The 69885-nt window shown below is 34.4% G+C and overlaps 10 protein-coding genes and 1 non-coding gene across 15 annotated transcripts in view; 8 read left to right on the top strand and 3 right to left on the bottom strand.

Moving 5' to 3' along the window:
• Positions 1–1010: 1010 nt before the first annotated feature.
• On the top strand, positions 1011–3884 carry LOC140818854 (metal tolerance protein 4-like). Its single transcript, XM_073178916.1, has 7 exons — positions 1011–1379; positions 1609–1781; positions 1883–2081; positions 2184–2362; positions 2442–2592; positions 3268–3401; positions 3505–3884. Exons 1-7 carry the CDS (start codon positions 1184–1186, stop codon positions 3682–3684), a joined length of 1212 nt encoding a protein of 403 aa, XP_073035017.1. The 5' UTR covers positions 1011–1183; the 3' UTR covers positions 3685–3884.
• Positions 3885–4819: 935 nt separating this feature from the next.
• Positions 4820–8164, top strand: LOC140818856 (PHD finger protein ING2-like). Of its 3 annotated transcripts, none has more exons than XM_073178919.1 (8): positions 4820–5000; positions 5179–5286; positions 5378–5449; positions 5638–5846; positions 6744–6807; positions 7267–7523; positions 7595–7633; positions 7855–8164. In XM_073178919.1, exons 2-8 carry the CDS (start codon positions 5241–5243, stop codon positions 7957–7959), a joined length of 792 nt encoding a protein of 263 aa, XP_073035020.1. In that variant the 5' UTR covers positions 4820–5000; positions 5179–5240; the 3' UTR covers positions 7960–8164. The 3 variants fall into 3 exon arrangements, with proteins under 3 accessions (XP_073035020.1, XP_073035021.1, XP_073035019.1); XM_073178920.1 differs by having other exon boundaries at positions 4824–5000; positions 5191–5286; XM_073178918.1 differs by having other exon boundaries at positions 4824–5000; positions 5197–5286.
• Positions 8165–8926: 762 nt separating this feature from the next.
• LOC140818855 (uncharacterized) lies at positions 8927–10609 on the top strand. The gene is made up of 3 exons (XM_073178917.1): positions 8927–9051; positions 9147–9921; positions 10280–10609. The coding sequence occupies exons 2-3, from the start codon at positions 9294–9296 to the stop codon at positions 10489–10491; spliced, it is 840 nt and encodes a 279-aa protein (XP_073035018.1). The 5' UTR covers positions 8927–9051; positions 9147–9293; the 3' UTR covers positions 10492–10609.
• Positions 10610–10646: 37 nt separating this feature from the next.
• On the bottom strand, positions 10647–16986 carry LOC140818852 (uncharacterized). Its single transcript, XM_073178915.1, has 8 exons — positions 16428–16986; positions 15443–15802; positions 15110–15369; positions 14623–14764; positions 14084–14455; positions 13836–13967; positions 13194–13322; positions 10647–13082 (listed from the first exon to the last, which is right to left on the bottom strand). The coding sequence occupies exons 1-8, from the start codon at positions 16605–16607 to the stop codon at positions 11028–11030; spliced, it is 3630 nt and encodes a 1209-aa protein (XP_073035016.1). The 5' UTR covers positions 16608–16986; the 3' UTR covers positions 10647–11027.
• A 729-nt stretch (positions 16987–17715) lies between these two features.
• LOC140818659 (uncharacterized) lies at positions 17716–18596 on the top strand. Its single transcript, XM_073178699.1, has one exon. The coding sequence runs from the start codon at positions 17785–17787 to the stop codon at positions 18373–18375; it is 591 nt and encodes a 196-aa protein (XP_073034800.1). The 5' UTR covers positions 17716–17784; the 3' UTR covers positions 18376–18596.
• Positions 18597–26255: 7659 nt separating this feature from the next.
• LOC140818393 (kinesin-like protein KIN-7K, chloroplastic) lies at positions 26256–38856 on the bottom strand. Of its 3 annotated transcripts, XM_073178329.1 has the most exons (25): positions 38594–38856; positions 38405–38461; positions 37847–38109; positions 37663–37760; positions 37399–37488; positions 36389–36441; positions 35520–35585; positions 35384–35437; positions 34752–34811; positions 32729–32807; positions 32322–32389; positions 32141–32203; positions 31883–31987; positions 31376–31480; positions 31015–31122; positions 30799–30942; positions 29237–29419; positions 28920–29078; positions 28549–28782; positions 28231–28368; positions 28027–28149; positions 27892–27942; positions 27518–27565; positions 27237–27431; positions 26256–27015 (listed from the first exon to the last, which is right to left on the bottom strand). In XM_073178329.1, the coding sequence occupies exons 3-25, from the start codon at positions 38098–38100 to the stop codon at positions 26446–26448; spliced, it is 3048 nt and encodes a 1015-aa protein (XP_073034430.1). In that variant the 5' UTR covers positions 38101–38109; positions 38405–38461; positions 38594–38856; the 3' UTR covers positions 26256–26445. The 3 variants fall into 3 exon arrangements, with proteins under 3 accessions (XP_073034430.1, XP_073034429.1, XP_073034431.1); XM_073178328.1 differs by lacking the exon at positions 38405–38461; XM_073178330.1 differs by lacking the exons at positions 38405–38461; positions 38594–38856 and adding an exon at positions 38179–38375.
• Positions 38857–50270: 11414 nt separating this feature from the next.
• On the top strand, positions 50271–51388 carry LOC140818081 (zinc finger protein 8-like). Its single transcript, XM_073177914.1, has one exon. It carries the CDS (start codon positions 50526–50528, stop codon positions 51315–51317), a length of 792 nt encoding a protein of 263 aa, XP_073034015.1. The 5' UTR covers positions 50271–50525; the 3' UTR covers positions 51318–51388.
• An 8077-nt stretch (positions 51389–59465) lies between these two features.
• LOC140818379 (uncharacterized) lies at positions 59466–61998 on the bottom strand. Its single transcript, XM_073178316.1, has 6 exons — positions 61811–61998; positions 61678–61728; positions 61062–61113; positions 60939–60997; positions 60747–60792; positions 59466–59884 (listed from the first exon to the last, which is right to left on the bottom strand). Exons 1-6 carry the CDS (start codon positions 61934–61936, stop codon positions 59739–59741), a joined length of 480 nt encoding a protein of 159 aa, XP_073034417.1. The 5' UTR covers positions 61937–61998; the 3' UTR covers positions 59466–59738.
• Positions 61999–63224: 1226 nt separating this feature from the next.
• Positions 63225–64652, top strand: LOC140818521 (large ribosomal subunit protein eL21z/eL21y). The gene is made up of 2 exons (XM_073178506.1): positions 63225–63505; positions 64256–64652. The coding sequence occupies exons 1-2, from the start codon at positions 63269–63271 to the stop codon at positions 64511–64513; spliced, it is 495 nt and encodes a 164-aa protein (XP_073034607.1). The 5' UTR covers positions 63225–63268; the 3' UTR covers positions 64514–64652.
• Positions 63691–63805, top strand: LOC140818864 (small nucleolar RNA SNORD14). The gene has a single exon (XR_012115095.1). It is a non-coding gene; the product is annotated as a small nucleolar RNA SNORD14 (small nucleolar RNA).
• A 3583-nt stretch (positions 64653–68235) lies between the features above and the next one.
• Positions 68236–69885, top strand: part of LOC140818783 (carbon catabolite repressor protein 4 homolog 1-like) — a 6251-nt gene continuing 4601 nt past the window's right edge. The window contains exon 1 of the mRNA XM_073178828.1: positions 68236–68815. Coding sequence (XP_073034929.1) covers positions 68658–68815 — 158 coding nt within the window. The 5' untranslated portion in view covers positions 68236–68657. The remainder of the gene's footprint in view (positions 68816–69885) is intronic.

Genomic DNA, 69885 nt, shown 5'->3' on the forward strand with positions numbered 1-69885 from the left:
ATGTTTCCTTTGGTGGACTTTATTCCTATGTATATCACTTCTTTTCTAAAACATGATATGTGAAGAAATGGAACGTTGAAAAAAAAGTTACCAAAATTTAAGAAATGGGACAGATGTGTGAAAGGAAAAATTTATAAAATAAATTCGGTCAATTATTTAATTAAGAAAACGACTTTTTTATGTGTATTTACACATGAAAAAATCATGAAGAGATTATTTACACACGAGAATGCTATTTTTTAGTAGGTCTCTTGTGAGACGGTCTCACGAATCTTTATCTGTGAGACGGGTCAACCCTACTGATATTCACAATAAAAAGTAATACTCTTAGCATAAAAAAATAATACTTTTTCATGGTTGATCCAAATAAGAGATCCGTCTCACAAAATACGATCCGTGAAACCGTCTCACACCAGTTTTTATCTTTTTTAAATTAAATAATTGACATCTCAGAACATATAAAATAAATGTATATCTGCCCGGTGGTTTCCTAAATATTTTTAATCGTTAAAATATAGTCAAATATAAGAAGTCTTGGGGGTTAGGTTCCTTCATTAACGCTGATTGCTGAAGGACAAATCCCATCCACCCTGATTTAATATCAATGCCAACGAATTGTACCAATCCCAACCAAGTCTCAGCTTTTCATGCACATCCATCTCTCTTCCTATCAACCCAAAATTATCAAATACAGCCCATGTGTAACCTCTAAATTATGCATCTTTCTTGATAATTATTGTCCGATTGACAGTCTCACGAAAAACTTACTATTAAAATTAAATATTATTCATTGAATTCGAACATAATATATCTTTGTATTAACATTTTTTTAAAATAAAAAAGAAAATAAGCTAAATTAATTTATAATTTATTATTTATTTATATAAAAATAGATAAAATGCGAACAAAATTTCACAATAAAAAGAAAGTTATTAGTATCCCTTCAAACTAATTATAATGATAATGATAATATTCCACAGTAATAAAATAATTAGGGAAGGTGGAGCCCTTGTTAACGAGGAGCTAAATCACATGTTTCGGCGGGTAGGAAGAGAAGTTGAATTGGTAGATTAGTTTCCCAAGATTTTTCCAAGCCGGCCTTTCTTCTTGTTGAATGGGATCCAGTCTGTTCTGAATTCTGAGATCGTTTTCAGTCAGGTCCGGCTCCTTTAGAATCTGTACAATGGATGCGGAGACGCCATTGTTGTCCAGTGACCAAGAACACGCAGAAACGTTGTTGAAGCATCAAAAGAGTAGATATTCAATCAACACTCTGAGATGTGATTTCTTGTCCAAATTGCCCGAAAAGGTGAAGTCGGGCCTTGATCCCGAATCCCCATTTCATGTCGACTTCTCCAAAACACCCGCCTTAGCTAAAGGTACTCACGCCACGCTTATATCTTAATTCATTTCTTTAGATTACTCTGTTTTTGTGTGTGTGTGTGGATTCTTCCGAATTCGTAGAAAAATGTACGTTCTTCTTTTTGAAACGATTTTGAGCTTTATAGTCGGTAGTTTTTCCCCTGAGAAAGAACATGTTCATTGTGGTATATATCATTTATAGATCAATATATCTGTATGGATCTGCATAAGTTGCTTGTATTTCAGGCGAGAAAGAGTACTATGAAAGGCAATTCGCGACCTTGAAGTCCTTTGAAGAAGTCGACTCCTTACATTCATCTAATGCCATGGATGAAGAGCTGGAACTTCAAGAACTGGCGGAACATGAAAGGGCGATGAACATTTCTAACTGGGCCAACGTCTTGCTACTTGGGTTTAAAGTAATTAATTGTAATTTACGATGATCGTCGATTTTGTAATATCGCCTTTTCCACCACCGAGTTTATATATGTTATATAACATATTCAATTTTTTTTCACAGATTTTTGCTACTTTAAAAAGTGGGTCGTTGGCCATTGCAGCTTCAACGCTGGATTCTTTGCTCGATCTTATGGCTGGAGGAATCCTTTGGATTACCCACTCGTCAATGAAAAACATCAACATCTACAAATATCCTATTGGGAAATTGAGAGTTCAACCAGTAGGCATTATCATCTTTGCTGCTATAATGGCAACTCTTGGTGGGTATAAACAGAGGAGTTCTTTTAAAGCATTTATGGCTTCATATTCTGCAGAGGAACATGTATATGGAGGGTTATTAAGCTTTTTTAATAATTATTCAGGATTTCAGGTGCTGATGCAGGCTCTAGAACAGCTAATTCAAGACAAACCTACAGAAAAGATGAGTTCAAATCAACTGCTCTGGTTGTATATCATCATGCTTACTGCTACCGGAGTTAAACTGCTTCTTTGGATTTACTGCAGAAGGTCTAAAAACAATATTGTTAGAGCCTATGCCAAGGTCCACTCTCACACCAATTAATGAGTTTTAAAGATGAAAGTTATTTCACTAAATAGAATGATATACATGACCAACTTAGGACCATTACTTTGATGTGGTGACAAATGTGGTGGGGTTGATTGCTGCGGTCTTTGGAGATAGGTTTTATTGGTGGATCGATCCTACTGGTGCTATTTTTCTGGCTCTTTACACCATCATCAATTGGTCTGGAACTGTTCTGGAAAATGCAGGTTTCTTCTTTATGTACATTTACATATCACACACACCGTTCTATTTGCAAAGAAATAACTCAACCATATTAGTATATTACTATTACCACCTTCCATTTTAAGAAGACAAATTCCATTCGAGGTTTTAGGTATGCATGGCAAGTTTCTAGATACACACGGCAGGTTTCATTCAAGTTTTCGCGGTGACAAATACCGAAGTTTGTTAAAAACCTTTTTTAAAAAAGTTTAAGCTTATGAGAGTTGGGCCAATAATAGCATTCTAGTATGGCATCGTACATCTAAGTTGAAGATTGGGGAGTATTTGCCCAAAATAAACATATGATGCACATGCCTGAATTTTGGTCAGGTATTGAGCTACATAGACTCGGAAATGACTTCTCAAGACCAACTTAGTCCATTATTTCAAACTTGTGAGCTTTTGTCTCTGGCACTATATTGAAACTAATCTGTCCCAAACGATCGAGCTAATGGAAAATGGTCGATGTAGCTTTTTAATTTTAACAAACTTCTTAATGATCTATATTAAGAATCTCTGCCATTTACGTATAAGACTAATTGAATCGCTGGAAGATTTATAACCGGACTTGTACACTGTGGTTTTCGGTTCTTGTAAAAATTCTTCGAGTATATTGCTCATTTTTGGCTATTTTGTTATGGTTGGATCCTTTTTTGTAGTTTCATTGGTGGGACAATCAGCTCCCCCTGAAGTGCTGCAGAAACTTACTTATCTTGTATTGAGACATGATCGTCAAATAAAACGTGTGGACACTGTCCGTGCTTACACCTTTGGTGTTCTTTACTTTGTGGAGGTAAGTTGAGCAGTTTGTTCTACATGGCTTCCTCCGTCAAATATTATATATTCTTGCTTGAAATCATGCACGGCTTACTCATATGCATTCAAATGGGGAGCAGGTGGACATTGAGCTTCCAGAGGATCTGCCATTAAAGGAAGCTCATGCGATCGGAGAATCACTGCAGATAAAGATTGAAGAACTTGCCGAAGTCGAAAGGGCTTTTGTTCATTTGGATTACGAATGTGATCACAAGCCTGAACATACAATTCTCAGTAAACTCCCAAACAATGACTCCTGACTTCAATTTTTGCACTTCTTCTTCTTCTTCTCAAGTCCTGGTAACATCCAGCGTCGTGAAAAACGAGCAGAAATTTACATGTTTTTAGGACCGCGGGATGCTTTGAATTGTGCTTTCTCTGTTGTTTATCAACACCGCAACTGATTTCATGATCAGCATGCATGTTCCTTTGAATTGATATGATGTTTCTTCTACTAAAACATCTTAATCCGACACAATATTTTGCCAAGAAACACATATTCTACACCCTCGCAAAAATTAAGAATAGGGAAAAAAAAAGAAAATAAAGTTGAGCTGATTATATATCAAAATAGTAGTCAAACAAATTTCGATCAACCTATGTTTCTAATTTATGTATCGTGTTCATATGTTGAAAAATAAACAAACAATAGTAAAAGAACATATAAAATCTTATTTTTTTTTATTTTTTAACAAACATAGTAAAATTACATTAATATTCGTAATTCTAGTAAACTATTTTTAATATTTTAAAATTTAGACATGACATAAAAATCAATTACTCTAAATTCCCTCGACTTTAATAATATGAAATATAGATTTTAATGATTTTTTTTTTTTTTGGAGAAGCCTCTTTGGCTACCTCTAAATTACCTTTTATTTTTTTTAATTCTTATTTCTTTTAATATTTTCTTAATTAAAAAATTTCTCCATTCCATTTGGATTTTTGGTATGTCAAAATATCCTATAGAAATATGCGATTTACTAGTGTAAGCAAAAACTATTACCCTTTTTTTCCCCGTGAAGACATTAATTTCAATGTGGTTGAAGATAACTAGAAGGAGAAAAAAAATTTTAACAAAAAAATGATAAAAATTTTAAGAGTAGTTCTTGTGAGACGGTCTTACGAATCTTTATCTATGAGATGAGTCAATCCCTATCGATATTTACAATAAAAATAATAATCTTAGCATAAAAAGTAATATTTTTTTATGGATGAACTAAATAAGAGATCTGTTTCATAAAATATGACCCGTGAGATCGTCTCATATAAATTTTTGTCAAATTTCATAATATAGGGTATTTTAGTCCTTTTAATACAGGGCACCGCGGTTAAAAACCCCGGTTCCTCTGATAAAATGACGTAATTAATAAAATATTTAAGAATAATATTTTTTTTTACTAAAATCCCAAATCAATTTTGGCACATGCGTTCTTGCTCCAGCTTCCAAGCCCTAGAAATCAAACGTCCCACCGAATATCCTGCAACTCCGGCAGTTGATTCCTCGTCCTCCTCCTTGCGAAAGTCTCCAACTTCGAAGCCCTAGGTGGTAGATGAATCAAGATCACATTTCGAAGTAATTATCTTATTTTTATAACATCTTGTTGTAATTTTCAAATAAGAAAATTCCTAGCTTTATGGTAAGTGATTTGAAACACGTGTAGCTCAATTGTCATATCGGAAGTTTAAAATTTGGTCAAGTTCTATATTTTGCTAGATGTTCTCCATTCTCTTTGTATCTTGCCTCATTTCAGTGTGCTGTTAAGCTGCAGAAGAAGCGATTTGGTTAGCTATCGAAACAATCTTTTTTGAAGAGATGGCTATTGCGAGGACGGGAGTTTTTGTAGACGACTATGTAGAGTGTGAGCTTTTCATTGCTATATAATTTCAATGTTGATTAAACTATAGCGGGTGATATTGATTACTGGTCGTATTTTGGGTATGTAATGAAAGATTCTAGCACATTCCCGGGGGAGTTGCAGAGACTTCTGAACACCATTCGAGAACTCGATGAGCGTTCCCAAGGTTTAGCCGCTATCATCTGATGTAGTATTTGTTACTGTTTGCTTTCTTTTGCTCCTATCAAAAAAAAAATTTCCTATCAAAAAAAGTTTGCTTTCTTTTGCACGATCGATTGTTAATGTTGCTGTACTCAAGCTTTTGATATGAAAAATGACTAACGTTTCCCCTGCATCTGAATGTTCTTAATCAAGCTATGATAAATCACACGAGGCAACAGACCAAGTACTCTCTGGGGTTGGCATCCCAGGTGAACTCTATGTGGAGGAAAAACAAGGAGGTGGAAGAGGAGGATGAGGATGAGATGTTTGAAAAGCTTCGAAAGGAGATTGAGGCGAATCAGGAAAACGCCCTCAGCCTCTGTACTGAGAAGGTTTTACTGGCCCGACAAGCTCATGACCTTGTAAGCCCTTCAATGTAAATTTTCTGTTGTTGCATTGATTACTAATATCATGCGAAAGGTTTATTTTCCTTTCATTTTTATTATTATCTGCGTTCAATATTTTAATTGACTTGCAAAGTAGTTGTGTCTGAATCTGTTCTTTTATCCTGTCAGCTGAAATATTTCACCTTTGGTTTTGATGATAACAAACCTTTTTGATCAGTTAATGATGCTTGTTAAGTGTTTCGTCTGTTCGACAAGGTCGGTTCTATGGATTATGCATTTTACTCTTACGCACCGATTATTTACTCTTCCGCACTGATCACCCAATGCACATCCCAAAGATTTCATACTGAATTTAGCAATGGCCTGATCCAATTCCAGTGCCTCCCCCCCTCCCCCACAAGTCCTGTTGTTGTTGATATGTCTTCTGTTGAATGTATAAATGTAGTGGTTGAAATTTAAATTATGGCTGCTTGTTCGGAAGTCCCCAATTTTTGTTCTGCTTTGTAGATAATGAGTTTATAGTTCAACTGCAACCTTGAATCGGTCATTTGATTTTTTATTTTCTCAGGGAGGAGGATGTTACTTAGAAATGAATTGAACTTGCTCAGAAAACATTTGAGAAGTGTTTGATGTTTAACTGCATTTTTCGGTCAACACTGCTTGTACATTAAAGTAACTTTTCAACAAGCTTTGGCAGTTTGGCTCGGAATTTCCTTTTGTTACTTCTTTATGTTTTTCTACACTTTGTCTTGTTCCCATGTTTGGACACTGTGGAAAGAGGTATGGTTTTCTTTGGCTTCTTGTTATTTTGTTTTGTGTGGTGAAGGAAGGATTTAGCGTGCTATCTTTTGTGGCCATGTCTATATATATTAGGGAAGGTGATAATTTTGATTCTTTGGGATTATGCATCAGATTGACAGCCACATAAAACGTCTTGATGAGGATCTGAACAACTTTGCGGAAGATCTTAAACAAGGTACTCCTAGGGATTTTTATATAGTGCGTTTCTAGTTTGTAAATCAGCTAGAAAATAATTTTTCTAGTAAATTTAGTTGGGGCCCTGTGGCTTGTAAAAGTTCGACAAGTTCTTTATCATGGATTTTCAAGATCCCATGATATTTTTTGTTGTGAATTTCTAGGTTTGACAACTTCTTTGATGCGGATTTTAATTTAATGTATTGCTTGGAAAACAGCTAGATAATCACATTTCTAATAAATGGTCTAGAAATTATTTTTTTTGAATGCTTATTTCCCAACGGTAATGCCAGCCCTTTATGGACCAACAAATTGTGTGGGCTTATGTTTTGCTGTCTGTGTATAGTTTCTGGGCCTAACAAGGTGGGTGTGAGCTAGTTAGCCAACATGCCTGTTTCTAGTATAGCCTGCCAAAATAGTTGTAATTGATGATGGATCATGTCCATGATAATATTTGCAGAAGGTAAAATAGCACCAGATGAATTGGCTGTGCTTCCTCCATTGCCTTTAGTTCCTAAAAATGAGAGGCGTAGGTCGCTCTACGGAACTCCTCAATCAAAAAGGATTGATTACAGGGAAAAGGATTGGGACAGGGAGCGCAATAGAGATTTGGAACTCATGCCACCTCCTGGCAGCCTTAAGAAAGAATTTCCTTCTCCGGTTGAGCTTGATCAACCCATTGATCCAAATGAACCTACTTACTGTGTTTGTCATCAGGTCCTGACTTCCGTTTCCCCAATTTCCAGTTGAGTCCGCGGCTTCAGAATTAACACAATGTTGTTGTGCAGGTTTCTTTTGGTGATATGATTGCTTGTGACAATGAAAATGTAAGTTCATTTTCCCTTCTTTTTCTTCTCTTTTCCCTAAACTTGAACAAAAATTAGTCTTTATTCCTTCCTGGTTGCATCATTTAATTTTCAAAATGGGTATAAGAATTCTTGAATGGCGGACAGAAGAGGTTGGCAGCTTCCAGCAATAGTTGCTACATTTCTGATATTTTCTTTTGGTGTAATTTACTAAGATGGACTTGCTTTGTTTTTGTTGACAGTGCCAAGGGGGTGAATGGTTTCATTACGCCTGCGTCGGCCTCACTCCAGAGACGAGATTTAAAGGGAAGTGGTTCTGCCCAACCTGCAGGCTATTACCACACTGAAGTTATTTCATAGGTAACCTGCTGTTTGCTGGTGTCATAAAGGGATGGTCTTCCTCGTACAAAATTGTTGATAGAAAGCTCAAAGGTTTTATTTTCTCTGAAGAAGAACTCATTCTAATATCTTGTACACCAACAAGACCAATTTCTTGAAATCCTTTAGATTTTTATCCAAAATTTCTTTGAACAAATTGATTTTAATTTTTTTACAACTGTGTTCTGATAAAAAAAAAAAAAAAATGAAAAGGGGATGTATGAATAAATATATAATTTTAGAAAGTAAAAAATTAATAGATCAACAAGATTATTTTTCACACTATATTAAATAAATTAAATTCAAAGAAAATTAAAATAAAATAAAATTTGTTGCTGATTCTTCTTGAAATTTCATTATTATATACCTCGTGGTTGTATCTTTCTTTTAAACAATTTTGGTAAATATTATTTTTTTATCGTAAGATAAATAACCTTTTAGGCTAGTAGTAACACAAATTCGAATGTTATTCAATTGAATGCAAAATAAAAATTATGTTTATGTATCTATGTAACAACAAAATATTTGGCCAATTTAGGCATGAAATTTAAAATGTAATCAATAGTTTATTTAAAATTAAAATACGTAATTTCAGGAAAAATTTGCTATTTTTTTGCAAATTGGATTTCTGGTTCAAAAAAACAATGGATATTTGTAGGAAAAATAATAATAGTGTCACGGGTTTTAGTTGGAAATTAGTCTAAAATGTTTGTGCGTTCAAGTCTCATAGACGTTTTAAAAGTCTGTGCTAAGGCGTTCTGTTAGTTATTGGGCTTGAAGACCCGTTGGTTCGTTTCTTTTCTGGACCAAATAAGGCCCAAAAGTACCCAAGTTGGGCCTTAACCAATTCAGTCAACACTATTGGGTTTAACTTTTTTGTTTCTCAAAACATCACCCAACTTTTCAAGGATCTAACGAACTTTAGAGAGATCGCGTTAATTACAGCACGACATAAATTTATTTGTATTTCTTGGCTTCGCTACTACAAATCCTTGAGGATAATAATCACAGCTTCTTCTTTCCATCGCTCTTCCAACGCTGCATAATTGTCAATCTTTCAGGTGTCACTGGTAAAATTCTTGGTCTGGTAGGATTTTTTTCTTTCAACTCTATGTTCTGTGGCTGATTGATGTAAAAGTCTGATATTGAATGACAGTATTCAGAGCAGGACAGTGGGATTTTAGTAATCTTGGATGATACAGGCATAAGCAAGAACTCTACTTTATCTGGGTTTTGTTCCTTCGGTGTAATTTAAGAAATAAACTTTACATAGTATAACTCTTTTTTTAAAGATTTGATTTTTATGTGCTCTATGTTTTCAATCTCTTCATTTCTTCCACTTAAGCCACCCTCCCATGTAGTAACCTCTTATCGCCAGTTTCGGCCTCTTGGTAATGTGGATGGCTATCATTACTCACACTTTTGTCACCAACCTTCCCATGAAAGTCGATCTCCTCTCGTTTCTCTCAATTCTGCACGTTCACGTCGATGTTCCGTTAACGGGACAATTTCTTCAAACGAGGGGACGGTTTCCGTGGTGCAATTTGAAGATTTTGTAGAGAAGGATTGGTCATTTCTTGACACAGACTACTCGAGTTCTGATGAAGAGCATAGACTGAAGATGGACCGAATAATCTCTGCTGGAGGCATTTCGGAAACCTCGAGGGTTCTGGTCTCCATTGGTTCTGAAGCATTTGTGGATAGAGTTGTTGATACATCACCTGTCGAACAGTTACTTGTCGTTCATGATTCTCTTTTAACTTTGGCTTGCATCAAGGAGAAATATGACAAGGTCCAATGCTGGCAAGGTGAACTGATAAATGTACCTGAGAAGTGGACACCTTTTGGTGTAGTATTCCTATACTTCCTCCCTGGTCTACCCTTTGATCTCGATGAGGTTCTTGGAGCTCTTGCCAAGCGTTGTTTGCCAGGTAACATTGAATTTGCTGTAATTCTTTGGGTGTTTAGAAATTTTTATGATCATTCTGATACTTTTCCTCTTTTACATTTCTGTCTTCTTGTTCTTTACTATTTCTAGTTTTGATTGGATGTTTCAATATGCTGGTTGAATGGATCGATCGCTCAAATCTCAAACTATAGCAATGGACGACTGTATGGAAGACTAAACAATGCCATGTTTTAGCTTGATTCTTTAAGTTGTAATTCTTGGGGCTCATTTCTATTCTTGTTCACTGTTTTACTCCTAGTCGTAGTATGTTGTAAAACTAAGCAAGTCTTGAGATCCGATGGCTGAATTTTTATTTTGTTGTTTATTTGGATCATTTGAAGGTGCGCGAGTTGTGATGAGCCATCCACAAGGAAGGCAAGCGGTAGAAGAGCTACGACTTAAGTATCCAGATGTAGTGGTTTCCAATTTGCCAGAGGAAACGATGTTGCGAAGTGTTGCAGCTGAGCATTCATTTGAAGTGGTTGAATTTGTGGACGAACCTGCTAGATTCTACTCAGCCGTTCTGAAACTCAACACAAAGCAAGACAAGTGAACATATGTACCATTGTTATTGCATTTGATCTAGAACAGGTTTGTTTCGTGGCATTTGAACATTGAATCTGCGTTAGTTTTGACGAACAATTTATGTCAAAAGCTACTATGCCAAGCCACGCCATGTGAAATCATGAATTAACCGTCTGCACGATGAACCAGCGAAAGAGCGATGAAATCGTTCAAGTAATGATCAAATATTATGTCCCAACAAAAATTTTGCAGAGGGCCAAACAAAAAATTAAATGAAGTAAAATCACCACCAAACATAAATGGAAGTCTCTAAAACTCTCTCACGGCCTGGGCCTTCTTCCCATAGAGAAGAAAAAGAAAAAAATAGCACTCCCAAGAAGATGATTATCGTACACAAATCAAAGTAGAGCACTCAAATCTTTCATCACTCTGTTCTCAGGTATGAAAAAACTGCTTTATATCGAAGCGCTCAAAGCTTCCACCATTCGATAACGAGATCAGAAAAATACCAACCTGAAGCCACTTGAATCACTCACTTCAGAGTAAAATAAAAGAATCAAAACTTCAGGAGAGTGAAAATTTTATGCCATTACTGGATGCAAACAAGTTGTATTCTTCGATTGTATCTTTCTTATTGAAGAAACTATCACCATCAGGACATTTCGCAGAAGAATCCCAAGTAGTTCCTTCTCTTAACGAAGCAGTATCGACATTAAACCCTGTCGAAAGAGCTACAGGGCCACCAAAATGGAAAAGAGAGAAACCCTGATTATCCCCCACAACCACTTTGTTAGACTTCTCATTCTGCGTGGCATCCACCACCATTGGTGGTTTTGCAGGATTCCGATCAGTTTCAGCCATACTCTCCATGTTCTGTAGCAATTCTTTCTGCTCATTTAGATTGGAAACCTTAGCGTGAGCCTTTGGGCCAACACTCTTAACCTGTGCGACTGGATGGAAAACGGGTATGTGAGTAGGGTTCAACAATGGGGGTGGCAGATGCTGTAAGGTTCCATACTGCATTAACCCTGCATTTCCATTCAAACCGTAATCAAAAGTGTTTGGGAATAAATAGTGGTTGGTGTGAGGTAAGGACATTAATCCATTGGTAGAACCAGCTGGCCAATTTAGTGAACTCGGCTGATAACAGTTAACGGGCGGGGTATGAAAGAATGCGTAATGTGGAAGCACGTTTGGAGGATGAGCAGCTCCCAAACCGACATTTAATCTCCTGTTGTCATATGTGGTTGCTTCTGACAGAAAATTTCCCAAAGAAATGGTTCTCCTGGAATCAGGTCCCTGGATCTTAGTGTCCTCCCCTCTCTCTGTGCTGTGATCTATCAAAACACCGCGGCAAGCAGCGAACTCATTTTTGAAGCAACATGAACTTTCTCTCTCATCCGAGTTTTGTGAGACCTCCTTTGAATCTGATATGGATATGGTTTCTGGATTTTGAGGGTTTGAAGAGGATGTGCTACTGTCTCCCTCACTGAGGCATGAGTAGTTATCAGAGTTGGAAGAACTGATAACTGACGACTCTCGTGTTCCATGCGGAGATCCTATCATAGGTCGTAGCTTGGGATCCTCTGCTACTGCCTCCTTTGAATATTGTAAAGGCTTTTCTATTGCATGGAACGCATTTTCTGTTTCTCTGCAATTCTCAGCTATGGATCCTGTCGACCCTCTTACATCATTATAAACATTGTTTTGAACTGGAATAAATATCACTTCATCAGAACCAGACGCACGAGATGATTCAGGGGCTTCAATTTTGGGTGTGGATCTCAAGGTAACATCAGAGTCTGAGTTGCCTTGAATGCATTTCTTTCGTGAATTCAACGGTTCCCAAACTTTCTTAATATTAGGAGGGTTCAGGTGGCGAGAGATGAACTTGCTTTTATGTCGCCCATAAATCTCAGGTATGTACTCCTGTTGAGGATACTTGTTGCTGCGGTGATATGGTTTTGATAAATCTGATGGTGACACGGACTTAATTCCATATTTTGGCTCCTGGGTTACTTTTATAACGTGAGACTCTGGTCTATTGAAACCACTAATGCTTCTTGCAGAATCGAAAACATCTGCATGATTTCTAGATGCAAAACCGCTCATGATCGCCCCACTTTCCGACGCTGAAGAACCATTTTTCCTATCAGACCATTTCAAACCTAATTCTGGCTGGGAATCTTTACGAAACCTCAGCTTCCTGCGAGTGTATTTAACACGGTCAGCTAGGAGACATGAGTTCCAGTCTCTCCTCTTTCCAAACTCCTCCACAGTCATACTGTTTTCAGAGTGATTGACCATATTTGAGTAAATGTAGTCCGTAAAAAGCAGGTTATCTCGAGTATCAGGGGACAAAGGACTGACTGGTGTTTCACAGACCAAGTCACTGCTGCAAACATCGGCTTCCTCGTCAACACATTGCATTAATTCCTCTGAAATATCAGGAGTGAGTGAATCTATGCTTGATTCAGTACCAAATTTATTTTCCCACTTTTCCTTACTTCTCAACCTTTCCTTTCTTCGGAGTTTCTTCTCCTTTTCTTTAATTTTCCTACGTTCCTTGCGTTCTTCTTCTTCACGCTTTTCCATCTCTTCTTCTTCAAGAAGTTTCATCTGCAGAATAAAAAATTGAAAGCGGTCAATTATGGATCCAAATTAAGAAATTTGATTCTAATAGGAGGGCAATAGCTAGACACGACCGTGACAATATCATAGATTAAACACCTGCTTCTCTAAAGTTATAATTTCCTTGCACGCCACGTGCACGCGTTCCTCTAGCAGCTTTAAAGCAAGACATACAAAAATTCCATGTGCATTTTGCCGGGCTGTACCTTCTCTAAAAGCTTTTTCAACCTACAGAAAATGCACTGCCAAGTTAGCAAACTCTTGATAATGGACAAACTGATTAGATGAAAAATAAATAAACCATCCAACTAAGCACTCCATAACAACTTAACTTCATTAATTGAAGAAATTTTGTTATTTCCATTTCCATACGTATACTTGTTCAATTTTTGAATTGAGTTACCGATTCATCTGTCAGGCACTTTCTTGTAGTAAAATTTTTTCACCGAGTAATTCTAAAGGAAACTTGAGAGACAAACATCTACAAAAAACTTGCCACAGTCTTGAGTGAATGATACATGCGATAAAGCAAACGTCATCATACAAAATTCAACGTTAATTACACAGAACAAAAAATATTTATTTAAAAAATTAATATGGTGAAAACAATGGAGTCCCAGGATCCCCATTTCAGTATAAGAATGACAAATTAAATGACAGCAGAATTTTCAATAGGTAGGTTACTGCTAGTGAACCTAAAAGCTGCCGCTAGCTAGGGAGGGAAGAAGAAAAGAAACATGCCTGTTCCTTGAAAATGACAGTTGCAGCATCTAAGAGAAATTCTCGAGCTAGCTCAGGACTCTTCGCATGTTTCTGGGGTCGGGAACAATCACTATCAAGCTCATTTCCATCCTTGTCCTCTAAGTCATCATCCTGGAAATCACAAAAATAAAATACGAATATAATGAGAACAAACAGACAGGAAAGGAACCAAAAACAGACATTTGGAGCATATATTCCTAAAAGAACAAATCTGACGTTTGGTTTACCTCGTCTTCCTCGGCCTCCTCTGCATGTTCAAAGAACCTTCTAATGCTTTCCCCTCTTTTCATTGTAACAAATCCATCACCAACCACAAGCCTGCAATGAACGCATTGATGCCCACACAAAGCATGAGCTTTCACACATAATTCATTGCAGCGTCCATCCTTCTTCCAAGCACGCAGGGTTATGTAGCAGGCATTCAAACCACTCAAATCTAGACCAGTCACTTGAACCTTTCCACTCAAGCCAACATTTTCAAACTCCAAAATATCAGATTTCCCTTCTCCAGTTCCAATAGCCCATTCAAAGTGATGAAATGCCCCAAAAGAATCTAAAAATGTTTGATGCCAGTCAGCTTGAACTGTATCAAAAGATACCTGATGATTGAGACAGCATACACATTATGATTCTAGAAATATAGTTGCCAACCATAACTTGAATTCAAAATTACACTTGAATCGAATAATCAATGCAGTTCTCATGACACAAAAACTGTATGTACAAAGAGGGAGTATACAACAGCAACACAGTCCAAATCGTACACCTCATATTGGAAGGCTGTGTCTGCGGCACAAAACCAACTTGTGCAACGAGGTTCCATTCGAATGCGCTTGAGTTCCTTCAGCTCCTTGAACTCTCGTATAACATTTCTCCTGCAATCTCTGCAGAACCTTTTACGGTAAAACCTGTAAACAAGAAGTTTATAAACCTCTTTTGCATAAAAGTGATCACCCAAAATGCGTTCTATCTTTGTGATCATGAAGACCATAATATACGGACTCTATCATCTGCTACATACTGAAGTTTTAATAGTCAATACGCAACCAGTTAACAAGATAAGTACTCTCTGTCAAACAAATATATATATATATATATATATATATATATATATATATATACAAAGAACAGAGGCCAAGCAAGTAAATAGCTTTCAATTTTCACGGAATGTAGATAACGTGACTCCTTGTAGAGCTCTGCATGAGCTACAGATAGACATCTCGAGATAGCAAAATTGTTATAGAATGACACACCTATACATAAGTCTTTCAACAAAATCATCTTCTTTCATCCTCAAAAGAGATTGTTGAGTCTCTTCTCCAAGGGCGGTCCAGAAATCTGCCAATGTCTCCACAGACAATCTGGCAGTGTGAAGAGCACAAGTTTCTCTTATTCCATGCACTCTACCATATCCTGCCACTCCTTGGCTTATCCAGCCTCGACCACTACCCCCACATGCATCAGGATAAAGCAATTCACGTTCCCTTTCCCTTGCACGAGCACTGTCAAACACCTGATGCAAATCAAAGAAATCTAATGATATTCCCCGAAGGAATAATACATAAAATCATAGAAATAAAATTTACATTTTGGAGCCCCTTGAAAGATTTTGAACAAAGATAGCAACTCAACAGTGTGAGTGTTCCATCTTTAGCTGTGGTTAATCCACCCCATGGATGGACGGATGGATCTAGAGAATCATCGCGGCAGCCATTGGCAATACATAAGTCATCATCATTTTGATTGTCTGTGACTTTTACACAGCACCGTCCACCAGATGCAACCTGCTTTAGTGACTTTCCATGCATGACAATTTGAAGAAAACCTTCAAGTAGCATCCCGTTGCATCTGGAGCAATACATTTTCTTACGGGCATGCTCAAATAATGTCTGCTTGTCTATCCTCATAAGTTTCTGACGAGCTTGTAGCGTCAGCTCACACCAAAACTGCAAACAACAAAGAATATCGTCCATGGCTATTTGAGTTACTTGTAACTTAGCCAACAAGTGGCAATATTAATATAATAAAAGGAGAAAGGTGTACACGAATAATCCCAGAATCACGAGACTTGATAGTTTATTTATGCACTAGTCCCCCAAAAACATAACAGAGATACAAAATGGTAACCAAGCACATGAATAAATTTACCAATAATAGTGCAGATAAATAATAATTACAAATATGGGCAATTTTCGGAGAACCCACAGAGCTTTCTTACATTATTCTGCAGGAATCAAAGATATTGTTAAATATCAAAACGGGAGGCAATCCAAATGTTGACCCAACAAATACGGAAGTTAATTGCTTTGCATAGTGCACAATCAATCTAAAAACTTTCGAAAACAATTGTGAACTAAATAAACAGCATACATATATGTATATGTAATTCCCAAACATAATATGAATCCATAACAACACTATCAATACAATTCCAGTAAACTTGCTTTACAATTCAAAGAACCCAAATCTAATCAATCCATCAAATAAAAAAAAAAAACCACCCATAAACCCATGTTACTTCAGTATTTCTAAAATGTCAGCAAAATTAAAATTAAAAGCAAATACATATACCTTCTGTAGCTGGTTGTAGCTCACGTCATCGCGATGCTTCAACCAGAATCCATCATCAGAACCTGACGATCCATTGCATGAATGAAACGGAACCATTCCATTCCCCACCAATGGATTCTGACAATCACTATCGATACTATCTTCAGTGATATTATTAATCCTCTGCGCTATTCCTGGCATTTTCCCCTAATTTCAGTTCTTCATCAGCTCAGAAGAACTCGCCTCCGCTCACCATCCGTCCGAATCAAAATTATCCAGTTAACCAATCACGCGGATTAAATGATACGTCACCGCTTGATTATTCGTCATACACAGATCGAAAACAAGCTAAATTGCATATCAAAAACAACAAATGACCGAAAATAATATCGCAGAAATGGAATATATATAAATAAAAAATAATACAACAGCTATACGTTTACGCACACGTGTGAATCAGATTTAGTGGTTGAACTGAGATCAAAATTTGAAGGTTAATTCCAAGGAGAGATCGAGATGGATTGGGAAATGGGGTTGGGAGATAGAGAGGTTGCCGAGATGAGATTTGATTCTGGAATGCTTGCCGTTTTACACGCATATATATAATTCTAAATATTTTATTTTATTATGATAAAAAATATTATTATTCATAAATAATTTATATGACAAATATCGACCGATCGAATTCATAAAAAATATTATTTTCGATGATAAAAATATTGATTTTTAACTTTATATATAAATTCAAGAATTTGTGTGAGACGATCTCATAGATCGTATTTGTGAGACTGATATCTTATTTGGTTATCCATGAAAAAATATTATTTTCTAGGTTAAGAGTATTATTTTTTATTGTGAATATCCATAAGAATTCGTGAGACGGTCTCACATGAGATCCACTCACATATAAATTATGTATGAAAAAAAATCTTTATATATAAATCAAGTTGATCTGTAACAAAAATATATCCATGATACTGGATTACAAGAAACTGAATCTCTATCTAATAAATATCATATAATTATGTTTAATTTTTTTTTATTTCCTTCACCCATAAATAATTGGGTGACGATTTGATCAATTTTTATGAGATTTGTTGACTAAATTTATATTTAAAATTAAAATTGATATTATTTTTCATTAGTTTGTGTAATGATATTGTTTGAGTTTTTGGTATTTTAAAATTATTAAAATTTATATAATTTTTTTTGAAAAAAAATTAAATAAAAAAATGTGATTATTTCGATTAATCAAAAATATGCACCAGCAGTAATTAAATTAAATTCCCACTCAAACAAGGAGACCAAAAAGGTTAATAAATATGAACCGTGATTAAATTGTGGGCAGATTCTCGTCTCTGATCTCTGAAGATTCCCAATGGCGTCGACTCTATTCTCCACCTTCAGATACTCCGACAGCCTCACGGTGGTCGGGATCTCCGTCTGCACCGCACTTGTATGCGAAGCTATCTCGTGGCTACTCATCTACCGTACTTCCTCCTACAAATCCCTCAAATCCACGATAGACAAAGCGTCCAAGAAACTCGAGACTATGAAGACATCCGACGCCACTTCGGTATCCTCGAATCTCATCAAAAAGTCATCCAGAACCAAGAAAATCGATCGGTTCGAGACGTCATTGAAGGAATCGAGCCGAGATTTGTCCTTGTTCAAGTTCAAATCGGGCGCGGTCGTGGCCATGGTCTTGTTCATGGTTTTCGGGTTATTGAACAGTTTGTTCGAGGGCAAAGCTGTGGCCAAAATCCCTTTTATCCCGATAAAATTGGTGCAGAAGATGAGTCATAGGGGGTTGTTGGGGGATGACATGACGGATTGTTCGATGGCGTTTCTGTATCTGCTGTGTTCGATCAGCATAAGGACGAATCTGCAGAAGTTTTTGGGCTTTTCTCCGCCGCGAGGGGCTGCTGGCGCTGGACTTTTCCCCATGCCCGATCCCAAATCGAGCTGAGTAATGGATTGATTGATTCACGCGTTTGGGTAATGATTTATTTTCTCTCTTTGCAAGGGATTATGATTAGACGAGGTCGTTAGAAGGATTGATTAATAATTGGAACTATATATTTAATTGTTCGGATTTTCAATCTAGTAGTTTTGATTTACAAACAAATTGTCAACATTATTCATATGTATGCGGAAAATTCATATATATTCATCCGTTTGTTTATGTTATTTAACAATTTAATGATTCTAGCATGACTACCCATCATTGTTTTTCCATCCCATGAGCCTCGTTATTGATATGAATCCAAAATAATGGGATTTGAGCTGCCACTAGTATTTGATTTCATAACTGTGGATTGAACCACCTGAGCTGGTATCAAAGCCATATTAATGCTGATGCATAGAGTTGTAGCTATGCTGTTGGGGCTACAATATGAGATCCAACGTATTTGCATCATCTAACGTTTGACTTACAATAATCAGAGCCTTATCATTGACTTTATTACCTCATCCTTCATCATCTTCATCTCATCCTCCGTCATCTGGCCCCACGAGCCTAACGGTAGAACCAGTCTTCGGGCTGGTTGCCACTGCACGAAGGTGTACATGGGTCAGGTGAGGACTTCCCTAGTAACTGTCATTGGTTAGCGACAAGAGATGTTATGATTTTAATATGTGATGTGTTGATTTAATTCGCTTTCCACTCAGACATAAAGCTGTTATAAACATCTCTATGAGATTTTGAGCTCTGTAAGATGTGTTTAGCGCATTGAATAGATGGGAGGAATAGGACCAAACTTTATTCATAGCCAAAAAGAAGGATGAATTCCCCTTCCCTTTATTTTCTGTGCTGTTGAGCCATTGCCAGGCAATGGCAAATACATATGCTACAACTGTTCCATTAACATATACGATCAGTCGACAATTTAACAATGTCAATGTGGAAAGTCTTATGAGCTCGGGTGGTTGCGTAACCTGTGTCAGATGGGATTGACAATAAAATCTCATTGACAGTCAATGCGAGTACTTGGTAGAGTGTGGTTGCTTCGATGCTACATGTGGGGCACTTCCCTCACATGATTTGGATGGACAAGATTCACACACATGTGTGATTTTAAAAAAATTAGTGGACCTCATGTATGTGTGGTTAAATTCGGGCCCTTGATTCTATCATGGGGTAGTGCTCCTACATGAGGATGGAATCAACCCACTTGGAATGTAATGCGAGTACTTGTGTATAGTGTAGGATATTTGGAACGAGGATACCTAGTTATCTTGATGATGTCTTGCTCAACATTTTTATTGGTCAGTGTTTGCTATTATTGGTTTTGATCATCGGTGAAATGTCCTTGTCTATCAAATTTCCGTTTTCACACTGCAATTTTATGGCTCGTTGAGCCAAGTGATGGTACTCTTGTCTTATGAAGCACGAACATCGAGTTCGAGTACATCACAAAGGATGTGAATGCAATTTCAGTTTTATGTATTCAAGGAAACAACAGTTTAAAAGATATATGATCTGGCTTGGCTTGTGCTCGATGGAATCACATTCCTTTCACAGCCATATGCCAAACCAAATGTTTATGATCACACTAAAAAATCTTTTTTTTTTAATGATTTTAAACAAGAAATAATATATTTTTTAGTCCAGTAACTTGTTTAATTTCGAGTTTCACACAAATTTTTGTGAGACGGTATCACAAATCAATTTTATGATACAAATATCATATTTGGGTCATTCATGAAATCTTTTTACTTTTATGTCGAAATTATTACTTATTATTGTAAATATAGGCAGGACATATCCATGAGATTGTTTTACGATAGACCTATTAATTGAGTTTTGGTTCATTAAGGTGTTAAAGTTTGCTTTTGGTACTCTGACTTTTAATTTTTGGTCATTTTAGTTCAATTGTTTACTTGATATCTCACAAATTAACAATTTTAATTGCGCATCATTGTTTTTCAATGTCACATTAATAATTGAACCAAAATATCTGACACACAAGCAGACAAGATAACAATTTTCAATATTATATGAGCAATTTTTTTGTGTCATGTCTATATTTTCTAATATCACATTAATAATTGGACCAAATTAACTTGTTTAATTTTGAGTTTTACAAAAAAATTTGTGAGACGGTATCACGAGTCAATTTTATGAGACATATCTTTTATTTGGATCACATATGAATTATTTTTTTATGTCAAAAATATTGTTTATTATTGTAAATATGGCAAAAACTTGTGTGAGACGGTCTCACGAGTCAAATTTTGTGAGACGGATCTTTATATGGGTAATCCATGAAATAGTATTGCTTTTTATGCTAAGAGTACTACTTTTTATGGTGAATATGAGTAGGGTTGACCCGTCTCACAGATTGAGATCCATGAGACGGTCTCACATGAGACCTACTCTGTAAATATAGATATGATTGACCCGTCTCATTGACGATTAAAGATTTATGAGACAGTAATACAAGAGAGACCTATTATTAATGTGTTAAAGTTTGATTTTGATACTCCGATTTTTAATTTTTGGTTATTTTAGTTCAACCGTTGACTTAACATCTAACAATTTCAATTGTATATCATTATTTTTCAGTCACATTATCAATTGAATCAAAATATCCAAAACACAACTCAACAATTTTCTATATTACATCAGGACTTCTCGATATCATACCTTTATTTTTCGAGATCACATAAATAATTAGACTAATTAATAAAAAAAATCACTTACCCTTTTAATGTTAAAAACATATAGATTGTGTTCAACACTTGTCGCTATTGTAAGCAGTGTAATATTCATCATGTGGTTTTGGGTATTGAAGGTGATCTTGTCGTTAAATTATTGGCTACGAGACTGACTTTTACATGAGAGAAGGAAAGATTTCCAGTATATTCTTATATATATATAAAGGGAGAATGAAGTCATTTTCATGTTTCAAAACTTACGTAAATCTATTTTATAAGCCTCTGAGTTCATGTTTCCATCTTCAATGTTTCTCCTAGCTAACCAGCCAGTTGTGCAGCAAATCATCTTTATTATAAATTTCTAATTGATATAAATTAAAAATAGTTTATAAAATCCAGTTCCAAATATTTTTAACTTAATATAATATCTAATTTTTTTACACGAAACATCAAGATATAGTACTAATTATTAAGCATGTAACATGTGTAGATTATAAATACTTATAAAATATGTTCGCGTTGATGATTTAAGAGGTTTTTTTTTTTCAAAAAAATTATTTAGGTGTTAGCATCCATGCATATAGAGGTGTCAAAAAGACTCACCAACTGACACGGTTTAATCTCAAAAAATCATGTTTGAGTTTGAGGTTTTCGGACTCGGGTTCAGGTTCGGGTTCGTGTTCGTGTCCGGATCAGGGTCAGGTTGGATCCGATAGTCGACCTCAAAAAAATGATCGGGTAGGTCAGGTTCAGGTCAATCCGAAAATTCTAATTTTTTAAGAAATTAATAAATATTACCTACATTTTTATATATTGTATTTCTGGAAAAAAAATTTATTGTATATTTATATCATAAATTTTCATAATTTAATATTATTGTATACATTTTTTTTTTATTTTTTAGGCAAATGTTTGTTTAATTTAGTAAAAATACTTTATTTTTTTATAATTAGACTTTTATATTTAAATCATATATATGATTTTGTTATTTTGTTTTCAAATTAAAATAGTATTTTTTAAAAAAATTTAAAAAGTCGGGTTCGTGTTCGAGTTGGGAGTTTTGGGTTGGATTGAGTTCGGGTCGTATTCGAGTTGAACAATTTTTAAATAGTACTATACACAAACCCGTTCCATCCGAAGTGACATAATTACTACACTACTCGTATTCTTATGGCAAAAACATGAGAAAATAAAAGTTCAAATACAAAATTAGGCGGAGAAAAAAATTACTCAAACATAAATATTTATAATTTATGTAAAAATTATTATACATAGAATTATATTTTAGAATATAATTTAATATATATAAACGCGTCGGTTATGAAAGACGATCATTAATATATGCATTCTCTTGTATTGTAATTTATAATTTTAAATTACTATAAGATTGTATTATATTTGTATTTTTGTGTCCGAATCTATGCATCATAGCTATTGATATTACTACATATTTATGGGTTAAAGCAAAACTTGTATATTAATTATGGGAACTTAAGGTCAAGAATCACAATAATATATTGGGTATGTGTCCATAATCTCAACAAATACAATTTACCATGTTCCCTTTTAATACACTTCACTCTTATATACAAGAATCAGATTTTGTTTGCACAAACATACATACATTTTTACTAGATATATTATCAGACAAAAATTTTTGTGAGACGTACCGTCTCACAAAATTGACAAATGAGACGGATATCTGATCAAAAAATAAAAAGTTATTACTTTTTATATTGAAAATATTAATTTTCAGTGCAAGTATGGATCATGTTGACCTGTTTAAATCCGCGGGAACGTTTCACAGAACACCTATTATTTTTAGGCAAAAACTTGTGTGAGACGGTCTCACGGATCGTATTTTGTAAGACATATATCTTATTTTGGTCATTCATGAAAAAATACTATTTTTTATGCTAAGAGTATTACTTTTTATTGTAAATATCGATAGGGTTGACTCGTCTCATTGATAAAGATTCGTGAGACCGTCTCACAAGAGACCTATTCTTATCATTATTATTATTACTTGAGTACTTCGTACTAACTAATTTGGTATGTCAACGTGACACCAATTTTTTTTAACAGTTTTATCCTTGCATGTTAATATTTACACAGAAACTCACGTAAAACGATCTTACATGTCAATTTTGTAAAACTGATCTTTAAATCATCCCAACTCTTGAAAAAATATTATTATTTTTTTGTGAAAAATATTATTTTTTTTACCTTATATATAATTTGAGTTGATCCGTCTCACGAAAATAGATTTTGAGAGTGTTTCGCAACGACGCTCTAATATTTATTATGTAACTTTGATTAAGTGACTTATCAACAATCTTTTTACCCATCTCTGACTTCTAATTTCTTCTCCAACTTTAGCTCATCTCTCTTATATATATATATATATATATATATATATATATATAGGTTCCGATTCCAGCAAGTGACACTAGTCCAGACGTAAATTTCGAATTTTCTCAGAACCTAAAATCACGAAGAAGACCATTAGAAGGAGGCCGGGAGGGTGTCCCGGCATAGCCTCTCCGACGCTCAAATCAGAGACTAAGGATATAAATGGAGAGCAATTAAGAGTGTTGCTGAAAAATAATATATTAAATAAATGAGTATGACACACAAACCTGATATTTTTAGGAGTGTAATAGACCTTTCATCTAGGCTAAAGATGAGCTGATGGTTTAGACCTCAAGATATCTTGAGGACTCATTTATGAGATATCAATACATATAGTTGAATTTTGTAGATTATAAAATTGCAATTTCAGGAAGAATATTGGTGGCCCACGGAAACTAGATTTCCTTAATTTGGTTTTATATTAAAGGGTTCATAAAGTGGGATGTAAAATCCATTTTCGAAATTATTATAATCTAAGAAAGATGCACGCACTTATACAAACCCAAACAAGTTTCCTATAATCTGATTTTCCGAATCTAAAAACACATTACTTTTTTTCTAAAGAAGGAAGAAATATTATGTAATAACACAATAAAATTCCCTTATTCATAAAACAAGACTCGTCAAAATTACAAATTTAGTTTTGCAACCTCATTAATCAATTATAATATTATATCTTACGTTTTTTTTTAAAAATGCATTATATATTTATAATTGTGATGTGGGATTAACAAAAGCTAGCTTCTTTATTTTGTTAAATATGATCAAAGTGGTTGCCAAAATTCAAGAAAATTAATATTAAATCACACACACACACACACACACACACGTATATATAAAATGCTGAATGAAATTTTAGGCATCAGCTCTGCATATTACAAATGCTGATTTTATGTAATCCATTCAACACTGACCAGCCATATATTATATATATATAAGGGAATTTTCAAATAAAAGAATTACATATAATATTTGAACTTTTTTTTTCCTTTTGCATCTGAACCAATTAAGTGCTTTATTCGTCTGTTCCTCTTACGTGTCTGGTGAAGAAAAGCCTACGTTGCATGCAGATTGAACAAAATCTCCTCATAAATACCATGAAATTACTGTAACTCAACCAGAAATAATCTTTTTTGCTTTTGCTGCTTTATCTTACGGAGTAAAGGGAGAAAAATTTAAAAGATGAAAATTAAAGGGAAGAAACCCCAGATGATCAAAAACTAAACATCTGTGATGACATTGTCGTGATTTTTTTTCCTCTTTTTTGTATGTGTGTGTATGTGTTTGTGTATGTATATATTTGAAGAAACGGGCCAATTTTTTTTATATAAATAAAACACAAAATCATATATTTTTCACCTGCCTGCTTCGCAACCACCTCCTCTTCATTTGTTTCCTCATGAATACCCTCTTTTAATTCTTTTGTTCTCATTCTCCTACCTCACTCACTATGTACGTAAAAGCATCGGAAATATATACATAAATATTTGCATGCCCCCTCATCTGCCAAACGAAATGGTTAAGAAACGAAAAGAAGGCGACGGCTTGGTGTGTGCTGATAGAGAAGAAATATTGAAGCTGACGCAAATGGTTAAGTCATGGGAGTTCACTTGTTCATTCTGCTTCAAGAAATTCGCATCAGCCCAAGCCATGGGAGGGCACCAGAATGCACACAGGAGCGAGCGTTTGGAAGAGAAGAGGCTGTTTGTGAGGGATCCAATTGGGTACAGAAAGCGTGCATATGTTCGAGCCTTGAAATCCTTGAAACCCGATTCCCCGAAAATAGTGATCGAGGCTTCTCCAAATCCCAGTACTCTCAATCTGCATGCAACAACCAAAATGGTGAAACATGAGCTTTCCAACGTTGACTTCCAACCCAAGATGATCAGGGACCAGAATATTCCAAAACCTTTGCTCTTTTCATCCAAGCTTGAAAATGGTAATAATAATAATATGGAAACATGTCCTAATTGTGTTGTGATGAATTTCTTGCCACCGAAGGAACTCAGTCTTGCGGAGAGTGTTGGGATCCATGCAGAGGAAAGTGAGAATGGCAAGGCAGTATGCATCCAGTTCAGTTTAGAGAAGCTGGATTTGACTCTCAAGCTTTAGATATCATGATTATATATATATATATATATATATATATATATATATAATATGTATAAATGTAATCTCTTTTTTAAGCATTAGTTTTCATCAAATTCAGTGAAACTGATTTCCTTCTCCCGAAAAGTATAGCATTCTAACAAAAAGTGGTGCAATAGAAAACTTGTGTACCCATCCCATGAAGGAAATATTTTCTAGATTAACAAGTATTTTCTAGATTAATAAGAGAGAGGGATGAATTATTATTATTATTATTATTATTATTATTATTATTATTATTATATGTATATGTGTGTGTGTGTGTGTGTGTGTGTGTGACCAATCCTCAAAGTACTTATTTTTTTACTGTATCGATCGGTAAATATTTCACATATGCTTGTTTCTTAGGATAAGTGGCGGCTTTAATATAATAATTGAAAGCCGGCGACTATACCGAGTTGAATTATATGGAAACATGTCCAACACTTCCCGTACAATCCAAGAATCACCATATTCCATAGGCTTTGGCAACAAAGGATGTGTTCAGACCAGGCACGCAAGTGAATTATACAGAAATTTGTGGGCATTCACATATCGAAAGCGAAAGCGAAAGCGGAGACCCACTCTTGGTTTTGGGGCCAAATATATCTAAAAAACCAGTTACCGCACGTACGAGTAACTAGTGAGAAATAACTGATGTTGGTACTTCTCAACACAAGACGCATCAATGCTGAATCAACCGTTGTCTAAAGCCAGCACATGCAAATACAAGTTAGAAATTTGATTAAACTCACGATGTAGAACCAGAATCACACCAACTAGAAAACACTAAAAAAGTCCAAAAAATCCTCTCCAACCATTTACAAACACATACTAGTCATTAAAATAATTGACTATTCTGAATATCAAAGTCATCATGCTTCGAGTTTTCTGTAGTTAGTTCATCACAGTCAAGGCCTTGAGATTTTTTAAGTTTTGCGGTGAGTATCCACATGTTTGCAAGTTCATTCTCCAGGTACGCTTCTTTCTGTTTGGATTCTTCGAGTCTCTTCAGCAGTTCGGATTCTGTTTCAACCTTTTCGGCCAAGGCAGCTTCATAAGATTGCTCTCTTTCACGGCTGAGGGCCAATTCTCTCTTGAGATCAGAGGTTAAGACAACACCGTGGGGTTTGACATAACTATCTCTCCGAGCATTCCTGCTGTTAGGTATGGCAGCTCGGCGTTGGGTTGGCAATTTTTTTTGGGCTTCAAGCTCGGCGTTCAATCTTTCATTTTGATTCATTAGCTTCGTAACCTCTTCTGACAGTGCCTTCAATTCAACAGCAGCAGCAGATGCTAATCCCTTTGCATATGAACTCTCATCCGCAAGTTTATTATTCTGCAGCTCTAGTTCATTCTTTGAATCGGTTAATTCAGCTAGTTTCTTCTTTAGTTCTTCAATTTCACTTGCCTACGAGGGGTAAAAGCATAAGATCAGCATTGCAGAAACGTAGATCAAACATTAGCTAGTACTAATACAGTAGGCAATCTTCACTTGTTACTAAATGATGGGGACTATTTCATGGCAGCAGGTGGTCAATCCCTCTCTCAAAACAGAACGTACTCAATAAACACTGAAAAACCAAAAACATCCCTCGAAAATCATGGAAGGAGTTGAGATATGATTTGAACCTTAGCTTGTAGAAGCAACATATCATTTGAATCTTTTATCGCTGCATTATTTTTGCCCATCTGCTGTATGCGAGTAGTTTCAGAAAAGCTTTGCAAATCATCTGTCAATGAACTGAAGCCTCCCCGATATACAGCACTGGACAACTGTTGTTTAAAGGACACAACTTTTTCTTGCAATTCTTCACATTCCAACGTCTGATACAATGAGTACACTAATATATTTAACCAAAATGATGAGCATTTAACAAATTCTTGCGAATAGCAATGAAACAAGGTGGCACCTTTTGGTTCAGCTGCTCCTGGATTATTCGATTATCGGCAGCTTTGACCTGGAAACAAGAAACAAGAAACAAGAAAAAGAAACCATCTAATTAGGAATTCCATCTCGTAGTGACTCCAGCTTCATGATCTATATGATGACAAAGCAGGCACTGAGGATGGATTGAGCATAGACAGCTTGCAAAAATCCAAGGCCACAATTGGCAATGTATTCTAGTTATCACATGGGCCACTTGAATAAGGAACAGATGTTCAATTCCAAAATTTGTGACAAGACTTCAGACATGAACTTTATCTTAGTATTCAACACATGGATATCTGATAATTTGTAAACACAAAAATAAAAAAAATGGTCCAGATGTACAAGGTATAGTACCTCAAGTTCAAAAGACTTCTCATTTAACTGGTCCATTAGTTCAGAGAGGGACTGCAGTATGAGCAAACATTACATTAGAAAGATGAGTTTAATTCAAGTACCGAAGCATTGCTAGAAGTTAAAGTCTAAAATTACTAGAGATTCTTCTAATTTGTCCTCCTTGCCATGAGGAATGATGGAATCTGATATTTGTTTTTCCAATGAGGCTATTTGATAACTCCTTTTCCCCATTTCTTCCTTCAAATTTCTAATCTCCACCTCAATTAAGAAAGATAAAAAGTCATTTATGATGTCCAAGAACATTGGAACGTGGACAAATATGGGGTATAGAAATTTTACCTGGATTTGCTCCTTGGGTGTATTCGTAGCCTTCTCAGATAATCGTTTCAGAGCACTTGTTTGAAGTGCGACTTCACCTGACAAAATCTTATGCTGCTCTCTCAGAAGGTCAACCTGGTCCATAGTCTTTATGCTGGTCTGTTGAACATAAGATAAAGGTGGATGTGATGGTTCACACACCAAACCTATGGATCGACAAGGATTATATTGTCTAATAAGGCAGAAGAAATTCAACAAAGACTACATAAATTGATTTCATTATATATAATCAAAGCACTCTGTTTACAAGAAAAACACATGAGAATTCGTGTGTCATACCAGTGGAGTCTCTAGTCCAGAATAATTATCCTCGGGCTCAAACATTTCATATTGTCTTGAGTTAGATAAATGATTGGCAGAAGGAGTGCTTTCTGTGAGAAAAGAATGTGATTGTCTTGCTTCTATGTGAATATTTGTGCTATCAGCTTGAGGAGTTGAAGGACTGCTCGTTGATTTAACTCCACTGGACTTCTCACTAGAGCTTACCAACGTCCCTATGCCACTATCTCGTTTCTATGATCGCAAAAACTTAGCAAGGTTAGTTTATGAAATGTGAAACTTTAATCAGGGAACTGAATACAGAGAACGAAAAAATATGAAACATCTTAGAATGCAAAACCAAAGAAAACTAAATGACGCATCACACGCACCCGTAACTTTAACCAGTTCAGCAAACCATTCTTCTTTGTCCTTTTCTCTTCTATCAATGGGTCATCTACAGTTTCAGCATTGCCATCAGGAGAAACATAGAGGTCCATACTTTCATCATCCAAGATGTGGTCTCGTCTTCTATGCGGAAGATAAGCAAGCTGCCAAGGAATCAAATGGAAGAACCAGAAAATATGAAGTTTAGCCATTTTAAAAATAATAAAAGGCACATTTAGGAGTCATTTCACCCACGCACAATCTGCAGTGAGGAGATCAAAGAAGGAAATGGAGAAAAAGATCAAAAGCAATGAATTCAAACCTCTTCTTCCCCAAAGGAATGTCTTCTTCTCGGTCCTGGATGGTGAGCAACTCTTGGTGATTGTGAAGCTTTTGTTGAAACAAGAATGAGTTTTGTCAAACGCTGTATTCTCCCCATTAAAGCAGCTTTGGCTTCTTCTTCTTCTTCCAATCTTGACTGTAGTCGCACTTGACCATCTTCAAGCTTCAGAAATTAGTCCAACACAAATCATTAAATCAACTGAATACATGACAAACCATTTTTTCCCTTACGGTGGATTCCATTTAAAAGGATTATTTAACTTCAAAGAGGAAACAATTGGTTGAAAGACCAACCAAATAGCCAGTAAAATGACAGGACCAATGAGATACCTTCACCCACATTTTGTGCAGGGATCCAGAGGAAAAAAACATTAAGATGATTTTTTTTTTATCAAATTAAGACCAATCGTGGTTATCTATAAATAAATATATTCTGGATTGTTGTAAAACATCTTAGAATAAAAATAAATAAAAACTTGGAAGTTCTTTCTATAACAAAGCTTTTCGTTATAGAAGTTCTTCCCCCACAATTCTTTTTGAGATCCTTTACCAATGTTTTCCGGCAGGATGATTTATCAAGACTTTAAGTTCTTGGTTCAAGTTGTCGTGCACACATGCATGCATTTAGAATATAATCAATGGTGCTCCCAACAAAGAGAGATAAAAAATCACGTCCTTTCAACTACTTGAGGCAAAAGTCCACAAATTTCTCGAGATATGTAGAGCTATAAAACCTTGATCTTGCCAACAGTTCGGATCATAATAAAATTTGGGTTCTATCAAGATTTTCCATACATTCATAAAATACAGTTGAACATTGTTTATAATGAATAAGGCAATAATTAACTGGAAGCAAGCATTCGAGCATGCTTTAGAATCACATAATATCTCAAACTCAAAATGCTAATTTCACACATCTCACGGCTACAAATGAAGTCAAGCATACTGACATTTTGTCATACACAATGACAGCACAGAGTCTGTTACAGAAAGGAAGGGAAATTTGAAAATTACACACTTTTTTATATGCATAAAATCAGTCCATTCTAAAAGCAAGTTCACAGCCAGATGATGAGAGTTGAGAGTTGAGAGTTTCCGACATATAGTTTCCAACACGATCAAAATGAATTGAGACACTTGGTATACCACTTCAGTATCAGGGAAAAAAAAAGCCTTAGATGCTTATAAATTTTTAATTTCTGCTGTGGCAACAAGGTAGTAATTTCTTTGACGACTTCTGCCACAGCAAATGCTGGATTTATAAAAGAAAATAAATCTATAGTTATTTATCAAGTAAATTAGGATTTTCAAACAAAGTTCTAATCCCTCAGTTGATAAAAAAAACATCAACTGGAAGATGTTAAAAGAGATTGTAGGTTAACTATAGCCACAAGACTTCTTCACCAAATTAAAATATGAGAACTCACAGAACTTCAGCATATCCTTCCTAGAAACAAATTCAATAACATAGTTCATACCTGTTTTCAATACATTTCAAGAATAATAAAAAGTCAAGACAGCTCACGGAAACTAATGGCTCACCTTCTGCTTTAGGATAAGAATATCGTCACCTCCACCTTTTTTTTGTGGAACTGTCACTATGCCTTGTTTCAGTTGTTCCAATTCTTCCTTCAAACAACGAATTTCATTTTGATACTTTTTGATAAGTGATTTTTCGTCAATTATCTGCATTACAAAGGCTTGCTTCAATTAAATGGTTAAAATAAGGATTTCAGTATGGATATTTAAAGATCATACCTTGTTTTGTGCTGCTAGAATTTCAATGTGCTTTGCCCGATGGGCAAACTTCAATGTGTTGTGTGTCTCCTCAGCATTGCTTGAGGAGGGCGTAATATTACAAATTAGCTGATTAAGAAACGGTAAATATATAAGAACATATTTCTTTCGAGAGCAATTATAAGAAATCACATCACTAAGTTAAACAGTTTTCGCCCGACAAATTGCAATACAGGCTTTCATTACTAATTAAATTGACAAAAAAACGGAACTTGTATCCACTTTACTAAAGATAAAGAACCAAGATAAACACTCCACTTTTATTGGTGAAGTACACTCCATGCACAACCCACATGCACAAAGTAAAGGCGTGAACTCTTACAGATATACGCCCATGACCACTAAGTGAGGACTGAAGAAGCCTTGTCAATTTAGAGTCCCTGTAAGGTATGTGTGAAGACTTCCCATCTGTTAATTTTGAAATAACCTATTGACATCACAGATTGCATGATCATTAGCAAAAAAACATAAAAAAAAGAAAAAGATTAAGAAAAGAAAAAAGGAAGAAAATTTATTGATGTGCTACCTAGCAATTAATTGCCGGGCAAGCAAATAAGATATCAGGAATTGTTACTTAGCATAAGGTCATAAAACAAGGTTTGTTTCAGATAATTAGAAACATCTCGGGCCAGAAAAATGGAAGCAAAATCGAAAAAGTGCATCATTCTTACAATCTTCTGAGTCCATGTACATGCTCGTGACTGAACAAACATGTATTCAAGTCCCCCATATTGTTCGTGTGCAGTTGCATTAATGCGTATTTATTTTTCACTAGAAGAAGAATTTGTTCGAGTACAATTACTAAAGTGACTAAAATCAGGGATCTCACAGTTCCAAGAGTCAGCAAACTCTTATTAATATAGGATCCCTCTTTTCTACGCATGCCTGTTGTTTCAGCCCTTGAGCTCTCAGAACCTGCCAGGTCAATGAGATTCTGCAGGGATGAATATTACAAATGAAAGTTCAGAGATATTCGGCTGAATATAATAGTCAACTTCATCAATGCATTGAGTAAATACGCTGATGTTGTGAAATGAGATTATGCCATGAGAAAGAGAGTGGTATCTGTATAGGAGAGAGTAAATACCAATTGTGACAAGGTAATAGCTTCACCTTCACTATTTTCTCCACAGGGACTACTCTCTATTGTCTGTACAGCCAAGAAATTTACAATACTTTCACATGAAGTATTAACAGAAACAAGAAAATAAGCCCTACAAATTGCATCCAATAAAAAATTTTGATGCAATAACAACACTTTTACTTACCAGAGTGAAGATTGTATGACTTCTGCTGCTAAGTAAATTGAAGAATGTCGAACCCACATGTCTATGCTCTGTGGTCAGCATTGAGAAAAACAAAAAATAAATGCGAGCAAAAGTAAATAAGTATTAATTTTATTAAATTTGTTAACTACTTTAGATATCACAGTTCACAAAAAATGATAGAAGTTGATGATGTCTAAATAAGCAGTAACGGGTAATTCAGACTAATGTTAGCATTCGATACCCTAAAAATATAAGGCATGTGTAACGTGTGATACATGAACTTGTAACAGTGCACAAACAGCATGATTGCCCGGGATCAAGGCCAAAAATTTTGCACTCCAACTGATACTGTAATTTATACTGTACACTGAACAGGTTTGATAATAAATATAGATGCACAAGTTTACCTTCTCCTGCAGCTATAAGAGATAGGGCATGAGCAGGTGATAACACAACTTCTTCCTTGACTCCGTCAACAAAGGTTCCCTGCACCAATTAAACACAACCTCGTACCAGTGCACAGATAATTACATAAACTGGGGCAGACTGCATGATAAGTACTTTAAATGAATATATTGTGCTACCGATATGAACCTCATCTAGTCATTATTTGAGCAGTTCACTTTTATAATTTGACTTGTAGCATCAAATAAAATAAGCCAAATGCTCAGACAAAATAAAATCAAATAAACTTCCGACAATTCAAAAGTTACACAACTCCACAAGGACGTGAATACTTCAAATTTTCAGTTTTCAGTTCACCCCTTGATGTTTTGGTTATTCCATTGAGAAAGCATGATTCACAATAGAATATACTTGATCGCCTGACCCTCATCAACAAGGACCACCAAGGAAATGCAAGAGAAAAAAACTAAGTGCAAACTAACATTCAGAGGCTAGCAGGCTACTGCATTCTATATTCACCTCCAACAACCCTTCTTCTAATTGAAAATGTAGGTATACCCTGGCCCCTAAAAAGCCATATAATACACATTTTCCGGACAAGGCTTTATTGAGAAGAGTCTAAAAAATTCTCTCTTTTGTGTCTTTTTTTCAACAAGCAACATCAGCAACTTTGATTGCAACTGATTGTGTATTACACACCACTTACATGGTGGAAAAAACCAAGAAATAACTATTCTACGTGGAAAACAGCACGAGAAAGAAACTTAATGCTCAGATAAAAAAACTGCTAGCAAAAATTGCATCTGGATTTGCCCTTCAAGTCTTTAATATTTTTCCGCTCCTTTATGTTTCACCAAAGTCAATGGAAATCTCGGCTCAGGTCCCATAAATTTTTTTCCTTAATTTGATAGAGCAAGCATTACGTCTTTGTTAGCTCCATATTTTGCATTTTCTCAAAAATCCTCATTTTTTCTCTACTGCAATTAAGCTACCTCCCAATGTTTCTCAAGGGCAACAACCAATTAAAAACATCTGAGATTCATTAATCTGGCATACATATTTATTTTAGATTAGCCCCAATAGCATAAAATATAAACATTTAAACTATCTCACAATACATTCTCTTCTATACATGCATCATACAAATCATCTCCAGAAATTCCACACAATGCATCATGACGACAGTGCCATGTCAAACCATGCTTCCTTATAGTTTATAAAATGAGCCCAAATACACCAATCCCTCCATTTTATCTTTCAGAAGTTCTATTCAAAAAAATCATATCCTGTTATTAAATAATAGAACTTTGGAGATACTCAGTTTTCTATATCAGCAGATTTTGATCTTGGATGGCCTAAGTTAGAATTTTTACTCTCCAGCGAAGGGGCAAAGTGGTATTAATAAATGCAAAATGGTTAAACATAAAACATATTTCGCATCGAAAAAGAGAAATCAAATTGAGGTTGTATCAATTACATGATAATACTTTTTTTTTTTAAAAAAATGTAGTGAATTAAGCTCATAGTTGGCATTCCTAAACTTATCATATATTATATATACCTCAAAACCTTATCTCAGAAAATTTAGAAAACATCTCGTTCTTCCAAATCATTGGATCACACACCAAGTAGAGCATCCTTAATCAGTGAAAGAAATGATACAGAATATTGGATCAAATCATCAGATACACAAGATAAAGTCTGTTGTCTCATTAAAACAACAAAATACAGTTGCAATAAACTTCAGTTGTCAAAAAGATTCTTAATCTTGATAGGACACTGCATGATGATAATCAGGGCAAAATTTTCACAAATTCGACCATTGAAAAAATAATTGTGACAGTCAGACTAATAAACTGTTCCTTATTAACCACACACTTTCTATTTGTTTCTTGAGAAAAAAAAAGAAGAGAAGTTGCATCAGGATGGAGTAATTAATTGATTCGTAGGATAGAAAGCGGTCCTACAATTAAGTCCAGAATATTTTAAAGATCACAGATTCATTAATCAATGAAAAAGGATCACCTGTGCATCTTCTCTTATTCTCAAATTTTGTCCAGCTGGATTCAACAAATCATTGACAACCTGAAAAGAGAAAAATAGTGAAGACTATTAAAGATAATTCTTCATCTAGAAAACAAAATCCTAGAAATAAAAAGAACAGAGAAGAAAACCAATATCACACACATCTCAGTTTATAGTGAAATTCAAACGGGAAGAAAAATGCTTCCAAAGAGTGAACTGATACATCTAATAAAAGACTGACAGGAAAGGAGCATTACAAAAATTATAACCTAATTGGCAACTTTTTTCTAACTAATTAAATTGAAATGTTGGGATAAAAGGGAGCTATGGAAAGTCGAAGGATAGAAGATTCATCATAAACTTCAATAGGATGTGTGCTACCAAATGATGATAAACCCATTCATTCAAATAACTGCTGACAGGACATGGATTGCATGACATTGGAGTCATTCCAGTACTTTCCAATATTTTGCTTTTTATCTAATTCCATGTGGTGACAAAAATTGAATGCAGGAAAGAAGTAATTATCAAAAGTACAGTTTTAATCAATCTCCAGAGTTGCAACAGAAGATTCATAAAAAATCTGGAGATTGGCTAGAAATCTGGAGATCTGCAGGAAAGAAGAGTTGAACCTCATTGTAGATTTCCAGATAAGAGACGCGCAGGAGAAATTCTCGGCTTGGAGTCTGAAGTAATTATCAAAAGTACAGTTTTAATCAGACTATAATGCTTCAAGGATTGCAACTGAGGCCAAACTATTTCAAGTACCTCTTGGATGATACTGAAAGCATCTTTCACAGCCAATGGAATAATACCAGGAGACCTCTGATCACCCTATGGTCCAGAAATTGCAACCGTATAAATTAATGAGTTTCTGCCACTAAAATCTTGGTGTATCGGAACTTAATTTACAATTCATCATGGTTACATATTTGAGAAAATGAAGAGCAAAGAGAATGTGGGATTTTACAAGAAAACTTCCAAAGGAAAACATGCAAGTAATCTAAATTATGCACTAGATTTTAACCAAGCAGATGAGATCAGTCAATAAACACACTGAACTGTCAAAACAGAAGGAATTTGCAAGACACTAATTCAATCATGTTAAAATAAACTCCTGGGACGTAAAGCTATTTGCATTTGAATTTCGTACCCTGATCCCCCAGTTAGCCACAGTTTCAATAATTGTGATAGAAGCATTTTAAGCTAATGATATTTCAAGTTAGAAATACTTTAGTCATAGCATATTTCTAAGTACTTGTGAATTTTGTTATTAATTACTCTCAACAAAAGCATTTAAAATTGCATTGACACGCAGAATATTGGGGTGAAAATGCAATAAAGGCGGTTAACATGACTTGAGAACATGTCATGCTTGTTTATTCAAAATGGAGAGTTGACTGATGATTTTTAATCTTGTTCAAAATGGAGAATTGACTGATAATTTTTAATCTGAAGACATGAGATACCATAGAACTAGCAACTCATCCAGTTGAAACAAAGGGAACATGAGTTTAAGAAAAACAACACAAGAAAGTTTCAAGATTAAGCATTCAGATAGAAGAAAACTTGAATCAGAGTTCTAGTTATGTCAAAACATGAGGAGACTAACAAAAGCAATAAGAAAGTTCCCTTACATGCATTGTGTGCGTCTTTCCGCTACTAGTAACACCATATGCAAATATCGTACCTGTAATTAGAAACAGAGAAATAAATTTGCCCAAAAACAAAGTTAACAATGCTACTTTAGGAAGCTTCTCACAATGGGTAGGCTTCCGTTTGCCGATAACATGTGTGCATTGTGTCACTTGGATAGGGAATCAATAAACAATTTACTCTTTTGATGCTCATTACTTAAGATCTAAGGGACAATGTGAGACTTCGTGTAAGCAGCTCCTACTCCATGACAACCCCCAAAGAGTACTATGAAACAGTTCAAGAAAACCTACGGTGGAATGACATGAATCACCAAGGCAAGAGTTCAAGCTATGTCTTACACTGCTTACCATATTTGGACTACTAGGAATAATTTTATTTTTGTTGAAACTGAGACAACTGTTGAATTATTTTTGGAAGACATCAAAGTAGATGTCTCTAATGGTTTATATTATAATATTATCTTTTGTTAAATGATGTGTACTTAAATGATATGGTTCCTTACACTTATTTTGAATTGCAAAAGCTTGGGTATGTATGCCCAGTGTATTTTGTATTGTACAGTTTAGATCAACAATTTATTTTTATCATCCCCTTTTCACTCTACTGTTTGTCTCCGTTAGTGCTGTGGTAACGAGGGCTTGCTATTGAGAAGTAAAGCTTACCTTAGGCAAGGCCCTTACTCACAAAAAAAAAGTTTTCAACAGCTAAACCAAATTTTCTTTTTACTGATATTTTGTTCAGTTGGCCACACAAGCATAACCAGTTGATCAGGTGGTCCTGCTGAGCGACCTTGAATTGTTGACCTTGAACCAACAATTCAATACTTGGAGCAAAGACAGGCATCCAATGCAAAATAATTTGCACTGTTTATTTTCGCTTTTGCTACATACATTAGCAGTTTACATACCTTTTAATGGTTTATTAAAATAGAAAGTTGCTGCGGAAAAAAATGTGTATTAGCTAAAAGAGCAGAGCAAAAACTGCAAACCATTTATTCCATCCATTGCGCCACTCACAACATGCTGAGCAGCAACATCATACACATGCCTTGTTGTGGTTGTAGGACCAAAAACGCGATCTGGAAATTGTTACATAGGTAAAAGATTAATGGAAGAACTTTACTGTTTAAAACAGACATACAGGAGCATCGCTTAAATTAGTAAGTTGATTCCTAGACCATCATATAATCAAGATGCAACAAACATATCCAACCCCAGAGACCAAGCTCCCAAAAATTACAAACGAGCCATACCATATGCGTAAGCAATTGACTGATTATTCTCATTCCTTGCAATAGTATCCCCATCTGCATACCATGCAATCTCCTCTCCATTTCGAATTTCCCTCGGACTAGGCAACAAAAGTGCTACCGAATCACCACAACACGTGGAATGAAAAACCAACCAAAATACTTGTATTTCACAATTTTTATTTACCTGAGTGGGCGAAACCTCAGCGTGACTGTGACGTTCTCTTTAGATTTCTCGACATCCAAAGATGCACTTTCTGAATAGAAGAGCTGAGGTTTACTTCGAGCAGATGATGATGCTGGTGAACTCAGACTGTCAGCAGATGGCTCGAGATATTGCCGAGAAGATGAAGTTGTTGATGACGTTGGAGAGTTGTTGCTGACCGAAGCTGTTGTTCTTAAGCTGTGTCTTTTGGGTTTCGATCCATGTATTGTAGCCATTGGTTTCACCTTTTAACAGAAAATATATCAGAAAAGATTAAAAAAGAAATGTCCGTCATAGTTTAACTGACAAGACACCTCGTAAACTGGGCTGCCTAGTTTTTCCCCTTCTACATAAAATGCTCCAAGTGTACGCAAGCTAAATCAAATAATATAACCAACAAATTCAAAAAAATAAAAAAATTCCTTGTCCATTCACAAAATGTAAGAATAACAAGAACAATCTCAGCAAAAAAAACTCTCAATAGATACAAAAACACCAAGAGGCAATCACATTAAAAGCACATTGAGATTCGAAGATTACCTAAAATCGATAAAAATAAAATAAAATACTTCGCATCAGTTCAGCCCCAAAAAGCAGCTGATAAACGTACAAAAACACAACCGTCAATTCATAAATAAACGCCGAATGCAGGGTGAGAAAACCGGAGATCTTCTCAACCATCCTCTCCTCTGACCTACATTCCACCCCTGAACATTTGGAATAACTTGCCTTGGAAGCGATGCTCTACGATGAACAGCGGCAGGCGTCCAATCTCCCCTCCAGCAGTTGATTGAGCTTTCTGACCCCCATTTTTGTCAAAATCATAGTATTTCTTTCTTCTTTTGTGCTGCGGAAACGAAACACTTTTTGGGAGCAGAATAAAATAATACAAAACAAATGGAAAAAGGTGAATGGAAGATAAAAGAAAGAATAAAATAAGATGAGAAAGTGGGAGAGTAGAGAGAGGAGGTGCCACAAAAGGAGGGACACAAAGAGCTCACCACCGCCAGTTACGTTAGATTGTATGCATTGGCTCTACCTATCATATCATTTTCTAACATAAACCTTTTTTTTTTTTTTTGTCAAAAACATGTGTGAGACGATTTCACGGGTCGTATTTTGTGAGACGGATCTCTTATTTGAGTTATTTATGAAAAATTATTACTTTTTATGCTAAGAGTACTGCTTTTTATTGTGAATATCAGTAGTATTAACCAATCTCACAGATAAAGATCCGTGAGACCGTCTCACAAGATACATACTCTTTTTTTAATGACGAAGCATCACATCTCGACCATTCGACAAAATTTTAAGTTAATTCAAAAATATATAAATCAAATTAGTCAGATAAATTCCGATGATACAAAACAATTTCGTTCAAAAAAATTATTTATTTACACTACCAACTCGGAGAAGTTGAAAAAAAAAACTAAACATCTTATTATCGACTATTGGATTCATATCCTCGTTTTAAAAAATAATTAGCAGTTATGGATTTTTGTGGACTAATGCTAGATATTTCTTAAATAAAATTTGAATGTGAATTAGGATTTTATAGATGTTAGTTAGGTATGCCCAATTAATAAATGTAATCATCTTAGGGGATAACAATTAATTCTATATTATTTGGTGTGAATGGTTTTAACTGTTTTTTTTATTTATTTATATCATTCGTTCGAATTTTACAACAATTAAAATTATTATATAATCAATCCATAAATTTCAATTTAACATATTTATATTATAATTTATATCAATTATAGTGTGGTTCGAAATTTTACAACAATTAAATATTACATGATATTTTTCATAGCATAACCAATAAAAATGATACTTTTGCAATGAAAAATAATAAATTAACTCGAGTCAGATATCCGTATCACAAATTTGACACTTTAGAGACAATATTGTGGAAAGACAAATAGTCATTTATAACATACAACAAAGAAGTGATTGTGTGTGTACAGATTAAATTAAATATAGTTCCAACCAACTAATTTAATTAGACAACTAAATAAACCCTGTATCCATCTTCAGAAAACATCGATTATTTTGAATACAATTCTTCAAGTTAAATTAAATTAACCATGAGAATTTGATTTCAATGTCAAGAAAGAAAAAACATATTTGGAATAAAAAAAATGAAAATAAAGATCTCACCTTCCATATATATAGTGGTTGACAATAATTGATTTAGATGCTCAATATCGCCTCATAAGTTGATTGATTCCATGAACACTCAACAACCCAACAAATGGGATTTGCAGGTAATTAGGTAATACATACACATGCATGTTCAAACTGGGACAGGGACGGTTGCCCTACGTGCAGGAGGAAGCCTACTGTATTCCACAAGCACAAATTTGGTTACTTCAATTCCATTCTACGTGAAAAAACACATGTGACTCATTTACAACTACTGTCCGATGGAATGAAGTCTAATGATAATTACAATAATCCCAGCTAGGTTCTGTGGGCTATTACTACTTTTGAGCGTAGACTTCCAAAATCAATAAGATTTATATGCGTAAGACGATTTCATATGAATAATCTTGCAAGAGTTAGTTTAGTCTCAGCATAACAAATTAAGAAAAATGAGTACTCAAAATTCGACGTAGAAAAAACTTCAGATCGAGGGTGAATAAACTCTTATTTTAATACATTCGAGTATACTATACGAGCTAAAAAATATTTGTCCAATGTTATTTTCGTCGTCGTTCTTCTCCAGCGTCAAATTTTGAGAGAGGTGGAAATCAAGCAAAACGAAATGGGCCAAATCATGGGCCGAGCTGGGCTAGTGTCAATTGGATTTACTGAATTGGGCCGCTCTGCCATATACTTATAAACCATTTTCGTTCGTTTTGTAGTATAATAGGTTACATATAAACAAATCGAAATATAGCAGGTAAATAATTTTTAAAATGTACTATATGTCATGCTATTATAAAAAAAACCCATTTCACCTTGATACTCACGGAAAATTTAAGATCCGATTCCAGCAAGTATCACCAATCCAAACGCAGGTTTCAAAATTGTCCTGAGCCTAAAATCACAAATAAAACTGTTAGAAGGGGTTCAGGAGGGTGTCCTGGCGTAGCCTCTTTGACGCTCAAGTCAGACACTGAGGATATAAGTGGCGAGCAGCTAAGGGTGCTGCTGAAAAACAATATAAGTGAATGAATTATCATACGCTCAAACCTGGTATTTATAAGAGAATATCTGGACTCTTGATGAGCATGTCTTCCATTTAGGCTAGGATGAGCCGGTGGATAGTGGGACTTATCCATAGGGTATCAAACCTCATTTTTCAAAAATAAAAATATATGTTTATATATATATATATATATATATATATATATATATATATATATATATATATATATATATATATAAAATATGTTGTGGTAACCTAGCTAGCTTTATTTTTGAATAAAAAAATATATATAAGTAATAAATATTCACCTGGCAAGCTAGCAGCAAATATATACATTACGAAAATTTATGTATGTATGTAGCTAGCTAGCTAGGTTACCACAATTAGTTCCAACTATATATTAGTGGTAGTACCGATATATCACATAAGTAATATAAACTTTGGTCATATTTAATTTAATGTGTCACCTGCCCCTCTTTATCATTATACAGTATGCCAATTAATCAAGGGTCCCTACTTTTTGGGTTTTAGGCATTAGACAGGCCAGAGAAATTACTTGTATAATCTTGGGAAAATTTAAATCTTGTCGAGAGGTAAAAGATACATTATTTTATTAATCCGTGCATTTCAAATCTCGTGATTCTGATTATCAAGATAAAGTATTTCTATTATCTGATTATAAAAAATCCGTTTTTCGAGTTCACTATCCATATTTTGGTACGAGTGAATTATTTTCTTATGATAGATGACTTGTTTGAATTTTATTGAAGCCGAGAATGAGTAATACAATAAAATGGGAGAAATTAATATTTAAAATAAAAGGAAATACGGTGAACAATATAAAATTGGGACCATATTTATTAATAAAAAAAATAATAATAATTCCAAGAAAGAGTAATTGAATAGGTAAAGTACAAAAGTGCGACGAAAGGCATGGACTCAACCTTTTTTTATCCTAAAACGAAAACTATGCGTGTAATGTGTATATGGTAGCAATGTCAAGTCACTATGTTACACTGTCATCTGATAACGATACCAGAAATGATTGCAAAGACCTAGGGAAAAATAGCTTGCCTCTACCCACTTGTTCGGGTAAAAATAAATTAATATATTTATAACTCAATAATAAAATAATAAAAATAAAAATAATAAAAATACGTAGTATGTAATAATAAAATGAAAAGTCTAGAAAAACCTATCCAAACATCATCAAATGGCAAAATTTTGGGTGAGACGATCTCACAGGTCGTATTTTGTGAGACATATCTCTTATTTGGGTCATCCATGAAAAAGTATTATTTTTTATCGTGAATATCGATATGGTTGACCCGTCTCACAGATAAAGATTCGTGAGACCGTCTCACAAGAGACCTGCTCCAGCAAAATTACAATATATATATATATTTATATATATCAAATATTATATAATATTTTCAATGAATGATATTCTCATGTAGAAAATATACGAACGTATTTTAAATTATATATTATATAATTAAGTGGTTGTGTACGTAAGGTCAACATCTAAAGCCAAGAACGTGGACCATTTGAAGTAGTTATGTAGTAAATGGGGAAACATTATGAAGCGTCGATGTTGCCTTACAACTACCAAAAATGTGCTTTAATTTACATTTTACAAGTAAAAATTTCAATTATTTATTCAGTATGTAACTATTTTAATTTTGATATATAATATTGCAGGCTTAGCCACAGTTGTATTTAATGAGCAGAAATAAGCAGGCACACTAATTTATAAAACTAAGCTATCATTTTTAATTTGTTACTTGACAGTAGATTGTATATGATTTTTGTTAATCATAAAAAAAAAATAGTAAAATGTGTCGACATGCACACAATCAAATCGACACATGATGGCGCATTACTACTTGATGGTAAATTTAAGAATTTAAATTCACCAAATTTATTTATTTTATAAATTGAAATATATATTAGATATCTTATATTTGACAAATAAGTCAAGAGGTATCCACTTGCAATTTTAATATATTCTCCACCGAAAACAAAATTTAATGAGTAGGCCTTTTGTAAGACGGCGGTCTCACGAATCTTTATCTGTTTGACATGTCAATCCTACCGATATTCACAATAAAAAGCAATACTCTTAGGGTGTGTTTGGTTGAGCGGATTAAATAAGGATAGATTAATAGTCCAATATTTATCGTTAAAATTTTAAGTTGTTTTAATAATCATTTTGACCCGATTTAAGATCCAATTTTATGGATAACTAATTGATTAATAAAATTGAATCTTAAACCGGGTCAAAATTATTATTAAAACATCTTAAAATTTTAACGATATATATTTGACTATTAATCTATCCTTATCTAATCCACTCAACCAAACACAGCCTTAGTATAAAAAGTAATATTTTTTCATAGATGACTCAAATAAGAGATATGTCTCACAAAATACGACTTGTGAGACAGTCTCACACAAATTTTTGTCAAATTTAATTAATTGCCTTGCGTGCCCAAATTATTAAACTTCCCGCAAGCTATCCAATATCGGGTGAAATTGAGGTACACGTTTAATTTTTTTCTCTTTAATTAACTCACATTCGATTTGCAGAATATGATAAATATGTATCAAAATACAACAATTTGTTTCTTTAGGATGGTAACACTATAAATTAAATAATACAATTTTGATCTCTCTTTATAAACTAGAGAAAAAAATGTGCATCTAAGACGCATGGCGAGCACTCGGCCTCGGCCATGTATAGATAGGCACACTAGGGTCGAGCTAGGGCTCGGACGGTGCATAAAAGTCACCATTCAAATAATCAATCATCCATCGTTGATTTCTTGTTTTATTTATCTGAAGAGTAGGTCTCGTTGAGACGTTCTCACAAATCTTTATCTGTGAGACGGGTCAACCCTACCGATATTCACAATAAAAAATAATAATCTTAGATGACCCAAATAAGAGATCTGTATCACAAAATACGACCCGTAAGACTGTCTCACACAAGTTTTTGCCTTATCTGAAATTGATTTCTAAATTATCATATATATTACCTCGACTTAAAAACAAAATAGACAATATTAATGGTGACTTGATAATTTTGGTTTAGCTAGAATCGAAGCTAAGGTTGGATGTATCTCATTTGGTTCATAAGCTTACACGTTAGTAAAAATATAATGTCACTTTCAATATAGATATTTGAATCTTGGTAGGAGCACATGAATCCATTGATTTCTTTTTTAAATGCTTTATTTGTCAATATTTGTATTTTCCGAGTTGAGAGAAGGAGAATTCGATACAAAAAGGGTGTGGCTGTGAGTATGGTTTAATGCTAACATCTGAAAAGATGCCTACTGTGGTCCAAAATTTTGAGTTGAAGTAATTTTCCAATTCCATAATATTTTTGGGACGTTGTTTGTTATATATGTCGACATTTGGATGTATATATTTTTGTTATATTTATCGGAATTTTTATTATTGTGATTAAATATGTAAATTTTCTTTATTATTATTTTACGTTCTGTTTTGTTTTTGTTTCTATAATAAGATCAATTAAAATGTGTATTTGATATGCTAGGTTTTAAAGGACGTGGGGTTCTCATGTTCTGTCCGCAATATTATTTGCTTCTTAAATTGTTACTTCAGCCAAAATATCTAATTTTTTTTTTTTTTTTACGTACGTGATCAGTGTAATAAATAGTATTATACGATTTAAAATTATTTTTGGGGGACCAATAATTGTTTTTAATGGAACTGATAATATATAACAATTGAAACACGCTAGCTATAATTTATTATAAAATGACAAGTGTTTGATCATGAAAATCGGACCAAAAGTTAAGTATGATTTCTATGAATTGTAAGATATTGTTGGGAGGGGGTCTTTTTTTTTTTTGATGAAGATTGTTCTTGGTATGAAAGCGATTAAATGCGAAGTTTGTGCTCTTTTATGATTTTAAGAATTTTGAGTTGCTTCATTGTAATTATCTATAATTTATTTTTTGGTTAAATGGAATGTATTTGATTTTGTAATTTTGGTAACAGAGTCAAAATCATGCGTCTAATTCTCATAATCACAGGTCTAATTATTGGAAGAAATTACTCGATGAGTGGCACGGTAAAAATACGGTGTTTAAACAATTGTATCAAAAGGATATTTACATTACCTTAAGCCAATATTTTTTTTTTAAATAAAATTGCAAGAATCATGAAGCTAAGATAAATATATGAGTATATAGAAAATTATATTTTTGTTCTATATATTTGCTATTTTGCGATTTAATCTTTTATATTTATCACATTTCAGTTTTATTCATTTACCTTTCCTTTTTTTTTTCGTAATTTCAGGTTATTTTTCAAATGGAGCGTTGACGTGACATCGAAAAAATATTTAAAATTGAAAATAAAAAAAATGACTAGACTAAAACTGAAATTTAACGACATAGATCATCAAAATTGTAACGATGACAAATATTGATACCAAAAATGCAATTAGGAATAATGTAACATCGATTAGTTCTATGCATGGTGGTCCTAGGATAGTTATTAATGCATGCATGATGATGCAGATGAGACGAAGATAAAGATAAGGTCCCGAAGACAAGAGTTCTTCATAGGCAACATCTCATTCAATCCACCTTGTTTGAAAGTGAGAGGGGGGAACAACTTGATTGCGACCCTTCAATCCCCTTAGCGACCCATGCATCCAATCTCTACTGGAAAACAAACAAACAAACAGACAGACATGGTACCCATTTACAAGCCCGAATCGAGACTACGGTACACGCATACGAATTACAGTGCTCATTGATCAATTTGAAAATTTTCGCCTTCTTGTACACGTGATTTCTCGATTAAATTTCATATAATAGTTTAAAGTCCGGCACTTCTACTACGATTGATTTATCGAGCTTCGATTTTGTCTACGCCATCGACGTCGCATGCTTGTTTATACATGTGTTTGGGACTATAGTTGGAAGCAAACCAAAGAGCCAAATTCTAACTCTTTCTTTACCACTTGAAGAGAATTAGGGTTCCCTCGGATGGCGACAGTGCTTTTAATGGCGGTGGTGATTATATAATTGTGAATCAACATAGTCCACGTCGGTAGATAGAAAGTACACACACATGTATATATAATTTCAATATTTATTACTAAAAAATTTATTTTCTTCCCCGAAATAAAATCATAAGCTCCCTCCCTAGTGTATCAAGAGAGAAGTAATATATATGGTAAAAACTTATGTGAGACGGTCTCACGGGTCGTATTTTATGAGACATATCTCTTATTTGGGGCATCCATTAAAAATATTACTTTCTATGCTAAGAGTATTACTATTTATTGTGAATATCGGTATGGTTGACTCGTCTCACAGATAAAGATTCGTGAGACCGTCTCACAAGAGACCTACTCAATATTAATTACCACGATAGTTGCTCTGTATAAATATTAACAATAGCTACTTGAAATATATTTTCGATAAAAAAAAAGAAAGCGGCAGCATATAATTCATATAAAATGGAAGAATTTTTTTACAAATTCAGATGGAGTTTATTAATTTTAAGAAAAATCATGACTTATTTTAAATGATATCTTATCAATTACCAAAGGAAATGGAAGAAAACAAACCTTACAAATTCTTGGTAATGGATGATTAATTAATGAAGGTAACTTGTGAAAATAGATCAGTGTTATATTTATTTTATAATAATTTTATTATTAAACACACTTTTTATTATAAACAAAAAAGCCCCAAAGGAAATTAAAATGGAAGGGTGGCGATGGCAACTACGTACCTACCCGCATCTAGTCCCTGTGAACCAACCATGATCATACAACCGAATTTTGTGTTTTTTTTTTTGGATTTTCACATGGATGTTAAATGTCATTTTCCTTGCTTTGTCCGGAGTTGAAGTCGAAACAAATCAAATTAAACCCAACCCATATGCGTGTATGTATATGTATATATATTGTTTCGAGCCCGGACAACATGTCACAAATGAAGTGTATGTGTGTGCTAAGATGGATGTGTGCCAAAACGCGTAATGATAGAACTAGGAATGAATGATTATGTCATAGATGATAAGATTAGGGAGGTTCCTCTAATTAATATGACTTGGTCATGTGAAGAAGGGATCAAGCACGGGCTCAATCCGGCATGTTAATGAAAGGAGTAAAAAGGAGGTAGACCATCAAAAACTTATATAAAAGTCAATAAAAAGGATATCTTAGATCTTGGTTTAATAGATGACATGTGAGAAAATAGTTTAGTTCGAAGAACTAATATCTATGTAACCGACCCGATAACTAACGGAAATATACTATAATATATATATGTGTGTACAAATACCTGGGCAAGGTGTCGCAAATGAAGTGTATATGTATGAATTCATGTATGCGGTACCCAAAGAAATAATAAATATGAATATGTACCATGTACTGAATACTGCATGTAAAAAGTATACACATGGTGATGTTGGTCCCCTCACATCTTCTGCTGCGACCTTGACTTTATATGGCAACGAAGGGTAACTTGCTGTATTTTGAAGGCAAAGCTAATTACCAGCTCCTCGCACCACTAGTATTCTGAAAAATTAGGACATATACAAATTTTGGACTATTTATAAATGAAAATTAATGACTATATATGAGATTTTGAAATAAACGTGTAAAATTTAAATTTGATATCTTTGAGAAAAAATGAAGCTTAATTAAGGCATGTAATTCATTAATATAAAGAATTTACTATAATTTAGTGCTTTCGCCTCGGGCAGATTTTTAACGGATAACATCCTAATTGCTTTTGAAATTGCATTATTTGAAAAGGACGAGGCAAGGAAAATTCGGGTCGACATGTCTAAAGCGTATGATCGTGTTGAATGGACATTCCTCAAGAACATGATGGTTCAGGTGGGTTTGCATCCCCAAAGGGTTGCGCTAGTGATGCTTTGTGTGCAATCAGTACGGTATACGATGGTTTATAATGGGTACGAAATCAGACAGATTATTCCCCAAATGAGACTTCGCTAAGGAGATCCTTTATCTCCTTATCTCTTCCTGTTTTGTGTCTAAGTATTCTCATCCCTGGTGTGAGCGTACAGACTTACTGTTTTGTGTTGACCTATCCTTGTAGATTACCCGTTAATGTCTTGTAAACTTCACATTCTAGTTATTCATTTTTGGACATGGAGTGTTTTAATGTCACACATCTGCTAAGACGTTGCTAATAGTTGTATATACGGACTTGGACAATTATCATCTCTTGAGCTAGATTTTAGAGTGAAGTTAAACTCAATTCTACGATCTTAAGTGTTAAATGTCTTATAGAGAATGAATAAAGTTTTTGAAATATATATATATATATATATGCCAGCCTACATTAAAGACATTCGGGTCAAAGAGTAAAACGTTATGCAACTTATAAATATGAAAATTGAAGGCAAAACTAACTAAAAAACTATTTCATGGTTTTAATAAGCAATTATTAATTAATAAGTGCCGTACCTAAAAATTTATGATATGATGTGCGAAACAGAACAAAAAAATTATTAATATTTCAGTCCGTGCATTAAAAATTCATCACAAAAACAAAAAAAAAAATATTTCATGGTTTTTAATATGCAATTATTAGTTAATCAGTGCCGTACATAAAAATTTAAATAAAAAGGGGACCTAACTACAAAAGCAGTAACTCTTCCCATAGTGAGTACGTGCTGCTGCAGAAGACCTTACACAATGAATTGCTTATCGATTAATGGTACTCATAATTCATACGTATTATATATATATATGTGACAGTTTCACATGCAGGTTTACCCACTCTTTTAAGGCTAACACTGTAACAAGAAATATATCCCATGCAGGCACTCGGGCTGGACCATTAATCTTCCAATTTTTTTTTTGCTTTCTTGTAACTAATAATTGTATTTTGGCTGTAAGTTTGTTTTTTTTTTTAATAGAAATTTTGATTTTTTATGTAGCCGAATTTCATTTTTAGTCGGCTATCTCTTTTCTGGAATTTTATTCATTTTTCCAACGTGAAGCTGACATTTGTCATGTCAAATCAAAACTTCTGGTGGGAAAAAAAATATTGTCAAATTTTTAAGATACATGACAAACTGAAATTTGATTAAAAAAAATCAAAATCACAAATAAATAAACATTCAAACCAAAAATATAATTTTTCCTAATATATATATATATATATATATATATAAGAAAAGGCAATGGTATCTCTAATTTCCTAGAAAACCATACGGGATGTAGCTCATTAATTTGCGTGTACCAAGATATCAAGTTTGAGAAACAAATATTGGATTATAACGAACTTTTCCATTGGATAAAAAAAACAATGATTTATAATTCTTAATATTACTATACGCATACACACATATATTACATTATAATATAAATGATCATATTTTAATAATTTGTCACAACCTTCTTTTTTAACAAAAAAGGGTGGGTTGTTACATAGTTCGAAAAATTAATTGATGTTGTATGCAATATTCTTGGTTAGATTTTTTAGGACCACCGCAGAATGGCTCCAACAAATACTTACACAGGTATTTAAGAAGTATTTGTACCTCATCCCTGTCTCAGACCCGACCACCTTCTTTCCCCTCACATCTCTCTCATTTCATTAATTCATTTGAATTACTTACACAATTTTAACCCAAAAAAATAAATATGTGTATTTCCAACAACGAGATTAACATGAATCGATATCTAGAAATTATTAATAAATAGTTGTGACCAAGCTATATATTTACTGGTTCGGCAGGTAAATATATATTTGACCAAGATTATTATATATATTACAGATCGAGAAGCGACGGAAGGGGTGATGATATATTATAGGATGAGGTTTTTATTATTATTATTTTTAAATAAAAAAAATGGAATTTAGTGATAATTATAAGGGTGGGTTTGTTTTCTTGTTTTCCAGTTTTTCAACACAGAACGAGGAAATAATGCTCGTAGTGATAGGAGTGGTCATTATTGCAAGACAATGACAGTCATTTCTATCCTTTAGAATAATAACTATCACGTATCTAAGTTCAAATAATGAAAATCTTTAAAAGTGAAGGGAAATTAAATATGCAAAAATGGAAGCTGAAAACAAGTGCAATATAAGATCCATGTCCATTTATATTCTATCTCACATATTACCATCAAAACTTGGAGGAAGATGTGCTGCACGGGATGGGGGTTGGGAGTGGTGGTGGGGTGGGGGGGGGGGGGGGGGGAGGGGGTGGGGGTGAAGGGAGGGGACCTTATCTCCCCAAATATTCATTCAACAAAAGAATTGAGGTTTAGCTCCGATATTAATCGATGGATCAATGACCACTCTCCATGTTTGACCCCACCACCACCATCACATTCAAGAAAATCCCCTCCTCTTTCACATTTTCTTTTTCTCCAGTAGCTGCCCTCATTTTTTATTCTGCAGATCGATCAAGTGCTGGGAATATACTCTCTAGCTAGCTATATAAGTACTCCAGCTTTTTGTAGTAACTTCCATGGAGTCGAAGATGGATCAGAGCGAGACCCGAGATTTCATGAACGTCGACTCCTTCTCCCAGCTACCCTTCATACGCCCCACGCCGCTCGTCAGAGAGAAGGGATCCTCGGCTGGTGCCATCAGGCTTTTCGGCAAAGAATTCGGAGGCGACAACGGTGTTCACTCTGTACTCGACGACCCCCATGAAAACAACAATAGTACTGATCGAGAAGAAGATCGCGATGCAAACAAGGACATGGTTGGTAGTAATGACAATAACTCAGATATCAATAGCAACAGGAAATTCGAATGCCATTACTGCTGCCGGAACTTCCCAACTTCACAAGCACTGGGGGGACACCAGAACGCGCACAAGAGGGAACGCCAGCATGCCAAACGAGCCCACTTGCAGTCCGCCATGGCGAATGGCGGCTTGTCCGAGGCACAACTCTACGGTCTGATGAACTACTCACGCCTAGGATCGGCCCCGTCGCTGCCTTTGGCGTACCACTCATGGAGCAGCAGTAGCAACAGTGGCACAGGTAATACCGGCAGCAGGGGCTATGGCTCGTTTAGTTCGCATCAACCTGCCATTAACGGTAGCCCTTTGGGGCTGTGGCGATTCCAGGATGCTCATAGTTCGTCGTCCTTCGGTACACGGGAACGTTCTTTGATGGTGCCGATGCATCAGTATCAGGGACAGACTCCATTGCCATCTTTTACTAGTAGCAACCCTAGTTCTCAGAATCGATTCGGGTATGAATCCAAGCCTGGCATGCAAGATCATGTGAGTTTGGACTTACATCTTTGATCGATCTTAATTGTTTTCTTGGAATTGAGCATTCATTTCATCTCATGAGTAACAAAGCTAGTTTAATTTAATCCCTACATACTCATATATGTGTATGCAGCCTATATTCGAACATGGATGTGAGGAAAATTGATGAATTATCATAAATCCTGCTTCCTTCACAATTAGTATTACTAATCATCACACAATCAGCCCTTTTCTTGATTTACTAACTAAGATTTTTAAAACTCTATATATTTATATTAAGCAATATTTAATCTTATAAATTTGAATGTTCGAGTCCACACAATATTTCAACCCCGATGGATTAACCTCACAGCTGTGACGATACAAAGTTCTTTGACTGTATTTTTTTCAATTTTGGTTGATTTTAACAAACAAATTAAAGAACAGGCATGCAGATAAATTATTGTTGATTTCGTGCTTTTTGAAAATCTTTTGTGGAGGTAAAATGAAGAATAATATTTCTTGTTACTAAACATATAATCAAATAATTCTTTCTTTCTTTTTTTCCCAATGGGTACAACTCGAAGACAGCCTTTTAAATTTGTCGGTTGGTATATTAAAGCGATTACACAACACTTGTTTATTTATGAATAGACAAACCTTGCCACACACCTCAAATTTTTATCTTACAAAATACTTTAAACTCAACAAAAAAAAAACGTACACAATTATTGTTCCAAAAATATTTTATATCGATAAAAAAATTTCAAAAAAACAAATTTCTAGTGGAAAATAGATTCATTTTCTCAAATTTAATAATATTACCTAATTTCTTTAATTCTCAAAATATCATTTTGTTGGTCTGAAAAAGGAACTATTAAGTGTGGAGTTTCACTTTCACGTATACAAATACATTTAATTAATTGGCCGTCGACGTACAGATAAGAATCCTATGGCAAATTTCCAAACCCCATGTACTCACAATGTTTAGGACATTGATTGATTCTAATCTATGTCAATCTGGTCAGGGTTGATCCAATGACATACACTACTGAACCATAACTGAGTTTTCATGTGAAACTATATATATATATATATATATATATATATATATATATATATATATATATATATATTCATCGTACATTAATGCGAAAAATCATACATATGCATCTATATTATTCAATTGGATCGATCTTTTAAGGCATTGTCGTAGAGGTAGGATCGCATAAATCGGTTTTAGGATTTTGTTGACGAGCTTCTATCAGTATTATTTATTTTGTTGAGTATGGAGATGTGAAATTATTCGAACAAGTAATATTTTTTACTTTGTAAGAAAAAATTTGTCCATGAAAATTGAGATTGATTATGATATGTGGAGGGGGGGGTGGGGGGGTTGGTTATATCAATGCATTTTTCCGGTAATAACTATGATAATAATTTGACTGTAACATAATTAAAAGCAAGGTACGAATGCATGTGTTTCAGCAGCGGCAGATGCAGTTCATTCATATATATATATCGACACAACAAAAATAAATAATAATAAAAAATTGAAGTTAAATATCTGTCACATGCCCTTCAATCTACTATATATATATGTGTGTGTGTGTATTTGTGTGATATGTTATACATTTGTTATTAGACATTTCACGAGCGCTGCTAGATGTTTGCATAAACCTCTATATGAGAAGATAATCGATGTGACGTTTAACAAGATATTTATGCAAACATCTTGCGGCGCTATGTGGTACGTAGTGGTGGGCAAGTTAACATCTATGCCTAGAGCAGACAACGAAAATGTAAATGAATATATCGGTAAATCTTTTCTTTGAAAACTTTTTGGCATTAAGAGCGCTGTCATTCATTTTGCTGTTAAAAAATTAAATAGGTTCCAACTGTAATTGAATTTAAATCTGAATTGAGTCACGTTTGACTGATTTGATTATGACGAGCTTCATTGAAATATACAGTGTTTACAAATGCTTTAAAAAACATAATTATAATTTATTTTTTCTTTATAATTTTTTTTGTAAACAATAAACCATCGGTTTCAAAATCATAATTATACCTACTTATTTAACTCGATCCGAATATCTGGTTTTTTTCTCCACACGAAAAAAAAACGAGCATTCAGCATAGGAAAAATTAACTCATCTACAAAATTACAAATGTGTGTTTTTAATCAATAAATATTGTGGTTAGGAATTAATCACACTGCCAATGCACTGATTGAGATGAAGCAAAAATTTTGTCTGATTTAAAATCGTAGCATACGCTTATTATTGTATGAAAACAAACGCAGCCCCCCTCGTTCGTACCACATATTCAATGCCCCACTAAGTGAAAACCATTTAATGTGTAATCCTTGTATTCTCCCTTTTTATAAGTGAGAAATTATTCTGCTAATATTTTATTTATGAGTAGGTCTCTTGTGAGACAGTCTCATGAATTTTTATATGTGGGAAGGGTCAACCCTACCGATATTCACAATAAGCATAATAACGGATGACCTAAATAAGAGATTCGTCTCATAAAATACGACTCGTGAGACCGTCTCTGTCATAAGTTTTTGCCGATGAGTATGTCTCTTGTGAGACGGTCTCACGAATCTTTATATGTGGGACGAGTAAACCCTACTGATATTCACAATATATAAAAAGTAATACTCTTAGCATAAAAAGTAATATTTTTCATGGATGACCCAAATAAGATACATGTCTCACAAAATACGACCTATAAAACCGTCTCACACAAATTTTTGTCTTTATTTATTATCATCTCTGTCCCCAAATGTGTTGTTGTGTTATTTGGTGTTTTCACACATATTATAAAAAAAATCATCGTAAAACAAAATTTTATTCATATTTATTTCAATAAAAAATAGTTACATATTTTACAAAAAAGAGAAAAAAAACTATTAATTGTAGAAACTGAACTATATATTTGAGGAGTGGGTCTCAAGTGAGATCGTCTCACGGATCATAATCTGTTAGACGGGTCAACTCTATCCATATTCACAATAAAAAGTAATATTCTTAGCATTAAAAGTAATACTTTTCATGTGTGACCCAAATAAGAGATTCGTCTCACAAATACGACCCGTGAGAACATCTCACACAATTGTTTGCCATATATGAGACAATCGAAAAAAAAATGATACAAACATGACTGTAAAACGAATGAATATAATTCATATAGTCTCTCAAATGCACAAATGAGCAAAATCTATCAAATCCAAATGAACTAAATGTGTGAGTGTTATTTTTTTTATGTTTTTTTTTGAGAAAAAGAAGATTATTCGGAGGTAGGTGTGAGACCGTTTTTTTTTGTTGAGACGGGAACCCCACCAAACAATAAAAAGATATTCGGAGTTACTTTTAATAAGACCCAATAGAGATCCGTCTCATATGATTTGGAACCGTAGTTTTTATTTTAATAGTAGGTATCTCATTGAGTCGGAACCTTTTTTATGTATTCAGTCAACCGTTCAATTCAAATTTAAATTTGATTACAGTTGGAACCGATTTAATTTTTTAACAGTAAAATGAATGATCTTAATGTCAAAAAGTTTTCGAAGAATAGAAATAAACGTGGGTAACCGATTCATTTACATTTTCGTTGTTAAACTTGAATTCGAAGCTCATTGAGCCATGCCACTTAAATTCTAGTATGTCTAAAATCGTAGCTAAATTCAAACTTATTATATCTCGAGCTCTATTGAATAAATGCCCAAATTAGCACAAACTTGTGTGCTCTTATAATTTAAATATATTAAAAATTAAAAAAAATTGCAACTTTGGTCATGTGATTTTAATATTTTATATCATCAAATTAAAGTCTTTATCATAAGTCTTCCAATTTTTATCAATTTTATTTCTTTTTCTGTTAGAGTGTCAATATAACATTGTATATGACGCTATAAAACGACGGTAATAACCAGTTAACCCAAGAAAACTACGTAGCTTGGTAATACTAGTTGGTCGTAGTAAGTTATTAACAGCTTCAATCTTCCTTGGATCCATAGATATGCCTTATTTTAAGATGATATGACCTAAGAATGCTACTTGTTCAAACCAAAATTCGAATTTCTTCCGATTGACATATAAATGTTTATCCTTCAAAGTTTGCAAAACTAGTTTCAGATGTTCTCGATGGTCCTCTACAGTTCGTGAGTAGATGGGAATATCATCTATAAACACAATAACAAACTTGTCTAAAAATGGCTTGAAAATTCTCTTCGTTAATTCCATAAAAGCAGCTGGTGCATTCGTTAATCCAAATCCTCGACAAGAAATCAAAAGTGTTACGAGGCAAGGAAATACCCTTAATGAAACTATTATGGCGCAATCATGCAATCGAAGAAGCAACTTGGGAGCGAGAAGACGAAATTCAACAGAGATATCCTGAACTATATGGTACGTCAAATTTCGAGGACAAAATTCTTTGAAGGATGGGAGAATTGTAATGTCCGATTACTCGTACAAATGATAATAATGCGTTTATGTCATTTATTATGTAGTTATTTAGCTCATTATGTTTTACATATTGATTAAGATATCAATATTGAGATTGAATATGATTTCTAGATTGTCCATAGTGTATTGAGAATGAATATGTGTCTCAATAGTGATAGTAAGATGTGAGGATAAAAGTAGTGTAATGGAAGTTTGTAGGAAATGAGATGAAAATATGACGGTTTTTACGAGTTTTAGCATAATGATTTGAATAATTATCCGAATTATGTGAGGTCACAACCATTAGAAAGCTAAGTTATAATGTTACAATTTTCATGTTTTGAGTTTTGTCCAAATCATTGTGTAAGACAAGCCAAAAGTGCCCCGAATTGTGTCGTTTGTATCGTCATTCCTTCACTGACAAATGTTGGGAAAATAAGCATAACTATTTGCTCAGACCTCCAAATGACATGAAACCAATTGAAGATGCAAGCAAGACATAGGTCTACAAATTTTCATGTTTACCACTTTTTCAGATTATGAAAGGAAGAAACGTTTCTAGAGCGATCTTTGATGAAGCCGCGTGCAGAACAGAATGCTTGGCACCCGAGCAGTAAGTTATGACCGCCCGAGCGCCCCTATATCACAAGTACAGTATTTTTCCCGAGATTTCCGCTCCAGGGCAGTAAGAAATGACCGTCCGAGCGCCAGTACATATTTTCTCAAAATTTTGGAGCCAAGAGTTCCGCTCTTGGGTGGTAAGAAATGACCGCCCGAGCGCCGCCTGATATGTGAAAAGATAAGTTTCGAAATCTTTGAGCTTCTTTACCACTTCCTTACCTTCTTTAGCAGTAAGAACTCGAAAGAAATACAAAGATCCATCCTCCGAAAGCTCCATTCTTCCTTTTATTCATCATTTTGAAGTTAGAATTTAGTTCTCCATCACAAGAACTTCCTAAGGGTGTAAGTTTTTATATCTCTTGGTTATTATACATGTAGAGGAGTAAATTTCACCTAGTATAAACATAGTAATTGAACTATTGATGTATTTGACAGCATAGTAGCGAGAAATATCGTCTCAACCCGGTATTTGTACGCTTGGACTGTCAGTTGGCATGTTCTTGAAGTAATACATGAGTAATATTATGATTTCAATTGCTTTCCATTGATTATTTCTATATGTACATTGTTACTATGTTTATTGATGAAAATATAGCATTATATTCCATTGTTATGTATTAATATGAAAGGAACTCATGAATATTGAAGATGAGCGCTATGTCATGAACATGAAAGGAAAATGAATGTTTTAAATGATATAGAGCTTGTTGACATCATGGGGGGTTTTAAGTCCACCAAACCTATTGGCCAATATATATTCATGGGGCATGGGGTTGTCAAAAGTGCTCCCCGACGTTCAACACAATAGTATGATTATATGTATTTATAGATATTGTTGCTTGGGTTGTTGGCTTATACAAAATGTAGGGACATCTTGCCAAATTTTTTATAAACTGTCAAATTGATGCCCTTTGTTTGAATTGCTTCACAATATAGGTATATCGTTCAAACCCCATTTTGATTACAAGTATAAGTATCATTAATCATGTCAAGTATAGAAGAAAGGTGTGACATTTTAGTTTGTATACATCACGTTAGTGCTATCGCGTTAACATCACATCAATGAAATGTCATAGAAAAGACTACATTTGAAAAAATAAATCAATAAATTCGATAAGGTATAATAGCAAGGAAAAAAATATATATATACAGTATTAAAGTGTGGTTTTCCTTAGTTAGAAAACATCAATAATTATATTAGAATCAATGGCATGACTATCAAAACAATGTAAAACCACCCAAAGAAAGTTGGTGAGCATGTGAAGCTTGATATATGGCAAACATGGGATCCAATTGTCTAACTCGAAAATCATGTCTCGATGCAGAAGAAAGAGATGTACAGGTCGGTACTTCAGCCCTACAGGCTACAAGTATCAGGTAAACTCGTGCTTGCAAGTCCAGCCGTCTAACACGCAGCAACGAAAAAGACTATCCATCTACACATGATGGTCAGCACGGGCACAGGTTTGTACTAGGTGAGTATATGCCTGATGCACGACATTATGTCTATTAGGTGAACACAGGTACAAATATTAAATGAATTCTTCATCCAACGAATCCAAATATTACATGCATACTATGAAGGAAAACACACTATCCATTTCGGCGTCGAGACCAAAACAAACTTAAAAACCATCCTCCATTCAAAGACGTTAGGCTGTGTTAATGGTCACTTCACAAGTCAAACGCATAAATACAACTGCAGCAATGTTTTATGAAGGAAATCTGTTGCTATCATGAAAGTATACTTTCTGTTTGTAATTCTGAAGTAGAAAAAGGGCAAGATCCATGCCTGCTAATCACCATTCATCTTTATGCAAAATCTTGTTTTCTCTCTATAGTGTCCAGCAAAGGCAGAGAAATATAGCTCAAGGTATAATGAAGAAAGCGACCTATAAAAGTGAAAGCTTCTGAATTACCAGCCCATACCGAGTATTTCATACACTTGCTGAATGCAGCCTCGTTTACTTTCAACCAATTAAGTCTCAGCAACTGTGTCAAATGAATCTACTAATTTAATATGTAACAAGTATCAAATGAGCAAAACTGTTCGCAATTGTATCATAAAAGCAAGATGCATTGACTTGGTCCTACAAGAATGGCAAACCAGCAGTTAAGTGAACAGCGGTCTTATACAGCAGAAATACAGATAAGGAAGTGATCGCATTAAACTAGTACCAATACAATCGACGGAATAAAAATGCATCTGCAGAACAACACCCGTATTAGGGAGAAGGTGGAAATATGAACTTTAAGAACAGCATCATTATTTTAACCAAAAGAAGTGCACTAAAAATTAAATTGATTATTGAAACAGGGAAAAAAATTAAACTGATTGCAGGGCCGAGAACATAAAGCAAGAAAAACTTCCAGAAACACGCACCGAAGATTTGACGATGATCTTCTAATGGTGGAAGCAGTAGATATCCAAGAAAATTAAATTCAAGAGTAGCATGTTTAAAATCACCCAGTGATGAGGCAAAAATAAGAGTGCCAGCAAAATATTTTGTGGCATAAAAAGCCAGCAAAATCTCAAAGATCATCACCACACAAGTTCCAAAATTATAGCTAGAAAACCAAGAAAATAGGAAGAAACCAGCAATAGAAAAAATCAATCTTCCCAAGTGAAATGAAAATATATAATGGATAAACTAGAGAACAAATGCCAAAAATGCTTAAGAACTAGATTCCATTTCCAGAATAAATGATATCCTCGTCAATTGTTATATTTTCTTGAGTTTCCACTAACAATCTTTCAGTTGAAGAAGACAGCCTGATTAGCTCTGATGAGAACTCTATTTCATGGCTTTCTTAGAAAATATGCCACATAAGAAACAGTCATCTTTGACGCGGGCACCCTCCTGCTCCTCTTTATCTTTTCAGGATAGATGATGAGGGGTTAAGCGAAGGTAGTTTGATAATCCCCAAGTCAAACACAGAGCAATATAATGCACGAAAACGATAGTAGAGAGGGCACATGTTCTATAAGCTAAGCGCTCTCATAATGCATTATAAATATCTGGCCTTGGTCCAAACAGGCCAGAGATGATGTTATCCCTTCTGAGGTGAATTATACATGCTCAACTTCTTTGATAGGAATAGAAAAAGTACATATTTAAACAGATTGACGTGGTGAAGGGCACCAAATCCTGGTGAAACATTCGTCACGAGAATTTTGTTTGTTCATTACATTTCACACAGTGAAAGCATACCGACTTTAAAATAAAATCGCAGGTGAACAAATTGACAGCTCTTCAAGAGTAACACGACACTTGAATTTTTTTTTAAGGGAAAAACAAAACCTTTGAGATTACCATCTTAGTTACAAGTACAAGTAGAGTTAATTACAAAACTGAAGACAAAGTACACAAATGAAAATAACTTCAGCGCCTGCAAGTTATCTTCTAAGCTCTTTGTGTTGAATCCTGGATAATCGGTCCTCTTCAATGTGCCTAGTGAGCAATGACACGCCATAGTGTGATGCGCTTGATGCAGAATAGTAGGATGTCACGATTAGTTGAGAGAACTTTGGAAGTGCATAGCCTGTAAAATTAGGAATCATTGATTTACTCCAAGACACAAAAATGAGATCAATACCTCCATAACTAAATGTCTTAAAAAGAAACAAGTGTTGGATACTTTTGTCAAAACTCAAGTAATTCTGTGTTACAACGCTCTCCATAGAACATAAGCCATGTCTCAATTTAGACAAGTCAATTGATAAAATAGCTACGAGTTAATGGAATTGCTGAAGGTTTAGAAATGCAAATTCACAATTTGTTCAACTCCCCCGGACCAGATGACCCTTTATGTAAATTTAAAATAGAGACAAAAAATAAGAGCAATTAAACAACCAAGTACGCAGATATCAACTTTATGTAAGGACAAATTTAAAAAGTACAACCAGCAGTTTCACAGCAATTTCTACAGTGGGATACACATGCCAGGTGCTTGGTAATTACATATATTACCATCATTGTCACTCAGAGAGAGGTTGGGGCGATACATAAAATCCAAATCAGCCCCAAAAGCTCGAGAAAAGTTCAATTATGCATCATAAGTTCATAATAAAAGTCAAATGCCACTAAAGGAGTGTGAATCAACACATTCCCTTGGCTAGATCTCAGTAATCTGTTTCCTCTAAAAGTGAAAATTGAAGTTTTGGTCATACAACTTACCGAACAAATGTTTTCTAATATAGGATTATGGCAGTTGCCTAAATTATTTATTCCGTGTATTCATCATATGCCAAATTTCATTTGATTACTAGCAAACATTTTGTTTATGTTAATCATATGTATCATAGCCTGAAAGTACCAAACTGATATCACCTCAAAATTCAAATAAATGTAGTCGAAAGTTAATGCTATAAGCCTTGGATAAGATGAACCCTTTTGATCCATACCTCCAAAGGCGGCGCTGGCAGCAGAAAACATTAAGAGGGGTGGAAGCTGAAAAAAGTAAAGGTGAAAATTTCTATTAGAAACGTGAACAGAAGGCATAATGCGTGTTCATGAAATTTAAACAGCTGATAGCAGAGATGAAGAAATATACAAAATGATAAGAGTGGAAGCGAAGAGACGTATAGCGGTCATACCCCAATAATAAACGGAAGCCACTTTGGCCCCTTCACGTGTTTTTGAACATAAGGAATTCCTGCAGAATGACATCATGAGTAACATGCAAGCTCAAGGATTGCTTGAGTAAAAAGTTCATATACCTGTGTTGAATCCATGGACTGCACTAAGCATCCCTCCAAGTCCAGAACCCGCCTATTCAAAATATATAAAAGCATACTGCATCAAGGGTGAATCATTATTGGAGACGAAAATCAGTGTGGTACATAGGCACGAGGTCCCTTTTAGATCCAAATGTAAATCTTCTATCTCATAAAAAAGTGTTCTTTGTGTCTCCAATTCAAAAGCAGGGGGCACATGATCGCCAATTCTACTCAAAACCTAACTCGGTTTGTGTATGGAGAAACAGAGTACTAGTAACAGCATGGATGATCATTGCATCTCCTTCTCAAACTTATGAACTATGATACCACTGAAAAGAATTAAACAACTCTCCATATATATATATATATATATATATATATATATCAACCCAAGTATCTCTAAAATAAGCAAGATTTAAAAGAAAATAAAAGGCTTCACAACACAAACAAAACAAGACAAGGGAATCAGAACTGAAATGTAAAGAATCCATCCTTTCATGGAAATATTAAACAAGAGTAATATAGTAACAACGGCACCACAAAATTCATATTCTCAATTAACGCATATGAATGCGCAAACAGCCAAAACTACAAATAATAAAAAAGATGGCTATACCACGGCAGTAACATCGTGCAGAACTGGAGCGATTTTCCATTCCGATTTCTCCTGTGGTAACAAAACGAGGAAAACAATATGTACGGTGAAAGAAACAAAATCAACCAGGTAACGAAGCTAGCGTGGTATATACTTTGGAGGGGTTTAAGAGAGAGAGGCAGCGCGGGCAGCGGGCGGAGCCGAGGCCGGGTTTGATGGTGGGATCGTGGTGAAGGTTCCCTCTTCGAAGCTTCTCCTCGTACACTTCTCGAGTCCCCATTCGACCTATTCTTTTTCTCCAGCACTCTGTTCCAGCTGCATCTATCTATGGGCAGATTTATCATAAAGGGTTGATTAATTGCAGTTCCCCCCTTCTACTTATATTGATGTCAGTTTACTCCAATTGTGTATATTATTTACATTCCACCCAATTTAATCTATTGTGTGTCCATATTCTAAGCTCTTTACTTCGTGGCATGAGATAAAAAAATAATTACAATTAGATAATAAAAATAATATGATTTTAAATCAAAAAAAAATTGATCAAGTCAAAGGAGATTAATAGATCAATACTCAATTTACAAACATCATAAGAAAAACTGAAAGAGTTTTATGATGCCAATTCTATCCTACACCAGGTGATGTACTCTCCTTTACTTTTTTTCTTACGCGTGTTTTTTTTTTATTATTATTATTACATTTCACACTACTTTAACCAAAATCAATCAAACTAATCATTAAACTAATTTTGTTTAATGTATATAACATGTGTTATATCATTATATTATTATTATTCTCAAAATTTAAAACTTAATATTTTATATTTAAAAATTACGTGAAATTTTTTTTTTTGATAGTAAAACTTTAGGTTTGGGTTTGAAATTTTCATTTTTATTTTTCTTATTTTTGTGGTAGACTCATATGAAATGTAAAAAAATCAATATTTTAAAATTTAATTATTATAAGAAATTCTATATTCTACCCATTTATAAACGCTAATAAAATTATTGTAGCTATTTTTAAATGCTATACATGTATATATTATTTAGTGACAGAGTAAATCTTTCGAAGTAGGATAGAATTGTCCGTTTTATGACACATATTCAAAGGAACATTTTGCAAAATTCTAGCTATCAATTCCGGCAACATTTTAATGACTTAGTTTTATGTCATTTAAAGAAATTTTTTTACCTTTTCGAAACAATTCAGTTGATTTATGTCTCTTTAGTTGTAATAAACCGATGAAAATATAATTAACATTCGAAACATAATTCATCTTCATCTAATTTAAAACATTTTTGTTTTCCTCTCACAAATTAGTATTAAACTACTCATCCAAAAATTTAAGAGAAAATATTAAATAAAATTATATCTAAATAACTTGATCAAAATAATATTTTATTGATTAAGAAGAAGATAGAATCCATAAGTAATGATTTTTCATAGAAAGTATTTTGAAAAAAGTATACTAAAAATAAATAAATTCATGATTGGGCTTGATGTCCACTCCAAGCCCATTCATCTCAAATCCTAAAACCCTAGTGCCCGGATACTATTTAATCGCTTGAATTCATTCCCTCCCGTAGTTTGAAGATTCACACGACACAGGAAAATGCCGGCGGGTCACGGTTTGAGGGCACGGACGAGGGATCTCTTCGCTCGTCCCTTTCGCAAGAAGGGTCCGACTCATCTCTCCACCTACCTGCGGACCTACAAAGTTGGAGATTACGTTGATGTCAAAGTTAACGGGTCGATCCATAAAGGTATGCCCCACAAGTTCTACCACGGGAGAACTGGTCGGGTCTGGAACGTCACCAAGCGTGCAATCGGTGTCGAAGTCAATAAGCAGGTGAGAATTTGGTGTTTGTGGTATTTTTACTTTTTCGGTTATATCGATTTGTTGATATAGTTATTTAAATTAAATTTCTGAGAAGTTTCTAATTTTGTTGAAATGATCTTTGTGAGGTTTGTTTTAGAATGGCGCATTTAAATTCGGTAAAGGTTGTTTATTTGCGCGATTGAGATGAAATATTATGTCGATGATGACAAACACAAGGCTTGTTTCTCAAAACATTCGCAGTGGCCGCCCAAGAGCTCTCGCCTTCGCCAGGCTTGAGAGCTTATGCTGTCTCCTTGGATGTCTGAGACTGTCTTTCTCAATGTTGGCGATTACGGGTTGTTTTTATATATTTTGATTTAATCGTAACTTCAAAGTTTTAACTTCCTTGAGATTGGGTTTTAAAGTAACTTGTCGAGAGTAGTCTGTGTTGATGATAAAGATTCATGCTTGTAATTCTCATGACCAACTTATTCCCGTTGGTGGTCATACAACTATGCATTTTTTTGTCCTTGAATGATTGAGACTTTTCTCGTTCACACGAATTTGTGTTTATGTGAGGCATTTGCTGCCATAACTTAGAAAGGCGTTTATCTGCCTTCTCTTCTATATGTTTTATTTATCTTGAGAGCTGTAGGAATATAAAGTGCAGCAAATAACGAAACCGTTGTCTAAACTTTCTTAATTGACATTCATTTAAGTTTCACGGTTTCACCACGAGGAAAAAGCTATTCTGAAATGCGTTGTTTATTTTTGTTGCAGGTTGGAAACAGAATCATAAAAAAGAGACTACATGTTCGTGTGGAGCATGTTCAGCCATCACGTTGCCATGAAGAAATCCTGCAAAGGATTAAAAAGAACGACCAATTGAAGGCCGAGGCTAAGGCAGAAGGTAAAATTATTAGCACCAAGAGGCAGCCAGAGGGACCCAAACCTGGTTTCATGGTGGAAGGGGCAACTCTAGAAACTGTCACTCCTATTCCATACGATGTGGTCAATGATCTCAAGGGTGGTTACTGAGGGTTGGCTGGATACTGTGGATTTTCCTTTTCTTTTTTATTTCTTTTTGGATATTGTTGCATCGGACTAGTTCTATTTTCCTTCATCGATTGTGTAACGGACAAGTTTGGAATTGATAATTTGGACCAATTTTGGAACACGTTGATTTCTTACCTTATAATTAAAACATGCTGGTGTTGTATGTCATCTAAGTTGCTTTCTTGGATAAGTTGATAATAATTTGGTTTCTTTATTTCAAGCCATTGTTTAGCCTCTTGGTATTGTTTATTATCTCCAATAAATGAACCATTCGATGAAATTAATAGAGATTCTTAAATATAATTGATCACATATCATTTCGCAATTATCGGAATTTTAGAAGTATGGCTTTATGTCATTCATCAAATGGTTCAAAACCAAATAGAGGATCCCAAACCAAATTGAGTTCGTGTAGCTTCAACTTAGGAGTGGATGCAAAGAAAAGAACTTGTGCTGGAGTAAAGGACCTGTTAAGCATTTCATAACCGAGTTTCTACACCATGCTTGTACAATACATCTTCTCTTGACACATCAAAACCTAAATATTTTCAGAAATTTCATCGAACATTTTATTGAACAAGTTTAGTGACATATTATTAGCCATATTTAAATACTTGCATGCCTTTTTAATATTTTAAACTTATGTACCATTGAAGACTTCCTTCTCTACAAGTACAAATTCTGTTACTTTAACATATATAATACTACCTCCGGTCCTTTCTTCCACAAACAGTGGTGCTTTTCTTTGAGCTAATGCTTTTAAAGAGAATACTTGGGCTTGGAGCCAGAACTTCGATGGTGTTGTCTTTCAACTAAATTCAGGATGAAGAATTTATCTGTTGCAGTCTTTTTCCTCGTCATATTTAGCTTTTCAGCAGGTTTAGGCTTCTTGTTAAACCATCGCTTCTTTTCTTGGTCACTGTTATGTTACTACATACTTGCTCGGATGCTAAATCGTCGTTTGGGTGCCTTACGTTTTGTTCTCTTTTAATCTATTTTTTGGTGCAGCCTGGAGATTGACTGAAGCACATTCTGTTTGGATTCCAGAGCACAGGTGCCACGAGAGGATGCAATCGAGAAAATGCGACTCATACAAATGCATGCACAAATGCTCCTTGAAGCCACAAGGGCGGGGTAGATGCACAAGAAACCACTGCATATGCACATTTTACTGCATCGAACCTCCTAAATAATGCTCTTCTATGAGTAAATTTTTCTTTCTTGATTTGGCTCTATTGCACGGCTACTTTGCATGTGAAAATCTTCATGACTTATATTTTTGACAGCTTAAATCACCCCATCTCGACATTCTTGCAGTTTAATTTATGTTGTTATTGTCCATCAGTTTGCCTTTAATATAGATGGGAGAGGGGATTAAAATTTTGAATTTATTGGAAATTAGCTTCTGATTTATCGGTCTAGGCAGGCATACTTGTCAAGAACTCGTTGGAATTGGGGGATAGAACCGATACCCGACTGTTAGAGGGTTCCTAATGTTTGAGATATACTTTGGCAAGGATAAAAAACTAAGAGGAGCCTGAGGTTTGTACATGTTATCGAAATATACAAGCAAAAAGAACTGAATTTGTTAGGTCGAAGGGTCAAGTGACGCCTCGCGTGGTATCAAAAATGAAATGGACGATGTTAAGTGACTCTACCCTGACAGGAAGCATCAGGGAGAATGCCCCGCCTCGCCCACAATGGTGACGCTCCACATGTGTAAATTGCTGCGTCATAATTTTTTTTTTATTTTTTTTATTTGATTAATTTAATTTAATTGTTTAATATTTAATTAATTAATATTTTTTTGAAATTTTAATTATAAAATTTTTAATATTCTGATTAGAAATTAATTAAGTCTAAAAACAAAAAATAAAAAAAACACAGATTAAATTAATAATGCGTTAAAATGATACAAATTACGAACAAAAAACAACAAAAATTACGATTGGAGATGGTTGGAGATGATTTTAGTATTGAAAAAAAAAAATATTCTTGGAATATTCTATTGTAGTGTAAAATGTAGTGCAATGTGGTTGTAGATGATTTTAGTATAACACCAATGTAGTGCAGAACGTAGTGCAGTGGATTGGAGATGACCTCAGCGGAACAAGGCAGAAACCTGCTCCCTCCTATACCTAAAACACGAAACAATTGGTAAATTTACATCGATTGTTTGCTTCAATTAGTCAAGATTTTATTTGCATAAATTATGTTGCATATCCGCCATACATCCGCGTAGACTATCGAGCAGGCACTTTAAGCTGAGGAAAAAACAAGAGGATACCCATTTTTGGATTGAAAGGCTTCAGAATCGCACAAGTAATAATCATAATCGGTTCACAATTTTGGCCAAGCAATTATACATCGCTTTAGGGTGATTACATAAATAGAAAAAGGAACATAGATCAACAATGTTAAGTAAGACCTTTATATAACTAAAAATATCTATACTTTTTTCTCAATTCAAAACCCGATCAATAGTATTATTCAAAATTGCTCAATTCAAAACCCGAGCAATAATATTATCCATACTTCTGGTTTGAGTTGGGTTGAACAATAATATTATTCAAAAATTGACTAACGCAAACCTGAGCCAACCCGAACTCGAACAGAATCAACCCGATAAACTCGATTTTGAATTTTTTTAAAGAAAATTAAATATGCTTTTTTTAAAAAAAAATATTTTAATTTAAACACATAATAACAAAATCTCCCTCGTATATATGATTTAAATTTCAAAGTCTAATTGTAGAAAAATAAAATATATTTATTAAATCAAATAAATAATTGTTTAAAAATAAAAAAAAGTTCAAAATAAATATTAAATTTTGAAAATTTATGATATTAATATACAATAAATATTTTTCCAGACAAACAATATATAAAAATATAAGCAATATTTAATAATTATATTGTTTTAAAAAAATTAAAATTTCAGGTCAACCCAACCCACTCATTTTTTTCGGGTCAGTTATCGGGTCCAACCCGATCTGACTCGAACTCGAAATCCAAATACAAACCTGATTTTTTTCGGGTTGAACCATGTATGGTTTTAAGTCGTGTTTGATTTTGACAACCCTACTTTAATTACACATAATTTTTTTTTTGGAGTTTCCAAAAGTTAACAAGGTATTTCTTAGGAGATGATAAAAAATTAGATTGCAAAAGGGGACTTTGTTACCATTGGTTAACTAAAAATTAAGACAAAAATTGTGGAATACATTATTTTAATGGGAGTTTAGCAGGTAAAATAAAATTGAATTAATCAAGCAAAATTGTCCATTTTGAAATCAATAAGCTCCAACGTTTAATATATATTGCAACCAACCAAATATTAAATCTTCCCGTAACTAGTTAAAATCAGATTATAGCAACCAAGAGATCTATGGAAAATGGGATATTCTGATTCTCCATTTAATAAACATTTTTTTGCTATTTAATTAGACTAGAAAGACATTCAAACACGGCATAAAGTTTAGACGACAGGCGTTCGAGCAGTCGTAAATGTGTTCGATCGACGCATAATCGATATATCGTTATAAAATATTATAAAAATGAAACTTTTAATATTTGACATCAAAATTCTAAGTTTGAAACGAATTCTCGATTGTTATATTTAATTATAATAATATGGTCTTTTATCTAAATCGAAAACAAAAAAATTACATATCATAAAAAAAAAGATATAGTAGAAAGATGTAGTGTAGCAGCGTACCTCTTATAAAAATGTGTCGAGATGAACTCTGTTCTTGCACACTAACTTTTGTAAAACCCTAATCCTCCAATCAATTGATTCTCTCTCTCTTTGAATTTATCGTTTAAATCAAATTGATTAAATTTCTGTGAATAATCTGTTTCCGAGCTATTCCTGATTCGAGGTTTCTGAGATTTTCATTTTCCCTTGTCGGTCGAGATTTTTTTATCTTTCGATTTCCTACTTTGCAACTTTATTTGGGTTTTGAACGCGCAAGGCTGGCGATTGGCGCTGTGACGAGGTGATGGCGGATCCGCCACAAGGCCGCCCTCTGTTGTTTCATAAATCTGCTCATTTTGTTGCGTTAGGGTTTCGTTCGAAGTTGGAGGAAGACGGGAAGAAATCGAGTAATCGAGAGGTTAGTAGAAAATGCTGAGTGTGCTGAGAGTGCACGTGCCGTCCGATATACCTATAGTAGGATGCGAGTTGACGCCGTATGTGCTTTTGAAACGCCCCGATAACTCTGTTGTTGCCGATGATGTCACTGAGTTGAACCCTGTCGATGGGAGTTTCTTAAGATATAAATGGTTAGTTTTTCTTAGCTTGATTTGTGTGTCAGACTTTTCGATGGCCCGATGATTGATGATGTTCTTTTTTGTGTTGTTTATGATAATTTTTATTGTGCTTTTGCGTGTGTAGCTATGAAAAAGTTGAGTTTTAAAGATTTTTCACGCTATTATGTCGTTGTTGGATGTATCAATTGTGTTACCCAGTGGTGAGAATTTAGTGGGTTCCGAGATTGTTTTTTCTATCTTTCTCTGCCTGTTATTTGTATTTAGCACCTAATTGTGATTTTGAAGGAGAATCATCTTCTCAATAATCTGAATCTGCAGGTATGTGATCAACTCTGAAATTATTTGGAAATTTATGGAATCCAACAACGGTTGTACGAACTTCTCTTAAATGCATTGTCTTGAAGTTGGTCCCATATCCTTTCTCATTTTCAAATGTTCTTTTTTGTTAGATTTCGTTCTCCCTATTTGGCCTGATGTTAATGGCGGCAGTAGTCGGGCTTTTCATCATTGGTTGATGCTAACAGCTCACTGTCGCATTTTTATCTTCTTCTCTGTTATTATATGTTGTTTTGTCCTTGATGTGTTAATTGCAAAGGTTTAGCTTTTAAATAAGGTTTGTCTGTTACAATGTCGCACAAATTAATGCCCTGGTGGAAAAATCAGGTCGTGTTGGTTGTCGCAGCGGCTGATGTTCGAGTTCCATAGGCATTTCGTTCGCGGAACGATCGGGGTTATTTTTGCGGGGTTTTTTTAAAATAAAAATAGAGATGATTAGATAATTTGCAAAATTTTAGACTAATTTTTAATGGGAAAAATAAAACAATAAAAAACGTCCCGCAACGGCGGCGAAATCTCCGTAGCGTTATGTGATAGCCGCGAAATTGCCAATATTCCATAAAAAAGTGGCGTTATAGTTACGCACCTGTTTTAGCTTGGAACTGTTGCGACAGATGCCGTTCTGCGAACTTAGCAGCGAACCATGGAAATGTGTGTCACGTGTTTCGCAGCTGATTGGCACTCTTTACATTACTGTTTTTATATTTAAATATATAATTTGGGGGTTTGTTGGTTTGAACTACCAA

This window comes from Primulina eburnea, chromosome 17 (genome assembly GCF_022965805.1).
Source record: "Primulina eburnea isolate SZY01 chromosome 17, ASM2296580v1, whole genome shotgun sequence".
Classification (NCBI taxonomy): domain Eukaryota; kingdom Viridiplantae; phylum Streptophyta; class Magnoliopsida; order Lamiales; family Gesneriaceae; genus Primulina; species Primulina eburnea.

What these genes read in the sequence shown, in the direction of transcription:
- LOC140818854 (XM_073178916.1), top strand. Translation starts at nt 1,184, where the DNA reads ATGGATGCGGAGACGCCATTGTTGTCCAGTGACCAAGAACACGCAGAA. An exon ending in TCTTGCTACTTGGGTTTAAA is followed by an intron (nt 1,782 to 1,882) that starts GTAATTAATTGT and finishes TTTTTTTCACAG; the next exon opens with ATTTTTGCTACTTTAAAAAG. An exon ending in TTGTTAGAGCCTATGCCAAG is followed by an intron (nt 2,363 to 2,441) that starts GTCCACTCTCAC and finishes TGACCAACTTAG; the next exon opens with GACCATTACTTTGATGTGGT.
- LOC140818856 (XM_073178919.1), top strand. Translation starts at nt 5,241, where the DNA reads ATGGCTATTGCGAGGACGGGAGTTTTTGTAGACGACTATGTAGAGT. An exon ending in ACTCGATGAGCGTTCCCAAG is followed by an intron (nt 5,450 to 5,637) that starts GTTTAGCCGCTA and finishes TTCTTAATCAAG; the next exon opens with CTATGATAAATCACACGAGG. An exon ending in CCCGACAAGCTCATGACCTT is followed by an intron (nt 5,847 to 6,743) that starts GTAAGCCCTTCA and finishes ATTATGCATCAG; the next exon opens with ATTGACAGCCACATAAAACG.
- LOC140818855 (XM_073178917.1), top strand. Translation starts at nt 9,294, where the DNA reads ATGTGCTCTATGTTTTCAATCTCTTCATTTCTTCCACTTAAGCCACCC. An exon ending in TGCCAAGCGTTGTTTGCCAG is followed by an intron (nt 9,922 to 10,279) that starts GTAACATTGAAT and finishes GATCATTTGAAG; the next exon opens with GTGCGCGAGTTGTGATGAGC.
- LOC140818852 (XM_073178915.1), bottom strand. Translation starts at nt 16,607, where the DNA reads ATGCCAGGAATAGCGCAGAGGATTAATAATATCACTGAAGATAGTATC. An exon ending in GCTACAACCAGCTACAGAAG is followed by an intron (nt 15,803 to 16,427) that starts GTATATGTATTT and finishes TGTTGTTTGCAG; the next exon opens with TTTTGGTGTGAGCTGACGCT. An exon ending in ACACAGCCTTCCAATATGAG is followed by an intron (nt 14,456 to 14,622) that starts GTGTACGATTTG and finishes CTCAATCATCAG; the next exon opens with GTATCTTTTGATACAGTTCA.
- LOC140818659 (XM_073178699.1), top strand. Translation starts at nt 17,785, where the DNA reads ATGGCGTCGACTCTATTCTCCACCTTCAGATACTCCGACAGCCTCACG.
- LOC140818393 (XM_073178328.1), bottom strand. Translation starts at nt 38,100, where the DNA reads ATGGCTACAATACATGGATCGAAACCCAAAAGACACAGCTTAAGAACA. An exon ending in TGAACTGGTTAAAGTTACGG is followed by an intron (nt 28,783 to 28,919) that starts GTGCGTGTGATG and finishes TTGCGATCATAG; the next exon opens with AAACGAGATAGTGGCATAGG. An exon ending in CTGGACTAGAGACTCCACTG is followed by an intron (nt 28,369 to 28,548) that starts GTATGACACACG and finishes TATGTTCAACAG; the next exon opens with ACCAGCATAAAGACTATGGA.
- LOC140818081 (XM_073177914.1), top strand. Translation starts at nt 50,526, where the DNA reads ATGGAGTCGAAGATGGATCAGAGCGAGACCCGAGATTTCATGAACGTC.
- LOC140818379 (XM_073178316.1), bottom strand. Translation starts at nt 61,936, where the DNA reads ATGGGGACTCGAGAAGTGTACGAGGAGAAGCTTCGAAGAGGGAACCTT. An exon ending in GGCTTCCGTTTATTATTGGG is followed by an intron (nt 60,793 to 60,938) that starts GTATGACCGCTA and finishes TACTTTTTTCAG; the next exon opens with CTTCCACCCCTCTTAATGTT. An exon ending in TGCCAGCGCCGCCTTTGGAG is followed by an intron (nt 59,885 to 60,746) that starts GTATGGATCAAA and finishes CTAATTTTACAG; the next exon opens with GCTATGCACTTCCAAAGTTC.
- LOC140818521 (XM_073178506.1), top strand. Translation starts at nt 63,269, where the DNA reads ATGCCGGCGGGTCACGGTTTGAGGGCACGGACGAGGGATCTCTTCGCT. An exon ending in GTGTCGAAGTCAATAAGCAG is followed by an intron (nt 63,506 to 64,255) that starts GTGAGAATTTGG and finishes TTTTTGTTGCAG; the next exon opens with GTTGGAAACAGAATCATAAA.